This window comes from Suncus etruscus, chromosome X (assembly GCF_024139225.1).
Source record: "Suncus etruscus isolate mSunEtr1 chromosome X, mSunEtr1.pri.cur, whole genome shotgun sequence".
Classification (NCBI taxonomy): domain Eukaryota; kingdom Metazoa; phylum Chordata; class Mammalia; order Eulipotyphla; family Soricidae; genus Suncus; species Suncus etruscus.
This window is the reverse complement of record NC_064868.1, coordinates 11,724,901-11,796,989: the sequence shown is the minus strand read 5'-3', so window position 1 is coordinate 11,796,989 and position 72,089 is coordinate 11,724,901. Positions and strand designations below refer to the sequence as shown.

Here is a 72,089-nt window from a genome sequence, read left to right as displayed (position 1 = left end):
AGCCTGTTAGGAATGATCTCTGAACTCAGAACAAGGAATAAACACTAAGCACTGCCAGGTGTGGATCATTTGCCTTCTGCACCCCTAAAAAAAACCCTAGAATATTTTAATTTATGAGTGACTTAATATGAATTCATTGAGCAGGAAATAGCTCTCTTTTAGACTAAATTATTTCCACCCCTAGTTCTTCACAGCACATCTCTACCTGGCTACTCTATCTGCTTGTGAAAACATACTTGACATTGTTGTTGTTGTTATTTTCATCATCATTTGGTTTCAAGACCACATCTGTTGTGTTCTTGTCTTACTCCTGGTCCTGAGATCAAGGGTGATCACTATTGGGAATTATTATTGAAGGGGGATACTGCTGGTCAGATATGTGGTACCAGGCATCAGACCTGGGCTTGTGGCTTGTAAGGAAATGTATAATGAGTTATATTATAAATTATAGTTAAAATGTACAAGTTTATTATGTGTCACTTGTATTATGACTGTTTTATCACTCTAGCCCTGACCTCATTCTTACTTAAACCACATTCTTACTTAGAATGTTAATTGGTAAATCTATATATTATAAAAATTTCTGGTCATATGCAATCAGAAAATAATCATTAATTACATATAAATGCATTAGTTACTAATTCTGTAGAAAAAGTTGGTAGAAGAGATATCCTAATGGATCGGTGAATTGTGGTCATTATGAGGAAAAATGCAACTTTCCTTTCTTGTCATATATGAACTGTTACAGATAAACTGGTTGTGGTGACGGTTTCACAAGAATAAGTCAAGTTACATCATAATGCTGTTCACATTCAATTTATACTTTATGCCAATTCTATCTCAATAAAATGGGCGAAGATGGGAGAGAGAAAAATCAAAGAGAAAGGCCCACATATTTACACTCAGCTGCTTCAGCACTGGCACTTAATGAAACATATCTAGTGATTTGATGAAGGGCTACAATGAGAACACAACAATCCAGACTTTCATTTCTTACTCCACTTTAGACTGGTTATACCTATTCTGCCTCCTTCTCAAAGGGATGATGTAATCAAACAAATAAACAAAGAAAGAAAGAAGCAAACCTGAGCTGTCTGCTCAGACCATGAGAGATGGAATTGCATCCAGCATAGAAGTGGGCACTGTGAAATTCGAGTAGTCGGGTGACCACTGAGAAGCATTTACTTGAAGATACCCGCGTGTTAAGGCCAGACTGACAATACAAGACATTGGCAAACATCTTAGTACAAAATCCCAGATTGAGTAAGTTAATGGACTTGGCAAAGTAAATTGTCCGGAAGAAAGATGGTCCAATGCAGAGAAAGGGTTATAGGGCACAATATCAGGGTAAATAGTAGACAGACACAGGCCAGGACACCATTGCTTCCAGCTCAGTGTTGTATATAATTATTGGTGCAGAAGGAAGAAAGGAGTTTAGATAGGTGTAAGAGGGTTGTTTGTTTTTGTTTGGGAGCTCATTCTTGGTGATATTTGGGACCATATGAGATGCCAAGGATTGAACCAGGTTCAGCCATATGCAAGGCAAGTGTCGTACTCACTGTACTATGGCTCTGGTTCCTAGCTGTTCTTTTTTGTTGTTGGTTTTATTTGTTTAGGGCCACAACCAGAGGTGCTCAGGGGTTACTAATAGCTCTGCATTCAGAAATTACTCCTGGCTGGCTCAGGGGAATATATGGGATGCCAGGAATCAAACCCAGGTCAGCTGCGTGCAAGACAAACATCCTACCTGCTGTGCTATTGCTCCAGCCCTTCTAGGGTTTAAGTTCTCAATGACAACACTGTCCCCTTTTACAAGCTGGTGTCAGACACCTTATAATGTTATCTTCTTGAATTCTCCCCTCTCAGAAGCAGGATGACCCACATTTCATAAAGATGGACAGACTTCACCCCAAAATGGAATCCATTTCTTAAAGTAACACTGGAAATGGGCACAGTTGGGATTCCAACCCGAGTTCAAGGAGGCCTTTCCATTACCCCTGCACAAGTAGGGTTTTTCAGCTAGTCTAGTTGGCTTGTTCCCCCATTTCTTGAGAGGAGAGTATAGACAGAAAAGGTCACTTTCCCAATAACAGTCAAATAAAACTGTAATGTCCTTTGAAATGGTTGCTGTAAAAATAAAACTGTATTTCTCTCAAATTCTTTTCCTATTGAGAATTTTAGTCACATGTGGATTAACAGATGCTGAATATGGCTACACAATCCTTATAAAATAAAGGAAATTTGTAAGGCAAAATCTGATAAAATGCACTTCCAACCTGACACACATATACACACATGCCTGACATTAAAAATATATGATTTTCAGGCTTTCCAAAACATTTTCTCCAAATCAGTATTCACCATATGCCGATCACAATATGGTGATAGACAGATTCATTGCATTTCCAATGAAATAACTGGGACACATAGAGAAGAAGACAGTGGCTGCTTTTTTCCTGGGCCACACCCAGTGGTGCGCAGGGATTATTCCTGGCTCTGTGTTCAGAAATCACTTCTGGCAGGCTCAGGGAACCCTATGGGATGCTGGGGAATCAAACTTGTAAGGCAAATGCCCCACCCACTTGTTATCTCTGGCCCCCTTTCTTACCTAAGCAGCACACAAACTGATAAAGTTGGATAATGCACCAAAAATCTGTAGGTATAAGACATTATAAACACTTCATATCAAAGAACTGAATTAATCAGGCAATGATCTTAAACCAGAAGGATACAGTGTCACCAAATAAATTAGAGAAATATCAGTAGAGACAACCAAATCATAGTCCTCCGATGTCCTGTGCATTTTATGTGCCTTTCATCTATTAGTGAATGCTGAACACCAGTAAAATATTTTTTAGGCCACACCTGGCAGTGCTCAGAGGTTTCTTCTAGTTCTGTGTTCAGGGGGTCATTCCTGGGGGGGGACCATTTGGGATGCTAGGGAACAAACATGTGTAAGGCAAACACCCTACCTGCTATGCTATTACTCCAGTCCCAGTAAAATATTTTAAAGCAACTTCCAAACCTCATACACAATTATATGTAGAAAAATATGGGTACTTACACTACAGACAACTCAGAATTTCAAAATAAAATATCAATGAATTCTCTAAGCAGCAGCTTTTCAAAAAATTACCACTTATCTCAGGAGGACAATTACTTGATTCTAAAGGAACAAAGCATATTTTTAATCTAATTTTTAAAATTGTAATTCTGCAGTTTAATATATTGTAAGCAATATCTATGCATTTCAGTTTCAGTTTCAATAGCTGATCAACTTTTAAAAACTTTAGATGTCTTTTTACAAAGGTGTATGAAATCAAATCATAAATCATATTTGAAGGACAAATCTGTAACCTATCACACTCATAAAAATTAAAAATAGTTCTATGAAAGTAGATGTTAAAAGTTTTCAAGAAAAAATTCTAAGCTGTAGAAGTAGCTCAGTGTGCTGAGCACATGCTTAGGAAGAATGTATTTGATCCCAACAATTTGCCCCGCCCCCAACACTGCCAGGATTAACCCTAAAGTATGAAGACCAAAAGAACACTAAGTGCCACCAAAATTTTAACAATAAGTTGTTCTCTGGATTTAGGTAATGACTATTTTGCAACATATACAAATATCCACTCATTACGCTACATGAGTAAAATGTCAACTAGACCTCAATAACAAAGATCAAAATAGGCATATTATATAACAAATTACACAATTTAGTGAGATATTTACATATTACCAAACAAATCAAAGAATTTATGACTCAAAATGTCAGGGTACAAACCCTTTCATCCAGGTGGCATTCAGTTAACTTTAAGAAAAAATGATGTATGTGATGTTCTCTTAAGCAGCACTAAAAGTCAATGATGATTGAAGAAAGACAGCATAAAAGTTAAGGCACCAGCCTTGCATGTGGAACCCGGGTTCAATCCCCAGTACCATATAGGATCTCTCAAGCACTGCCAGGAGCAAGAAGCCCTGAGCTTTAGTCAAAATTACAGTTGATCTGGATAATAAGACTTCAGGCTGGATTGTATGGAGTGCAGGAACATGTTAATAAAGCTATGAGTAAACCAACGGAATGACGATAAAGAAATAAGTACTGTACCTGAAAGTTCTTATTCCACACAGCACAAGCTTTATTAGACTTAAAGGATACAAGGTAAACAAAGTCTTCACCGCCATCCATCAGTTGAACAGCAAATAGATCTCTAAATGGGAGCTGGCAGATACCCTGTGGAACTCCATTTTGAAATGAAATCAGTTGATTCTTTCCCGTCAGGACAATGAGAGACATTCTTAACTGGCCATTGACAAATTCACTCGAACAGACATACATGAAGGTTATGGCCCTGGTATAACTGGCCAGGATAATGTAGGAATCACTCAACTTGTCCTGACTTTCAAGAGAAAAGAGGCAAAATTTGGTATTCTGGACTGCCAAATTGAATTTGGAAGTCGTCCTGGTAAATACTTCCTCCCCCAAAGACTATTCCTTCACTCCCAATAAAGCCAAACCTACATTTTCGATCTCCACAGCCCAGTTCATTGTCAAAAGTATTATGGGCACAGTAATAACTTGGTCTGTTTTCGAAGAAATATAGTAGAAGGTTTGGACCTGTTTCCATAAAAGCACAGGGCCATTAAAACTCTTAATTCATACAACTGGTAGTTGAGTCTAACTCTCAAGCGTTTTTTCAAATGTATCAGTCCAGTGAAGAAATAGTAGAATATATATGAAGGCATTACACTTTTCCATGCATTGTACCAGAACACATGGGACATTCATTCCAGTTCTGAAATCTGACACAGAGTTGCAACACATGATCTGTGCAGGACAATTTCCTTCCTGCATGCTAACAAAGCTGGTGGCCTTTTGCACAAAGGTCCTTGTTTCCCTGTCAAATATCATTCTTTGAACATGCAACAAGAAGAGAAAAGAAGAAAGAAAAAGTAAAAATATAATTTAAAAAATGGATAACTACTTCAATATCTACCCCAAAACAAAGAAATCAACAAAAACTAGATAAAAATAATAAAAAATAAAAAATAAATAAAAAGAAAAAGAAAAAAAGACAATTGGAAAACGAGGACTTCACAGTTGTAACACAGAAGCCATTCTTGGTTTGATGCCATACTTAATTTTAGTCTTTCCACAACTGCAAGTGTTAACATCCCTTTGACTTTGGAATACAAAGGGATTCCTCAGGATGCTTTTGAACCTAAAACTGGAAGGCAAACACTGTCAATTTAGGAGACCTGACAAGAATGCACCAGCTTTTGTTAAAGAACTCCCCGCTTGTAACTATGAATTTTGCTCATATGTGGACTAGACAAAGAAAAAATAATTAACAGTAGCTCCTAGACTCTGAGAATTATGGTGGTCACCTATAGAAAAGAGGAGGACAGGGGTCAGGGATCTTTGAGGTGGCAGCATGGGCACTAGAAGTTTGGTAGAGAATAAATGAAAATGAACCACAAAGAGTAGTATGAAATTAACCCCCTGAAATAGCCCAATAGTGTACAGCAGTAGCATATCAATCAAAAGATATGAATTCTAGAAAAGACCATTTTCTTTTTTTTAACTTGTGCAATTTTTATTTGGCCTAATGAAAACTGGATAGCTCCCAAATAATTCAAAAGTGTAAGACTTCTAGTTAGAATCATGACCGGGCAGTATGTATTCTGGGACCAACAAGAAAGCCCTAGTCTAGGGTTTGGTCTACATCCTGCATGACAATCATGACCTCCAATTCCAGAGTCCTGACTGAGGCAATTGCAACTGAACAGGTCTTCTGGAAACATAACAAAAGACGATATCCCAGGCTCCATCCGAGTCTCAACACAAGGGCCAAGACCACTAACCACAGAAGACAGATTAAAATGACATCGAGGAAACAACTTCTAAAATCACAAAGAAAGTATTCATCATAAGTTCCACTCCTTGACCTGTGCACAGACTGAGACCTCTAGATTAGAGGTCTGTCTTTATCATCCAGATCGGAGCAGAAGTCTTCCATACGGCACAAAAACACCAAAACAATGAACGTGAAAGGAGTCTATAGATAATCCCATGACAATATATTCCAAGGGTAGAGAAACCCTATATCTCTTAGGCCAAGGGGATTCCCGTTACGGATGACCCCAATATTTACTGTGCCTATGCAGGGAGGGAGGAAGAGACAAAAAACACTAAATAATCTTTTTTTTTATTTTTTATTTTTATTTATTTTTTATTATTTTTATCTAGTTTTTGTCGATTTCTTTGTTTTGGGGTAGATATTGAAGTAGTTGTCCATTTTTTTAATTATATATTTACTTTTTCTTTCTTCTTTTCTCTTCTTCCTCTTTGAACCTTGTCATATTTCCTATCTCAAGACCATGGCAACTATGTGGTGCATATTTTTAGTGTTGCAGTGCTCACTGGATATCTTATTTGATTCCTCTTTTTTTTTTTGTTTTTGGGTCACACCCGGCGGTGCTCAGAGGTTACTCCTGGCTGTCTGCTCAGAAATAGCTCCTGGCAGGCACGGAGGACCATATGGGACATGGGGATTTGAACCAACCACCTATGGTCCTGGATCAGCTGCTTGCAAGGCAAACGCCGCTGTGCTATCTCTCCGGGCCCTGATTCCTCTTTTTGAACTGTTGTGGTGTCTCACCTTCTTCTTTTCCCCATCGTCCCTCAAACCAAGGATGAGAGCCTCTAGAATGACTCTGCTCATAGTCGGTGTAGTCGATCTTTACCCCCATTATATTACCTTTCTCTTCCTCAAACAAAACCACATAACTTGAACTTTCTAGTCCCGCCCCCCAAGTGGAGGGGGCAGTAATGGAGGCACTAAGACCAAATAGTTATAAGACCACTAAGTAATAAACTAGACACAGAAGGGGCCACACATTCTAGCAGCATCTGGGGGGGGGGAGTGGAGGATATGGGAGGCAGGATGGGAGTGGTTGTGGGAGGACAATTTGGTGGTGGGAATTCCCCTGATTCAATATAAATGTGTACCTGGAATATTACTGTGAATGATATGTAAGCCACTATAATTAAAATAAAAATTATATTTAAAAAATCTTTCTGCTTTTAGCTCATGCAAATTAAGTAAATACAGGAGGAATGCTTAGTATACTTGCAGTGCTTTATTCTGTGCTCCTGTGCTAGGAGGAATCACATTGACATGTGGGCTCATGTACTTTATTTGGAGTTCTAGCTAAGTAGAGAGAACAGGGAAAACCAATCTCAGTGATGAAAAAAATCATGTTGAATTTTCATACATATTTTTGAGATTAATTTTTCTAAACTTTATTAACATATAAACAAATATCATGCTACAGTGATTGCCAAGTGAAGGCAGAGTCAAACATAAACTCAATTTTTCTGAAGGTTAATAAAAGGTGGAATTAACTGGCTCTCTACCCAGTAAACTAAGTCTTTTTAATATAATTTTTATTTTAATCATAGTGGTTTACATATCGTTCAAAGAAATATTCCAGGTACATATTAACATTGAATCAGGGGAATTCCCATCACCGAATTGTCCTCCCTCCACCTCCATTTCCATCCTGCCTCCCATATCCTCCACCCTCATCCCAGGGGCTGCTAGAATGTGTGGTCCCCTCTGTGTCTAGTTTATTACTTAGTGATCTTATAACTGTTTGGTCTTGGTACCTCCATTACTTCCCCCTCTAATTGGGAGGCGGGACTAGATAGCTCAAGTTATGTGGTTTTGAGGAAGAAAAAAGTAATACAATGGGGTAAAAATCAACTACGCCTACAATAGGCAGAGTCCTTCTAGAGGCTCTCATCCTCGGTTTGAGAGACGAAGGGGAAAAAAGAAGGTAAAACACCACAACAGTTCAAAAAGAAGTATCAAATAAAATATCCAATGAGCACTACAGCAATAAAGATATGCATCACATAATTGCCATGGTCTTGAGATAAAAAACATGACAGAGCGCAAAAAGGAAGAAGAGAAAAGAAGAAAAAGTAAATATATAAATAAAAAAGTGGACAACTACTTCAATATCCACCCCAAAACAGAGAGACTGAAAAAAACTAAATAAAAGAAAAAAAATTATTTTTTGCTGTTTGTCTCTTATTTTTCCCTCTTGCATAGGCACATTAAATATTGGGGTCATTCAAAAAGGGAATCCCCTTGGCCTAAGAGATACAGGGTTTCTCCACCCTTGGAATATATTGTCATGGGATTATCTATAGACTCCTTTCAAGTGCATTTACTCTCCCCTTGGTGCTTTTGTGGTGTATGGAAGACTTCTGCTCCAATCTGGATGATAAAATCAGACCTCTATATCTAGAGATCTCAGTCTCTCCACAGGTCAAGGAGCGGAACTTATGATGACGTCTTTCTTTGTAATTTTAGAAGTTCTGGTTCCTCAGTGTCATTTTAATCTGTCTTCTGTGTTTGGTGGTCTTGGCCCTTGCGCTGAACCTCAGATCGAGCCTGGGATATCGTGAAATGACCATTTTCAAAGAGTACAACTGATATCAACAATGATATAACCAATCAGACCAGGAAAATGTCTCCAAGGGCATGTAAACATGGTTTGCATGTAGAAATTCTGGCTTTGATCACATGCTCCCCCAAGCATCAGTGGGAGTAAGCCTGCAGAAAGGCAAGACTAATCATTAGCATCATTGAGTGTGACCCAAGACAGACACAAATCCTTCCATCCTTCCTTTTTATGCCAAAGATAAAATGATGGTCTCATACATGTATAGCACATGCTCTACTACTAAATCCCATGTCCAGCCTCGAGCCTGTTGAAACCACCAAGCTGCCCTCAGCTCACTCTTTCCTCCTGGGCTAGGAACACATGGGAAAAGGCATGAGAATGAGTAAAACAGAAAGGGAAAACCATGTTTGCTCCCTTAAGAACACAAAAGGCAGGTGAGTATGTCATCTGGGGCTCAAATCCTCCAACTTCTATTCAAGCCTTTGTCTGCCTCACCCCTGGAGAAATATGGAGCCAAAAGCAATCACGTGTTCCACAATTTCAGATACCCTGAAACTGTGAAATAGTATGTTTGGTGTTTTAAGATGTTAGGCAGGGGTCTCAAACTCAATTTACCTGGGGTCGCAGGAGGCAAAGCCAGGGTGATCCTTGAGTGCAATGTCAGTAGTAAGCCTTGAACATTGGGGGGTGTGGCCCAAACAACTAAAACAAAACAAAACAAAAAAAGATTCCTCTAGGGCAGGGACACAAAATGTTGTATGGAGGGCCGCAAACAGCCCGCGGGCCGCGAGTTTGAGACCCCTGCTGTTAGGTTTTAAGTATCATTTCTTATCCAACAATAAATTATGATATGTCAATAGGGAATTGCTTTATTAAAATCAATCATGACTGAAACCCAACTATAATATATTTGTACTCAAGGTATTTAAATAAACGTATTAATAAAAAATAAAAAAGACATCATTTCTTCAGAATCTCGGGAAATTTGTTACCAGAAGAAACCCAAGTTCTATTAAGCAAAACTGGTTTGCTGGGATGGATGGTATAAGGCATTAAAGGCAAAGATCTGGGGCAACAAGTAGCACAGGATAGCTCAGCCTTATTAGTAAAGACAGGTAAGCCCAAGGTGTGGCTTTGATGTGGGAAATCATCTTGGGCTTTAAAAAGAAACACATTGGTTTAAAATAGTACATTTATCTCAAAGTTTCCACAGACATGTTCAAAATATCAATGACTGATGTCTAAAAGGTTTTTAAAATGCTTAAAATACTATTGCAAAAGCACACAATACTGTGTTTTTCAATGGTATTTCCATGCATCTATTGAGAAATACAAATACTTATGACACATGATAATATCTTTGGCATTATAGATCAGTAGATGTTAACATACTCATTCATTCATAAAGAAACCAGCTCCTCTAACTTCACATAATCTCAGGGTTCAGTGCATGTACATATCTATCTGCTTTTTTTACACTTTGAAAGTTTTTAGCACAAGTTATAGGACAAAACTTAAAGCCTCTGGAATAAATAGCAATTTCTCCCCCACCATTCTCTCTCTTTTTGTTTTGAGGCCACACCTGAGGTGGTCAGGGGTGTTATTTTGGGTTAAAAATGCATAAGTGCAGTGTAAGCAAATTGAGTAAGCAAACTGAGTCAGCTACCTACAAGGCAATTGCCTTCTCTCCAGTACTATCTTACGACCCTGCTAATTTTCTTTTAAAAAAAGGAAAGAATAATTCAGGAAAGAAATCAAACAAAGGTTCAATTCAGAGGCTTTAACTGTAACACTGTTAGGTTCCTGCTAACAACCCAGCAATAGGACAAAGAGACCACTTGGCAATGCAAGTCACAAAGTGGGATTTATTAAGCCAGCATGCTGGGGTCCAACCACTCCTGACCAGCAGGATGTAGGTTAGGCCTCGACCTTGGGATCCAGCTTGGGCTCCCTAGAGTTTTTATAGTCACTGACAGCATGCACATTTTTCAGTTAGCCTCAGGAAACAGATAGCAAAGGATACACATTTCGCATAACACAAGTAACATAATTCAAATAGATCAAGGCTGCCCTAGACAAGGTATGTTGCACCAGGCCCAGATGTGGGAGAGCGGACATAGATAAGCGTCTATGGGGGCACCATAGGCATCTATCAGTATCAGTTTCTGTGCCTTCCCCATGCCTCTTTTCTTCTGGGAAGGTTGGTAGGCTCTATTTTCCCACATCAGCCTGATCTCTGACAATGTATATGAGCATTAAGGCATAGTTAAAGCATAGCCCAGGGCCTAACCACCCAGGTATATTGGTCTGTGTCTGTGAATGTGAAGTTGGCATGAGTCCACCTGTCCTTACAGTTTCAATTCGCAGCACCCACACAGTCCTCAGAGCACCATTAAGAGTGATCCCTGGGGCCCGGAGAGATAGCACAGCGGTGTTTGCCTTGCAAGCAGCCGATCCAGGACCAAAGGTGGTTGGTTCGAATCCTGGTGTCCCATATGGTCCCCCCGTGCCTGCTAGGAGTTATTTCTGAGCAGACAGCCAGGAGTAACCCCTGAGCAACGCCGGTGTGGCCCAAAAACCAAAAAAAAAAAAAAAAAAAAAAAAAAAAAGAGTGATCAGGAGTAAGCCCTGATAAGCACAGGGGTGGCCCAAACTGTTCCATGAAAAAAAGGTTTTCTACTCCTACTCCTAGAGATATACCCTAGGAACGCACACACACACAAAAATATAATTCAAAAATCCCTTCCTCACACCTATATTCACTGCAGCGCTATTCACAATAGCCAGTCTCTGGAAACAACCAAGATGCACTTCAACAGATGAAAGGCTAAAGAAACTGTGGGACATATACACAATGGAATATTATGCAGCCATCAGAAGAGATGAAGTCATGAAATTTTCCTATACATGGATGTACGTGGAATCTATTATGCTGAGTGAAGTAAGTCAGCAGGAGAGAGATAGACACAGAATAGTCTCACTCATCTATGGGTTTTAGAAAAAAATAATGACATTATTGTAATAAGTCTAGAGACAATAGAGTTTAAGGACTGGCTCACAATATGAAGCTCATCACAAAGACTGATGAGTGCTGTTAGGGAAATAACTATACTAACAACTAGCATGACAATGTTAATGAGTGAGAGAAGTAAAATGCCTGTCTCGAATACAGGCAGGGGTGGAGGAGGTGGGGGGCACTGGTGATGGGAAGGCTGCACTGGTGAAGGGGGGGTGTTCTCTTTATGACTGGAGTCCAATTACAATCATGCTTGTAATTATGGTGCTTAAATATTTTATATAAAAAAGAAAAAAGGTTTTCTATGTTTATGTCATATTTCATATCTTCTCTAAGGCAAATTTCTGAAAGACCAAAAAAGAGGGGCCACAGCAACAGTACATTAGGTAAGACACTTGCCTTGCACGATACCACCCTGGGTCCAATACTTAGCATCCCATATGGTCCCTAGACTACTGCCAGACCAGGACCCATATGGTCCCTTAAATACCTGAGCATCTCTGGTTGTGGCTCAACAACTTCCACTTACCCCAAAGACTTCAAAATAGAATCACAGCACTGAAGTTCTGAATTATCAACATGCTGGAGATAAGGTGAGTGAGACAGGAAATGAACTACCAATGAGGAGAAAATATTTTCTGTTTACCAGCAATGGTCAGGGTACCTGGAAGCACAGAGTTAAGAGGATTCTCCAGGCTGAGAGAGAGGAAATGAGGGCAGGATTCGAACCCATGCAAAGCTGTCAAAACTTGAGCCACATTTAGAAGTGTAGTCTTAAGGGTAGGGAAGTGTTCTTTCTGTTACTTTAGGTTACTTTACAGATGCATGCAAATACTACTTAAACAGGACAAAGAGATAGCCAAAGAGATGAAGGCACAAGCCTAAAGTAGGTCTGACTCCGGTTGTACTCCTTGGCATCCCATGTAGCATGCCATCATAGAGCCCTGGCAAGGAAGCTCTGTGTGGGACTCTACTCTTGGGGACTCTCTCCCCCCAAAGTAGAATAATTTATTTCAAAGAATGCTACAGAAGTAGCAATGCCTGACTAGGCATGGTGGAAACATGGGAGGTTCTTTTTTGCTCTTAAAATGTCTTTGGAGTTTTCAGGATCTTTTCCCTTTGTAAAACTGACAGCGAAGTCCTTGTCTTTTAATGCATGAGCTGACGACCATCCGGGGGCATCCCAGACCTGTGAGCGGCCTGTCTCATGCACTGGAGATGATTAGCAGCAGGGTACACTACAGCATAGTGGCGGCTCCGCTCCCAAGCTCCCACGTGTGTCAGCCCCAAACATTCCAAGGGTCCCTACAAGAATAAAATCACAGGCACCTTGCTCCTTTATAATCCTTCTCAGAAAAAGTAGATGCGTTTTATCTTTCATTTGAACTTCAACCCACTGTTTCCACCAGTGCAAAGACTTTTTGTTGGGGAATCTCCCCCTAAGTTGGAAAGATGCTTTTGGACTAAAGAAAGTTGCAATTAATGCCAGGATAAGGGAAGGGCTTCAAAATCCTGTTAGCTCGGGAACCTGACAACAAGGCTTTCCTCCCTCCCTCCTTCCCTTCCTTCCTTCCTTCCTTCCTTCCTTCCTTCCTTCCTTCCTTCCTTCCTCTTCCTTCCTTCCTTCCCCTCCCTCCCTCCTTCCTCCTTCCTTCCCTTCTTCCTCCCTCTCTCCTCCCTCCTTCCTTCCTTCCTTCCGTCCTTCCTTTCTCCTCCTCCCTCCCTCCCTCCCTCCCTCCCCCCTCCCTCCCTCCCTCCCTCCCTCCCTCCCTCCCTCCCTCCCTCCCTCCCTCCCTCCCTTCCTTCCTTCCTTCCTTCCTTCCTTCCTTCCTTCCTTCCTTCCTTCCTTCCTTCCTTCCTTCCTTCCTTTTTCGTTGGGGAATCTCCCTCTAAGTTGGAAAGATGCTCTGGGGCTAAAGAAAGTTGCAATTAATGCCAGGATAAGGACTTCAAAATCCTGTTAGCTTGGGAACCTGGCCACAAGGCTCAGGAACCTTTGCTTCCTTCCTGCTTGCAGCCAAGAGAAACAGTTGCAAATCCAGCCCCGCCGCTCGCTCCCACCTCTACTGCCAGGGCCCCGACTCCCGCCACTGCCAAGTTCCTGGCCCCCGGGCAGCTGCAACTTCCTACAGTTCCAAACCTCCCGCCCACGCGCTGCATCCTGGGAGTGGGAGCCGCCGAAAGCGGCGGACTCGGAGGAAGCGGAGCCTGGCCGAGGGTGGCTGCTGGGAAGGCGGAGCCTCGGCGATTGTTGTGAGAGGGAGCTGCTCTCGGCTGGGGAAGAGACATCGAGACGTCAGCTGGAGGGGGGCGGGCCTCTAGGCATAATCCAATGGGAAGTCAGGTCCAGGTTCTAGTCCCGCCCACATGTCACAATCGCCGCTACGGATTGGGCGCGATGGCAACGCTTCCGCGAGCCTTCCGGTGTCACGCGACCACCTCCCCCTCCCGCCCTTCCCTCTTTTGCTCCTGGCTGGCCCGAGCCGTGATGTGATATTCCGGAAGCAGAGGGGGAAGTGGCACCGGGAGAAGTAGCACCGGGCAGTCCGATCACAGCCTCGACCGTGACCATGGCCGACGTGAGCTATAGATCACCCGCTGCCCGCCCCTGACCACCCTTTCCCCCCACCCCCCGACCCTGAACCTCGGGCCCGTGTCCTGGGCGGCTGGGTGGGCTGCGGAGTGCTGCGTGTTTCCCTGAGTCTATGTCTGTTTTCTTCCAGAGTCACACCCAGAATAAAGCCAAACTCATTTCGGAGACCCGACAGAGGTTCGAAGCTGAGTTTGTGACAGGTGAGTACCGGCATTCTCGGTGTTTATGGAGGAGTTTGCTGGAATGTTTGCAGGAGGCATCCGGGCCTATTAGAGAGCGCTTGTGTGTTCGTGCCCTGCACACCTGTCCAAGGTTTTCTCTGTGCAGTGCCTTCCACACCGCCCGAATTGGGCAGGTATGCAATTCCTTGCACTCTTTAGTGGGTTGACCTAAGTTGGAAACCAGGGAGTTACAGGATGTTGGTTTGGTGGCACTTACAGGGCACTTGCAAGTCCCCTTTCACAGGTGACACTCACCTCTTCACCTTCCTCTGCTAACTTGTCACCAAAAATCTGTTGAGAATGAATGAACCTGCAAACTCCTCATATTGTTGACGTGGCTACATTTGGGGAATCTCAATCCCTTGCGTGTTTTGTCTTACTCACTCCACTTGATACAATCAAGCCGGCTACACTCAGAGTTGACTCCAATTTTGAAATAAATTCTTTTAATTTTGGTTTGGTTTCGGGAGGCACCCGGCAGTGTTCAGGGGTTATTCCTGGTTCTCTGATCCTGTCTCTGTACCATTCCCAGCAGTGCTCGGGGATGCCAGAGATCAAAGCCAGGTTGGCCACCTGCAAGGCAAACACTGTACCGTGCTTTTCTAATCGCTCTGGCCCCTGAAACAAATTCTTATCATTCACCTCTAAATACCTGGAAAAGTAGCTGAGAGTCTAGAATTGGTTTATTGCTTAAGTCTTCTTGGTCCTAATGCTTGACTTTTCTGCTACTTAAGTGATGATTTAACTTGTTTATGTAATTATTCAAAATATGCAGGATGACTTATTATAAGTAAAAAAAAAAAGAACGAATCTAATCCTGGCCCTGCTCCTTAGGAACTTGTTTTGCTTCCTTGAGCCCCCTTTGGAATATTTGTTAAGTGTTAATATTTGGTTAGGAGGATTAACTGAAGAAGCATGTATCAAGCTGTTTAATATTGTATTAGTATCTAATACGTCCCAATATTTGGCCTCAATTGTGAATGGAAGTGAACTTCCAATATTGGGCGCTAAACAGAGGTTGTCTGCATATAATCTACTGCTGTAGATTTTATGTTTGTTAATGACCTTGGATAAATAAGGTAATCTGCTACAAACAACCTGGTTAGTGAATATTTTATCTGTTTTGTCTATTTTTCTTCCCATCTCAAAACTTTATACCATAGAGGTGCAAAAGTATTTGATTGTCTTTTAGCCCAGAGATCTCATTTCTAATAATACCTGGTTCCAGTAAAATAGTGGTTATGGAAGTTAACTTTATCTAGAAATGTAACACAGCTACATGGTTTGTAATATTCTAAGTAATTTATCCATTAGTCATTTACATTTTGTACAAGAGAGGAAGCATAATGTAGTCATAGAAATTTAGCAGTAGGTAAGATCTTTTTTTTTTCTCTTTTAAAAACGGTTGTATATTTTAGGGGTTAGAGAGATACCATAGCAGGTAGGGTGCTTGCCTTGCACATGGCCAACCTGATTAAATTTCTGACATCCTGTATAATCCCCAAGCGCTGCCAGGATTAATTCCTAAATGCAGAGCCAAGAGTAACGCTCTGAGCATTACTGGGTGAGGACCAAAACAAACAAAATAAATATTGTATTTTAAGAGCAATAGTACAATAGGTAAGGCATTTTTCTTGAATGCAGCTGACCCAGGTTCAAACCCAGGCATCCCATATGGTCTCCTGAGCCTGTTAAGAATGATCCTTGAGCAAGCCAGGTGTGCCCGTGCCCCCCCAAATTTTATTTTGTGAAACATTTTCAATGAAAACAAATAATGACTGTCACTAGATACACATTTTTAGTCTTTAGAATTGCACTAGATAAGCAGGGTCTTAAAGGTCTTTTTGGTCCAGCAGAGTCTTTGAAAACGAAGAAAGTAAACTTGAGCAGAGTTTCTCAACCCAATGCCCATATGGCTCTTCCTCTGCTTTTAGTATATTTCCAGTGGGTCACAAGTGAAAATCTTGTAAACAGGCGTGGGGATGTGCATGCCCTGAGATTAGTGGCCAACTAGTAGGTTCGGGTGTCACAGGAAAGAAATAAGATCAGTAAGGGACCCTGGTTGGAAGAAGGTTGGGAAACACTGTTCTTGATGAAGTGATTTGCCAAAATCTATGTTAGTGGTTGGACTGGTCCTGAGGTGTTCTGAATTTCACAATAGTGATCATTTGACAACGCCAACATAACAAATTAAAGTGTGTCACTCCCCAGCTTGAAAGACTTCAGTCCCTTCCCATTGTGCTTAGAGTGAAAATTACAATTCTTTACAGTGAATAGCTTGTAGTGTAAGGCCATGCATGAGCAAGCTCTGTTATTCCTCCTCACTTCACACAGACTTTAAAACTGCCCACAGCAAGAAACAACCGAAGTCAAGGCCACACACATACATGTAACTAAAGCAGAAGTTTCTTAAGGAATACTTATTTAGAAACCTTTTAAGTCCCTGACACAAAAAGTCACAAAAACTGGCATCACAATCTCAAATCATGTCTCAGAGTTTGAAAATCATAAGTAGCCACAGTGCTTCTCTAGTGTACTTGACAAGGATTGCCTTTTCCATCTTGACTTCAGTGTCTCAGATGCTTTAGCTAGGTGTTAAAATCACCTTCTTGTCTTGCCTAGTTTGTCTCTTTAAGTCTCTGGTTCATGTATTTATTGGAAACTCCCCCCTTCCAATCTCCCCAGTAGAATGATTGTCTTGCAGATCTGGACAGTCTGTGGACAGGAAGGCTATGTCAGACTCACTGCTCAATACCCAGCATTGTTCTCAGAACTTCATCACATGAACAGTGCTCTCATTCTTGCCTAGGGAGATCTGGTTTAAGAGCTGTCCTAACTGACTTGCCTCCCCCAAAGTCTGCCAAAACATACCCTTTGATTTACAAGGACAAGCAAAGCAAAGTAAAGCCCAGTATGATACTGAGTCTAGGGTTTGTCTTCAGAAATACAAACTAATAAATACATAAATAAATGAATGAATGAATAAATAAATAAATGAATAAATAAGGTTGCTGAAGCAATAGCACAGCGGTAAGGCACTCATCCGACTCAGGACCCAGGACAGAAAGTGTTCAATCTCCAGTACCCCATATGGTTCCTGAGTGTGCCAGGAGTGATTTCTTTTTTTTTTTTTTTGGATTTTGAATCACACCCTGCGGCACTCAGGAATTATTACTGGCTCTGTCTCTACTGGCAGGCTTGGGGGACCATGCCGGGCGGGAATCAAACTGGAGTCCATCCGGGGTTGGCCACGTGCAAGGCAAACACCCTACTGCCGTGCTATCACTCTGGCCCCAAGAGGAGTGGTTTCTGAGTGCAGCACCTGGAGGAACCCCTGAGCATCTCCTAGTGCGGCCCAACCCCCATCAAATAAATATAGACCTGAGTAGGTTTGACCCTGTGAATGGTTAAATCCACCCAACAGTTGTAGCTAGTTAGATAAATTGAAGATTTGCCTGGGAAAGGAAAAGAGCTTTTCAAAGCTTTTTTTTCTTAGAGTTTTAGTTGTTGGGCCTGGGAGATGACTCAGGTTGTCCAGCTTATACCTAGCATGTGTGCGGCCCTGAGTGCGGTCCCTGAAACAACCTGGACTGACATTGGTTGCCCTGCAGCTGCCCATCACCCACCTAGCACTGCCATCTGTGGCCCCTATTTTGAAAAACTTCTCTTTTCTCAAATATAGTATCAGATAACGGTCGAATATCAAAGTGGCGAAAGGGATTTCACCCACCCCCCATCTACGTTTATTTTACTTACTGCTAATTTAGCATTGTGTAACAGCTCAATAGGATTTCAGGGACACCTGTGTGTCTAGAGCTCACCATCTCAATTTCCAGCACCCACACACAAAAAAGACCCCTTTGTTTATTCTCCCACTCTTCCTTTCCCAGTATGGGATCCACCCGAGTTTCCAGAGTCAGGGGGCGAGGTTATTTGGCCTTTGTGATTTATATTGCACATGGCCAAAACCTTCCCCTTATTGTCTTTCACTTCCTGACTTGATTCACTGGACATAACCACTTCAAGTGCCTTCCACATTGCCCCCAGATGACCCAGTGCATCATTGAAAAAGGCATAGTATACAGATGACTGTTTCTTTATGCAGCTTGATTTCTGTCTTGGCCATTGTGATTAATGCAACTCTAAATATAAAAGTAATGAACTGTCATTTTGAGTTGATGTTTTCATTTCCTTGGGATAAATGCCTTGTATTAATAATGCTGGATCAAACTATTCCCATTTTGGAGGTTTGTTTGTTTTGTGGGGCTTCAGGGGACATACCCAGTGGTGATGCTCAAGGGATCATAGACCATGCTAGGGATAGAACTGGGGTTAACTGATGCAAGGCAAGTGCTTAATCCCTGTATATATTATCTCTCTGGCCCTTCAGTCTTCAGTTAGTTATGGAATCGATTTCATTTTTTATAGAGGCCGCATGAATTTTCATTCCCTCCTTGCCACAAGTTCACCAACCCTGGTTTCCAGTCTTCTGGCTGTTTGCACAGGTGGGAGTAGGTTTGTCTTTGCAGCTCCCTCATCCTAACTGAGCTCCAGCCAGTCTGTGTCTGCACCATCTGGGAGTCTTCTTTGGCAAAGTGTCCTTTTATTTGGTCAAGTTTCTGGCATCTTCTCAGGATTGCAGAGAGATGTGAGAGTATTATTTATTGGCCTGGCCTTCTCCCCTGTGTTTTTCTATTTAGAAAAGATGGCAGGTAGCTAGACCCTCCTCTCTCTCTTGTCTTTTCTTTCTCCCTTTTTATTGTCCATAGTGATGTTCTAACTCCAGAAGAGACTTTCGGCAGCCATCAGCAAATGTCACCTTGATTTCTCTAGAAACTCTCTTGGAAGGAGGATCCTGGGAATTCACAGATTCCATAAAATTTAACTTACCAATTATGGACAGGTTTTTTTGACTGACACAAAGAATAAATGTAAGTTCAGGGTCATTGCATCCATATATTGTTTCTAGTTGTTTTTTCCCTGGAAAAATTCATGGTGAATCTTGAACAAGAAAGCTTTTCTGTCCTCCTTTTGTGGCCAGAGACTATAATCCTTTTACCTATGAAAATCATGTATCCCATTGATGAAATACTCATGTGCTTAATGCTGGGAAGCATTGTGTCAATATTAAGAGAAGCACCGACGAAGGCTCTAGTTCCTTCCAGAACCACTAGAATCTAAAGAGTCTTTTTTTTCTTTTAATAGCTAACCGCATTCAGGCAAATTGCATCAATAGCCGTAAAGAGTGAAAAATCATTTCTACATGGAGTTAAAGAAAAGGAAATAAAATTTTATTTATGTGAGTGGTGACTAGGCACATAGAAAATGAGTACAAAAGGTCCTAGGAAAGGTTTTTCCAGATGTTTGAAGCTGCTAGAACCAAGCATGCTAGTGAGTGGATTAAGGAGCCCTAAAAGTCTGTTTTACTGAGAGCTTTAAAGAGGAAGAGCCCAAAGTTCGCTGCAAACTTCGGACATCTGGCCATGGATATTTGCATTACCAGGAGCTGGCAGAACTATTGAGAGATTGGTGGGAGTTGTTCTTTTAGGACTGTTTTCTGATGTCTCAAGTGCATGTATTGGGATCATATAAATAAGTCTAAAGAATTTCCCCCACCCCCACCCCAAAGCTCACTGTCTGGAGTTAATTCTGTTGAACAGCGGCTGTATTTCCACCTATCTCCTTTATGTGCCTTTTTAAAAGCATCGTTAAAGGACAATTCTGTGTGTCATTTTTGTATGTGAGCTCTCCAAGACTTCCACAGTGAGCCAGATTTTGACTTCCATTTAATTATCAGTTTCATGAAAGACATATTAGTCTCTGAGCCTCAGTCTCCTATTTTAAAACATTTAAGTCATTTCTACCTTTTGATGAATACAACTGAAGGGTAAGGTGGTTCAGGGGACTAAGTCATCTTAGAAGTATTGTTTTCTTAAAAACAAACAAAAGAAGTATTGTTTTCTTTTTTTTAAGAGTGAGAGTATGTTGTTTATAGGCCACAATTGAGGGCTGATGCTTGCGGTGGAGGGGTCACTCCTGGCTTGGCAGTGCTAGGAGACGCCCTGTAGTACCAGGGATTCAATCTAGGCCTCTCACCTGCAAAGCATGTGTTTTAGCCAGGATCATCTGCAATGCAAATGCTTTATCCTGGAATGTCAGTGGTTTACGGTACTTATATGTGTGTTAAACTTTGCCTTTAAAAATGGATCCAGGATTCCTTCTCCCCAATATTTCTTCCCCCCAGCTCACAGGAGTGTTTGTCTCACCAAACCCTTACCCATTGTCCTATCACTCTGGCTTCAACTTTTAAATATTTCTCTATAGGGGCCGGGAAGGTGGCGCTAGAGGTAAGGTGACTGCCTTGCAAGCGCTAGCGTAGGATGGACCGTGGTTCAATCCCCCGGCGTCCCATATGGTCCCCCCAAGCCAGGGATGATTTCTGAGCGCATAGCCAGGAGTAACCCCTGAGTGTCAAATGGGTGTGGCCCAAAAACCAAAAATAAATAAATAGTAAAGTATTTATGAAATACATTAAGTATAAATAAATATGCAGGCAAAACAGGCTTGCTCTGGAATCCCTTCCTGTATTCAGAGGGAACCTGCCTCTTGTGCTATATTCGGTGTTACTCTGAAGCCCAGGTTTTCATGAGCTTGGCCATGTCTAATGTGTTGTGTACTTTCTAAGCTTAAATGAAAGCTCAGTGTATTTTCCATCACTGAATTCTGTTGCCTACTAGTCTTTCAAATATATACTCTGTCTATATTTCTAAATGTTTATCTGTGATGATTGTTTTTTCTGACATCTCCACTAAATAGTTCATGGACTGAATGAGCAAGTTGATGGGTGTGGGCTTGTTCCCATGTTTTACAGGACTTCACATCAATTTATGTACCTAATATAGTAACTTCCAATACATATGTCTATTGTGCTGACAGTCTAGTGCAGGGAGGTGGTGGCATAGGACAGACTCTGGGAGAACATGGATGGAGGGAGTTTGACACTGGTGGTGGGATTGGTGCTGGAACATTATCTGAAACTTAACTATGAATAACTTTGTAAGTCACAATGCTTTCTATGAAAACAAATTAAATAAAGACAGTGTTTTATGGTCTTCAGATATTCTGAAAAGTATACAAGGAGTTCTGAGGCAAAAAATTTCGGCATCTGTGGTTCTTAGGGTTTTTTTGTTTTGTTTTGTTTTTTTGTTTGTTTGTTTTGGAGTCTCACTCAGGGGTTACTCCTGGCTCCATGCTTAGAAATCACTCCTGGCAGGCTTGGGGTACCATATGGGATGCCGGGATTCAAACCAATGACCTTTTGCATGAAAGGCAAACGCCTTACCTTCATGCTATCTCTCCGGCCCCGTGGTTCCAAGTTTTTACTCATCTGAAAAATGGTTGGATCATGGGGTGGGTGGGTGGGTGTTTGTTCTGCTTGCCTGGCCAATGCCTGACTGCTCGCACCATGATTGTACTTCCCTTTAACCCAATTTTTGTCCTTTAACCCAAGTTTTCTTTAACATAATATTTGAGTCACCTTGATTAACTGCACCTTGAATATCAGCACCATTTGTTTTGGTGGGGTTTTGCTCTGAGGTGGTAATGTGCATTGTCCGGTCAGTGAAAATGGCTATTTCTTCTTCTTGTTGGTTTTGGTTTCTCTAGGGCCTCACCAGCAGTACTCAGGCTGGTGAATAGCTGTCAGCAATAGTCAGGATCATGTGATGCTGGAGATTGGATCAGGGTTGGGCACATGAAAGGCATATGATTTGACCCTATGGCCATTTGGTTTCCATTTACTTGAAAATCACATTTTAGGCTCTTGGCCTTTGAATTCCACATAAATTATAGCTTATCATGTTTCTAACAGAATTATTTTTAAAGCACTCCTTTTTGTTGTTGGTTGTGTGAGTGGAGTTGCATTAAATCATTCAATTTGTGGGCTGTGATTGGGTCTTTATATCCCAAAAACCTGCTATTACTATCTTCTGTAGTCTTCTTTGTTGAAAGAATTTGAATGGTCTCTATAAAGGTCAATTCACTTTTGTTCACTTTACTCTTCAATACTTGGCATGTGTTATTTTTGTTATTTAAACAGCATTTCTTTTGAATTTCTCTTGTCAGTGGTTGTTACTGGTTTATTGAAGATGACTTTGACTTTTCTACCCTAATGATTATCTCAGAAACTGAAACTATAAATTGTGGGCCACCCACAGAATTCCATTCACTCCTTCTTCACCTTGACACCTGCAGTGGCAGGTGAACTAATGAATGCTCTGTTTCCCAGATTGAGTGATTTTGCCCCATCTGGGGACCAAATAGTAGCATCAGATAGAGAAGGTAAATCTGGAAAGTGAGCAGGAAGTCAGATAAGTTTGGGAACCTCTCAGTGGGTGTATGGTGGATTATCGTATATGAGTCTTCATAACGACTGAGTTACATACTTAACCCCAGGAGAGAAAGCCTTTAAGAGATACAGCAGGCAAATGAACATCAACACTGCATAAATTCCACTTCAGCATTAACATTCTAGGTGTCTGCCTTATAACGTTGTCAGAGTCAAAGAAGCAAGAAAATATCTTTTCTCAGTAGTCACTTTTTATTGAATTACTAATATTAAACCTGAAAAAAATAGCAAGCCCCTGCTGTCAGGATTATAGAATTGTAGCTTCACATGGAGATTTGAGGGGCAAATTTCTGTTGAGACCTTGCTTTCTTTTCTGTGACTGACTTTGATCAGTGCTGGGAAATGTTTTTGCTTACCTCTTTAAGTATCTTTAATATCTAATTGTACCCACCCATCCTGAATGCTTAGGGCGATGGGGGACTCCAAAGGGTCTTTTATTAGAATCCTCTCATTTCTAGGATGCAGGTTTGTTTGACCATTGTCATTTGAGAATGTTGACATGAGTGTCGATACCAAAGCTGTGTTCTTTTCAGAAAAGAGAACACATGTGTGTTTTCACTACAGCCGATGTAATCTCTAACAAGCACCTAACTGGGTGGGAGTAGGGTCTCTAGCAGATGAAGTTGCTTGCACAGAAATTTCCAATTGTTTCCCCTGTAGCTGTTTTGCAAAAAATCAGACGACAACAGTGTGTTCTCTACTTCAACAAAAAAACTATTTTTTATTTTTTATTAACCAATTAGTTCTTAATGATACTTTTATTGTTAATATTTTAGGTCTAATTTTAATTTTTTTGGGCCACACCCGCTTGATGCTCAGGGGTTACTCCTGTCTAAGCGCTCAGAAATTGCTCCTGGCTTGGGGGGGACCATATGGGATACCGGGAGATCAAACCGTGGTCCTTCCTTGGCTAGCGCTTGCAAGGCAGACACCTTACCTCTAGCGCCACCTCGCCAGCCCCCTAATTTTAATTTTTAATAATGTATTTATTTAAAGATCGTGAATTCAAAAATGATTGTAGTTGGGTTTCAGTCATAAAAAGAACACCCCCCTTCACCAGTGCAACATTCCCATCACCAATGCCCCCATCTCCCTCCCCCCCACCAGCCTGGTATTCGAGACAGGCTTTTCACTTCCCTCACATTGTTATGATAGTTCTCAGAGTAGTTATTTCTCCAACTGCACTCATCATTCTTTGTGGTGAGCTTCATATCTTGAGCTGGCCTTTCTGGCCCTCATCTCTGGGAATTATTTCAATAATGTCTTTGATTTTTCTTAAACACCATAGATGAGTGAGACTATTCTGTGTGTGTCTCTCTCCTTCTGATTTATTTCACTTAGCATAATAAATACCATGTACATCCATGTATAGGAAAATTTCATGACTTCATCTCTCCTGAAGGCTGTATAATATTACTTGTGTATATGTACCACAGTTTCTTTAGCCATTCATCTGTTGAAGGGCATCTTGGTTGTTTCCAGAATCTGGCTATTATAAATAGCACTGCAATGAATATAGGTGTAAGTAAGGGATTTTTTTTGTATTGCATTTTTGTGTCCCTAGGGTATATTCCTAGGAGTGGGATAGCTGGATCATATAGGAGTTCAATTTCCAGCTTTTTGAGGAATCTCCTTATTGTTTTCTATAAGGACTGGACTAGATGGCATTCCCACCAGCAGTGAATGAGAGTTCCTTTCTCCCCATATTCCACGTGCACTGATTGCTCTTGTTCTTTGTGATGTGTGCCAGTCTCTATGGCATGAGATAGTACCTCATTGTTGCAAAAACAATTTTTAGCTGGCTTTGTGTTGCTGTAAAGATTGGGCACATATATGTCGAACTTTTTTATAGTAGTTACTTACTTTTAGATTTGTCAGTTGGGTTATGATTTGGAAAAGTGTTTCTTTTTTCCATTATACTCTCAAGAGAAGAGGAAAGTTGATAGAGAATATCAGACAATATTTTAAGTTTTTATTATACATACTTGATAGAGGCTCTATATTATTAGAGGAGAAAAACCCCAGAAACATGTCAAAGAAAATAAGAGATGAGAGAAGTTTATATCCATTAACTTGGACTTCTGGAAGGAAAGAAAATAATGGAGATAATATTATTTGAAGAAATAAGTCGACAGTTTTCCAGGGACTTAAAAAAAAACATTAAGCTATCAGCATAACTAAGCATTAGATCTACGCCTCATACGAAAAACCAATCCCTAACCATGTCAGTCAGTCTGAAACACCAAGAACAAAGACAAAAATCTCAGAATCTGAGAAAAATGATAGGTAATCTACAAATTTTGGACTGATAATTGATATCTCATTAGCCGCTATTATTTCCAGGGAAATTGAAAAAATGTTATGTAAAGGCCAAGGAAAAATTGCCCACTTAAAATATTCAAAAGTAAAAATAGTAAAAGTCTACTTTGGAAACAGGATACAAGGATACAGGTCAGTGGAACCTTATACATATAAGGCCCAGGGTTTTGTCCTGGATAAAAATAAGTACAGTGAAAGTAACTTTTTGGCAAACAAAGATTGTCCATTACTGATTATTTTAAGAACTTCTATGTGTTTTTACTAACAAGTCAATAAAACCCAAATGAAAACAGGCATTCAAGAAACAAGGAAAGGCAAAAAAAAGTGGGCAAGCAATGTAGTAAAGCAAAAAACGCACAGTTGATTATGAAAAACAAATTTATATCAGGGCCCAGAGTTAGGGCATTGGCCATGTAGGTAGCTTATCTGGATTCAATCCCCAGCACCAAATATGGTCCCCTGATCTCCACCAGGAAAGATCCTGAAGCACAGTTAGGAGTAAGCCCTAAGTACCGCTGAATATGGCCTCAAAACAAAGATTACATCAGTAATGCCAATAGTGAGGAGAATGGAGGTAAAATTTAAGGATTTAGATTGTTCAAAAGGAGGTTAGAGGTATTAAGTATTAGCTGTGAATATTTAAAATTAAAGTTTACTGCTGTTAGACAGCAGAAAAATGTTTATTTTCAAACCTATGAAAAGAGGAAATCAGAAACCGTCTCTCTAGCAGAAAGCAGGAAATGAAGGGCGCAACAGCTAGTACCTAGGGAATGAAGAGTAATATGACAGTAGAAATAATCCCAATCTTATCAGTAGTTACCTCATATATAAACAGACTTATCCTAGTAGATATTAAAAATCTAAATTGCTTGTATCCTATAAGAGACTGACACAAAATAAATTAATATATGAATTTGAAAAATGGTGTACAAAGCAAATCTGAAGCAAAAGTAATCACAGTCTTTTATTAAGTCAAATATTTTGTAGGGTGAAAAACTTGAATATATTTAAAAAGAATTCTACTGGTGGTTTAAAAAAACACCAATAGGCATAAAACATCAGGTCTCTAATTATATAGCTGTAAATATATGAAGCAGAATACCCAGAATTAGAAGCAAAATCAATAAATCCATGAAGGTGGTGGTGGAAATAAGTGGATGGGAAGGAACAGAGGCAGAAGTCAAGGGCTTAGAGCTCTTTGGTCGTAGAGAGGTGGAATCCATGTTTATATCCAACTTGCAAAATTTAGAACACTTCAAGCAGGAGTTTCCAATGATAACAATCAAACTTAAAAATATGACTGTTGAGGAGGCAGGCTGAGGGGGCAAGCTAGGAGGGAAGGAAACGGGGAAGGTCACTGGCGCTGGGAAGTTGACACTGGAGGTAGCATTGGGGCTACAACTCTGGGTGCTTAAATCTTAATGAAGCCTTAATGAACAAGAAGGGAAGAAATCAGAGCATGCCAAAGAGTTGGAACTCATTTAGAAAGACTCAGATCAAGCAAGAAACCCCGGAGGTTTGGGGTTTTTCACCCTACTCGGGAAAAGGCTACCCTATGTGTGTATTGTGCATCTATAGGTCTGAGTGTATGTCTGGCCCTTTCTACCCAACAAATAGTATACATGCTTATATGTGCAGCTATAGCTTTGCAAACATTCACCATCTATTAGTCAACAAGGAAGAGTCTATAATTCCAAAGCAGGTATTTTACACAGACCATGTTCTCACACACCACGAAGCAGCTGCATTCTAAGTGACAACAGGTACTTAGAAACAAATGCAATGTTAAGACACTTGAAATGACATACCTCTAAAGAGCCCACACATTAATAACTTTCTGGCCTTGTGTGTAATTTTTCTGGAATTTAGGCATGCTGGAATTCTTCCCAAGGGTTGAAGATGTTATCAGAATGAAAATTGTGAAACCAATTTGAAGCAGAATCAAAAATCAAAAAGTTCTATTGGTACTCATCAAAATGCAAGGGCCGAATGAAAAATAAGCTAAGGATTCTACTTAAGCTGCTGCAGCATAAACTCAAGGAAATAGCAAGAAGGCAGGAAGTTAGAGTAGATATTTGGGTTATAGTGGGGAGAAGATACGAGAAATAACATGCTTTTTAATGTGTTTTTTTAAAAGGCTGGTATACAAGCTTAGGATCATTAAGAAAGGGTGAAAGCAAAGTTAGACACCTGAAATAAAAAACTAGATGCTTTGTAGAGTTAGTGGATTTTAAAAATCACAAGAAAATATAAAGCCCAACTTTATGGTGATATATTAGGATGAGATTATGTGGAGAACTCTCAGGGGTAAAGAAAAGTCTTCCAAAATTAGCTCTATGAGAAAGAAGCAACTGAAAAAAGCAATCGCTGTTAAAGAAATCAAGAGATCTGATAGCCACACATCTGCTTTCCCTACCTCCACATCACAAAAGTACATGAATTTATGTGGCCTGAGAAGTTTGATTAGTTCTAGGAATGCAGAGAGTCTTCAGAAGTAGGCAAGTAACAAGGAACTTGATGCCTTCACAAAACGTGTCTCTGTGAAATGTTTGATTAGTGAAATACTCAAGATCACATCAAGTGACAGACATGGAGAAAGGTCTTCTCTTGTGCCTCTTCACGTCCTTGTCCTCTTCCCTCTCTGGCAGCCATAGTTGTTTCATTTCCTTGCTTTAGATTTAAGAGAATGCAAACATAGGTTCATTACAGACTCTTGAGTCAGACTTTATTTCAACGAGATGAATCATTGTGGCTGGAGTAGTGGCACAGGGCGTAAGGCATCTGCCTTGCACGTGCTAGCTTAGGACGGACCGTGGTTCGATCCCATATGGTCTCCCAAGCCAGGAGCGATTTCTGAGCTCATAGCCAGGAGTAGCCCCTGAGCATCACTGGGTGTGGCCCAAAAACAAGAAACAAACAGACAACAACGACAACAAAAAGAGATGAATCCTTATTGAACTTGAATTCTTGTAATAAGATAGACAGAATTGACTTGAGGATGCATTACAGAATTATAAGACCAATTTCCAAAGCACAAATGCGAAGAAGTCAATAATTACAAAAAAGACCATGGATCTTGGGGATACTGATAATTCATGAGCCAGATTACTTAGCTCAGGATCGGCCCAGTCAACCATGGAGCCATTTCAGAGGCACACCAGGTGCCTCTCTCCCTCCCTCCCACTCTCCCTCCCTCCCACTCTCCCTCCCTCCCTTCCTGCCTTCCTCTTCCTCTTTCCCTTCCCCCCTCCCTTCCTCCCTCCCTCCCTTCCTCCCTCCCTCCCTTCCTCCCTCCCTCCCTTCCCCCCTCCCTTCCTCACTATCTCCCTCTCTCACTATCTCCCTCCCTTCTCCCTCCCTTCCCCCCTCCCTTCCTCACTATCTCCCTCTCTCACTATCTCCCTCCCTTCTCCCTCCCTTCCTTCCTCCCTTCCTCCCTCCCTCCCTTCCTCACTATCTCCCTTCCTTACGCCCTCCCTTCTTCCCTCCCTTCCTTCCTCCCCCCCTCCCTTCATTCCTTCCTTCCTTGTTATTGGACCACCTGGTGGTGCTTAGGGGTTACTCCTGGTTCTGTGCTCAGTAATTACTCCTGGCAGGCTGGGATGCCAGAGATCAAAGGCAAGTCAGCCACTTGTAAAGCTAATGCCCTCTCCCCTGTGCTATAGCTCCAACTCCTCCTGTGGAATCTGGGCTTACAGAAGAATTGCTCATCTGGAAACAAACTGTGAAAGCAGCCTTTTGTTGTGGTCATAATAGCCATCAGTTCCTTTGACCTGGTAGATGTAGGCAAGTTGCCCTCACCTGGATAACAGTTTTCTCAATGTCTTCGTTTCACTCCCTCTACCTCTCTCCCACTTTTGTCTCTTGGGTTCTATGCCCTGTTTCTTGGTCTTCTCTTTTCGTATATTCCTTTTTCTCTCCTACCTGTTTTTACCCTACACAATGTTCTTTCTAATCCTCTGTTTCAGTCTTTTTCCCATCTGTTTTAATTTCTTGTCTTTCTCTCTGGTTTTACTTCTGTCTAGATGGGAATAAATGATTGACACCAGGCATTCTACCTGCATAAGTATTCATTTTATTAATAATGATTATTAACTGCTTTAATATAAATGACTATTTCTTATTTCCAAGATTTATGTGCTTTCTTTACACTGCCTTTTCTTTGTTTGTGGGCCATATTCAGTGCTGCTCAGGGCTTACCCCTGGCTGTTTGTTCAGGCAGAATTTGGGGGACCCTGTGTGATGCTAGGACTCTGAGTTGGCTGCTTGCCTTGCCTGCTGCATTAAATGTTCAGCCCCATTGACATTCTTCAGAGTGGGCACTGCTATGTATAGTAGCTGATCCTAGCAGTGATAGTAAGCACAATGATGCCAAATGTGTTGTTTTTGTATGAGGGTGAATGTGTTTAGTTGCTATACTCAGTTTTAGGTGAGTGGTTTTGAGAGCTTGTTTGGAAGTCCTAGCAGGGGAGCGCAGCTACTCATATAACCTCTACCAAAGAATGGTCAGTCTCTATTCTGGGAAGGCCGTCCTCTTTGACCAAGTGCACATGGAAGATGGACGCACATGGAGTGATGAGGGCAGAAGGGGATACCCACCTAGCCAGCCAGATCAGCCAAATCAACCCTGGTGATCAATGGGGTGACACAGATGTCACAGTCAGATCCCCCTCACATCCCGTGAGTGGTTTTGAGAAACTCCAGGGGTGCCCAGAATATTTCTTTAATCTGTGAGGTCAAAACTATATAATAAGTAATGTTGTTCATATTTCTGACTGGAAATAATATCTAACAAACTGGTTAATCAGACTTGGTATTTGTCTGAAATCTTGGAAATGGAGGAGTGGACATGAATTTACAGGAAAATACCTGTTGGTTGCTAGAATTAGGCCTCAGGTTCCAAAGCCCAAATACTGGAGGGATGCAGGTCTGGAAGCAAAGGTAAATGTAGAACTGCAAGAGAGCCTTTTCCTACAACCCGGGGTATTTATTTGGAAGGAACAGACCACACCCAGAGGTGGGATTAGGTGGTCTAAATACCAAACCAAGGTACTATATTCAAAAATGTTTTCAACCAATGAGTAACAAGGCATATACTAAGTAGGATGGTATCCAATTAATCCCACAGTGATCTTCTGGGAGAGAGTGTGACAGTGGCCACATTCTATGGATCCTTCGGAGTGGCCAGAGACAATCAAGGACACCCGTTTGACCATGATATATAACTATTTATTGACTCCCTCATTCCAGCACTGGCCTGTACATTGCTTGGCAACAGTTTGGGGGACCGGGAGCTGTAACAAATAAGCAGTACAATATTTATTTGTGATGCAGTTGCAATGTAACATTGTAAAGAATCAGTGTGTAAAATGTGTTGCTTTCCATTTTATGAATATAATGATTGTGTCCATGATAGGAGCTGAAACATTTATTTTATATTCCATTCAATTGTAAACTGATTTCTAGCTACTTAGCAGGTGGGAATTTTTGCCAAACCATTACTTCCAAAGACAGTGTGTTCAAATTTGTCATTCCATCCATGGGAGCAATTTCCTGAGGGGAAGATGCAACTTATATTCAGGCATCTTTGATATTAAGTAATAAGTAATGGTCATTTTTATTAAAGATGATTTTCATAAAGAATATCTTTTTCTAATATTGTATATTTATGTATCTAGGGGCCATTCCTGACAGTACTCAGGGTTGTGTGCTCAGGATTACTCTTGGATGGGGTTGGTGCTCAGGGATCATTCTTGGATTGGGCTGGTGCTCACTCTTGGATTGGGTTTATGCTCAGGGATCACTCTTAAAGGGGGTTGGGAGATCATGTATGTTACCAAGGATTGAACCTGAGTTATTTGTGTGCAAGGCAAGCAACCTGCCCACTGTAGAATCTTTCTAACCCCAATTGATATTTTCCAAAATCTTTTGTGCAAAGCCTACCTTGTAGGTCCGCTTGATGTTCAGTCAGGTCAGTGCTTCTCATATCCGACTCTTTCTAAACTTAGGGAATAGCTATGCTCTGCCTATGGACAAGTGTTTCCTAACAGCACACAAACAGGTTTCCCAGGGCCAGGGTCTTCACTCAAAAGGCTACCAGAGCTCCACTTGCCAGAGGCTCAGATTTGGTCCAGAAACATTGCATGGAGTTACCCCTGTGCAACCACTGGGCATGGCTCAAAGACAAAAAACAAAACACTTGCCAAGGTTTCTCTGCCACAGGGCCACACAGTTCATGAATTAAAAATCAAGCCCAGGCATTGAAAGCCATCTCCAAGGCAATATTCTGCAAATGCCTGATTTATGGCCTGACCTTAGTTACTAGATTTTAGAGTGCATTGAATTTCCAGGTACTTTCATATGGTCCTCTTCTTGGTTTTGGTTTGAGGGGCCACACCCAGTGGTGCTCAAGACTCGCTCCTGGCTTTTCACTGGGATCACTCCTTGCAATGCTCAGGGGACCATTTGGATTGCCAGAAATAGAACCCAGGTTGGCCACTTGCAGTTCAAATGCCCTCCCTACTCTGCTATCACTCTAACCTCCCCTCATGTACTTCTGATGTGCTTCTCACCCAACCCTGGGAGTATTTAAAGCAGCTTAAATATAAGAAAAATGGGGTTCAAAGAAGAGACGTCTCTGAATGCACGTTTTATTTTCCTGCCCATTGAGTTATTATCTCTGATGGCCTGAAATAAGGTAGCACAAGTGGAGAGAAGTTAGAATCTATAAAATTTGACAATTTACCAGATACCCAAAGAAATTTGTTTAATGGAGACGAGGAGCCAGGGGCTTTTCTGAAGTTTCTTTTTGCGTTCCTGAGAGGGTACAATTAATCAAGAGGATAAGAAAAAAGGAGAACTAGATTCCATTAGCAAACAATTTCCTGAAGGCCTTCTCAGTGACATTATGTATCCTTTCCATGTGCAGACACAGCCTCTTAAGGTCTGTTTGGGAAGATGCCCTGTAAGTCAGCAGCTGAGGAGAGGAGAAATGGACAAGTGACTAAGAAAGGGACTCAGGGCTTGGGGCCAAGGAGGTAGTATAGCAGGCAGGACACTTGCCTTGCATGCTGCTGACCCTGATTTGATCCCTGGTGCTCTCTATGGTTCATGAGACCCACTGAGAATGATACCTGTGCACTACCAGGTGTGGGCCAGAAAGGAAAGAGAAGAAAGGGGAGAGGAAATAAAAGAGGAGGGGAAGAGAGGTGAGGGGAGGAAGGAGAAGAGAGGAAAGGAAAGAGGCTAAGTTCAATTCCTGGTGGCAAGAGAGAAGGTGTTAATTACTTCTGGGCAGCAGGAAATGTGTATGAAGGAGGACGCTGGGAAGGAATCTTGTAGAACAATAGGATTTGGACCTGGAGAGTTCTGTGACTAAGTAGTGGGAACAGAGTGTGGCAGGAGAAATAGCAGGCCGAGGGATTGGTGGAACTTAGTATAAGAATAGGCAAATGAGCCGAGACAGTTGGTGGATTCAGGGGACCTGAAAATAGTGCTGTACCCATGGTCTGTTTCCCATTTGGGGTTTAGTTCTCTTTAGAGGGGCTTTCCCAGTAGTGCTTGGGGCCCCAGCATCACCCAGCAATACTCAGCCCAGTGGGGTGGAATCAGTGGGTCCACTCCAGACCATGCAGGGCCAGTGCACTCACCCCTTTGAGCTGTTTTCCCAGAGCTTCAGTCCAGCTCTGTGAAATGGTACTTACCTCCCACTCTCTTTTTAGGTACAAACTAGAAAAATAGTTTCTTCAGATAAAAAATGTTTTTCTGTTAGCTAGGATAATGATGTTTTGTTTTGGATCACATCCAGTAGTTCACTTACTGTGTACTGGCTCTGCAGTTAGGAATTACATCTGGTGAAGCTCAGGGGACCATATAGGATGCCTGGGATCAAACCTAGGTCAGTTACATACAAGGCAAACACCTTACCTGCTGTACTGTTGCTCTGGCCCTAGGGTAATGACTTTAAATTCAGGTAACAAAGGTGGTTTATCATTTTAGAGAGGGGTAGACCAAATATTTTCTTGTGGTCTTTGAAAATTCTGATGACTTATTTAAAGTAAGCTTGCTATCTTTATTTTTTATTCTTTTACAAATTTTTAATTTAAAGAATGGCGATTTACAAAACTATTGCTAGTTGAGTTTTGGGCATATAATATTTTGATACCAATCCCATCACCAGTGTCAACTCCTATCACTAGTGCTCTCATATCCTTCAGCCCTCACCTCCCCATCCCCTGCCTGACACCTACAAAATTTGATGGTTACAGCTTAGATCTCATGTTTGTTGAGTGTTGTAGAGACTGTGTATTGGGTTTATAACTAAATGACTCTCCCATATCCCCAATATAATGAAAGCCTTGACCCCTCTACCCCATTACTTGCCTTTCTCATCTTATCATTAAGGAAACCTGAATCTAGACAACAATGAGAGGCCATCTCATACCACTGAGAATAGCACATAACACAAATCTTAGGGTCAGTCTGTGCTGGGGGTCTGTGGTGAAACAGGAAATCTCATCCTCTGCTGGTGGAAATGTTGTCTGGTTCAATACCTGTAGGAAATGGTGTGAGAGGCCTCAGTAAATTTACAAATGAGCTGCCAGATGATGCAGAAATTCCACTATTTTATCCCCAGGACAGAAAATATAGTCATTCAAAAAGACCTATGCAAACTTGCCATCTGTAGATATCTTCATTTTCTCTCACTTAGAAATGATCCTCGTTGGGCCATAGAGATAATACAGGTGAGGAGGGTATTTGCCTTGCATACAGCAAGACTGGGTTCAGTCACTGGCAATTTATATGGTCCCCCAACCACTGCCAGGAGTGATTCCTGAGTGCAGTGCCAAGAGGAACCCCTGAGCATCACTGGGTATGGCCCCAAAATAAACAAACAAAAATTCTCAGTTAAACTGTCCTTCTGAACTGGGTCTCTGGGTCTGTCCCCAAACAACCAAGTCTCCCCTTTTGGCTTTCATGTTTATTGCGGTCATTCCTACAGAATACATGTGAATTGACTCTTCCCCTCACTGTCCTGTAGATAAGCCAGAGAAGTATGATGCCCGGGACTTAGAAAGGCTGCAGCAGGATGATCACTGGGTTGAAAGTTACTTAATTTGGCGCCATGATGTGGTGGATGAGACCCTGAAGATGATCGATGAAAGTTTTCAGTGGAGGAAAGAAATATCTGTTAACGGTAAGGCGGCCCCTTTCATGCCTCACTTGCCTGCTACATGTTTCTGCTTCCATACTGCTCCAAGAGGGTCTTAGTAACCATCATTAACACCCACATTGAAAGATCCAATAGCATGGAGGGAACGAGTCTTAAATGTGGGATATTCCCAAGGAAATGAGATTGCAGGAACACATGTGATTGGTTCTTCATTCCCCATAGGCTCTCATTGGTTCTTGTTTATTGGTTACCAGTGAGGCAGCATCTCTACTACTCAACTAGCGATTTGTGGATTCTCCGTCCTGGCATTTTTCAATGGCTGACTTTTTTTTGGGGGGGTGTCCCTAGAGATTCTTCAACTTATAATTGCTCCCTAGGGGCTGGAGACATAGTCTAGGGGTTAAAGCCCTTGCCTTTAACCTGGTTTCAGCTCTAGCACCAGTTGACCCTGGTTTCAGCTCTAGCACCACATTGTTTATGTGAATTACCAGGTGCATTCTGGGGGTTCCCAAGTACTTCTGGGTTGACTTGGGTCATCCCTCGGACCCTCACACTGAAGTGCCAGCTTGGTTTGACCAGGAATCACTGGAGAGTGTCCCCCAACCCTAGTGAGCACCACTTGAGAGGGCCCAGAAAAAAACTGCTAAATGAATAGCACCCCCACCGAAATAAAACTACCCTCCTCTCAGTTTTAAAACTCACTTCTGAGATAAAAGTCACCCCCCAAACATGAGTTTTTGAAAATCAGGGAGGATTTTTCTTGGTTTGTCATAGAGACCTGATAGGCCTGTGTGTATCTCCTATAAAAGGATCTAGCACTTTGCTGGAAATACTTTCCATTCATACACTTACTGTGTATTCTATAATGGATCAAATTCAATTGGATAGCAAGCTGTAGAAAAATGTTATTTTAGTAGGAACAGCACCATAGGTTTGTTTTGGGTCATTGTGAAGCCATAATATGGATATTCACTGACATGTTCTCTTGAAATTGTCTAGTAATGATAATATGTTTTTAAGTCAAAATGCCACTATATAGCTTTAATTTTTGTCCTATATATTTTCTTTAGCTTGCTACTTACATTTAATGCATCAATGTTTATGATTTTTCAGATTTGAATGAATCTTCCATTCCTCAATGGTTACTGGAAATTGGTGGTATTTATCTCCATGGTTATGACAAAGAAGGCAACAAGTTGTGTAAGTTTTGGGGACTTAATATTGGCTTTTTTGAGATTCTATAATAGTAGTTATATATCTCATGCAGAACTGTAGCTTCAAACTAAGCAGTGGAACTCTGAGTCCTAATTTTCTACCTAAACTGAGATGTTAAAATTTCTCCCTATGATTTTAGAGAAAACCTTTCAGATTGTCGTTTGGGCAGATAAATAACCTTTTTTCTGGGGGGGGGTCCCAATTTTCTCCACTTCCCTTTTTCTAAATCTGTATTGTAGAAAGAGAAACCATGACAATTGTCCCTGCTGTCCCAATAACTCACTTCTCATCCTCCAGCCTCCAGTCCAACTTGGTTTAGGCCTCAGTCCAGAAGTAGGCCAGAGTTCTGAGCTCTAGTCTCAGTAGGTATATAGGGCAGCTTCCTGTACTTCTAGTGCAATCTTGTGGCCCCTTGTATGACTTCCCATCTGTGCTCTTTGCATCTTCCTCCTCCTTTTGCCTGCTTGTCTTTTTTTTTAATTTCATTTTTACTGGATCATTGTGAATTATACTTACTGAGTTATTCATGATTAAATTTCAAGCATACAATGTTTCTATACCAGTCCCTTCACTAGTGTCCATCTATGTACCCAGTTACCATTGCATCCCCCAGCCTGCCTCTGTGACATACACTTTATATTCCCTTTCAAGTATTTTGTTGTCCTCTGGACTGACTGCTTCCCTCCACCAATGCCGTCCTGTCCCCTTCCTTGGCTGTTGTTGCCTTTGGGTGTTCTTTATTCCACTGCCGTTTCTTTAGATCCAGCTTATGTATGATCCCACAAATGAAAGAGATAGTTCTGTGTCTGTCTGTCCCTCTGACTGACTTACTCAGTAGGATCCTCTCCAGGTTCGTTCCCATAGCAGAAAATTGTATGCCTTCATCTTTCTTATGACCAGTAATATTCCATTCTGTAGATGCACCATATCTTTATTCACTTATCTGTTCTTGGGCACTTGGATTATTTTCCAATTTTTCTTCCTGCTTTTCTTGTCTCTCTCTTCCTCACACCCTGAAACATGTTTCCCAGGCTTGATTCATTCCTAGGCCTCTTTCACCTTTCAGCAGATACAGTCCTTTGGGGTGCTTTTCGTACCACTGTCTTCCTGTAAATAGTGGCCACATCCCAGGCCCAGGCCACTGGCACCAGGGGCTTGATGGTTCAGCCGCCTTTAGCCTAACAGACAGACCTCTAGATCACCTACTTCTGGCTCTCTCTGTGGCTAGCTCTGACCCAGTCCTGATTCTTTCTCCCTCTAATCTATCTCAGGACACCCACTCCTCAAGCACTTCTCCTGCTCACCCTCATCATCTTCTGAGACCCCCCAACCCTGTGAGCTTCTTCTCTACTCTTCCCATCACTGCTCTCTGCAGCTGCCCCCAAAACACAGTACTCTTTTAAGGAAAATAATTTGAGAAACTATGAGAGAGAAGAGGGACCCCCCAATAAAGTCAAAGAAAAACACTGCACACTCCTGATGAGGATGCAGGTGATTCCAGAGTGGAACACACCCCAGACATGCTCCAGTTAGGAGATGTCCTGCTTTGATCTCCTGTACCATATGGCCTCTCAAGTACTGCTGGGTGTAGATCCTGCTGCCCCCCCCCAAAAAACAAACCAAAATAAATGGGACTGAAAATGTCTGAGCTTTGTACTCCAAGCCCTTCCTCCCACCCCAATCTCTCTGGTTTTTCTTCTCCTTACTCATCAGGCTGCCCCAGTGCCCTACCCACTGTCCCAGCATGCTCCTGTGCCTGTCTGATCTGCTCTGCTGGATGCAGTACTTGACCAGGCTTGGGCAGGAAAAATAGCTTTCTTTTCTCTTTGGCACCACAAATAGTGTTTTGGGGTCACTGCCAAATACAGTTCTTTCACATATATGTGCTCCCTGCCTTACTAACAAGGTTTATTTCAAAACTCCCAGGTATGTTGCTATGACTTTCTTAAGGAAGAGATTTGAGGTGGGAAGGGAATCCCCAGCAGTGCTCAGGGCTTAGTCCTGGCTCTGTGTTCAGGGGATACAAACTATCAAACTGCAGTTGGTTAGATATAAGTTGAGTGCCTTCACCCACGTGTGGTCAGTCACTCAAGCTCCAGCCCAGAAAGAGATCTTTTGAATCTGAGACACAAGTTGTGTTATCATTCAAGATGTCAAGGAAAGGCATGATGTGTATACTTCTATATATGTCTCCATGCCATAATTATCTTTCTCTCCTTTTTCTCTCATCTTTCTTTTCGTTCGGCTTCCAAGTCTGGATCAGGGTGAAGTATCATGTAAAAGACAGCAAAACCATTATGGACAAAAAGAGGCTCATAGCTTTCTGGTTGGAGCGTTATTTCCGGCGAGAAAATGGCAAACCAGTGACGGTGATGTTTGACCTGTCCGAGACGGGGTTCAACAGCATAGTAAGCACTTTCCATTCACTTCTAAGTCATCCTGAGCATGGTTTCCATGCATATCCTGCTTCTTCTCCACCATTCCTGCTGTCAAGGCCAACTTAACAGCTTATAATAGGGGTTTGTTCTGTTTGTTTTATTTGTTTATTTGTTTGTTTTTATTTGCCCTGCATTGAGAATGAAGTCAGACACAGAATAGGACTTGTAAAATATTACATTTGCTTCTGTCTCTAGCAAGGAAACTTAATTTCCTGTTACTGTTTCTCTTCTGGTACACAGGATCTAGAGATTGAGGTTGAAGTGAGCAGGAAAATAAACCACTATGAAAATGGTCTTGACTCTGCAAGCCACAGTGTCCCTCTAGCTGGGTCCAGCTGGGTCTCTACCTCTCTTCAGTGTCCTCTGGAGTTTTGCCAACCAGACACTTGTGTTTTTTTTTCTTCTTTTTTATTGAGTATTTTGTTGTTTGCCTGTTTGGATCTAGTTTTTATATGCTTGGTGTAATTAGCTTTGGAAATTAGTTTTCTTCAGGCCAAGCTTGCAAAAAGAAATGAAGCCTTGCTGTCTTTCATGTGGGTGCTTGTCAACTGCCTAGTGAGCAAAAGGCATCCCCAGTTCTAGGGCTATAGACACATTTATCAGGGCATTTGGCTCTTGCAGCAGCTAAAAATTCAGGTGGCAAATAGATATTACAAAGATTTAAAAGTATTTGTGGCCATACAGAAGTAGCATCAATGTACTGGCAATGTCTCCTACCTCATGGAAAATGCATCATTCATCAAAGAGTGTTGTGAGAGTATTACTGAAAATAGGGAAACATGCTAATGGATGTCCATGTCCACCCAGTGAGATGTGAACTGATAGCATAGTGAATGAGGGACTTTGTGGGTGTAGCTATGTTAAAGGGTATTTTGAAAGTCTTCATTGGACTATTAGGAAATACCTTTTTTAGGACTAGAAAGATCAGACAGCAGTGAGAGAATATGGATTGCACATGGCCAACCTGAGTTTGATCACTGGTACCCCATTGGGTTCTCCAAATACTGTCAGGAGTGATTCCTGAGCCCAGATCCAGGAGTAAGCCCTGAGCACTGCTGGGCTGAAGGGAAATAACAAAAGATAAAAAAAAAACCTTTCTTTTTGGAGAAGACTGTAAGATTGTCGTTGTGATAAGTAGCCCCTTAGAAAGGAAACTGTACGTTAGACTAACATGAGACTAAGTGGTTAACAGAAGTTGTTTGGTGTGACTACTGCAGATATTTTTTATCATTTTGTCTATCATCTCTTTGCTTCTTTACTTTGGTTTTGGGGCCACACCCAGATATACTCAGTGCTTAATCCTGGCTTTGTGTGCAGAGATCAATCACTCCTGATGGAGTGAGCATTTGGGGTGCTGTAGAGTGAATGTGGGGTTGGTCACATTTATGATATGCACTTAGCCACGGTACTATCTCTCCATCTTTCTATTTGTATTTTAAAACTCCATTGTTTTGGATTTTTTCAACCTATCTTTCATTCAGAAATGAATGTGACTTTAAGGTGAAGAATTTTATAACCCAAATCTAAATTATGATGCCTAGATATTTTTAATTCCATAAAAATAAATTGTGATTGTTACCTTGTGGTAGTTTTGTAATTGTGTACTCAGAATCATAAGTCAAATGCTAATATTTAGTACTGCCCATTTGGCTTAAGCAGTCTTTTATTTAAGCTATTTTATACTTATTTCACAATCTTTATAAGTAAGGCTTATTTGCATGGCTGAGTATTTAACTCATTTTTTAATGGCTTGAAATACTGAAGTCTTGTTATTTTTAAATTTGAGCCTCTTGTGACTCAAAAAGGATTTAAGTCAGCTTGTAATGATGCATACAATTGTGAGGCACCTTAAAAAATTGTTAGATTTGGTACTCTAAATCGATTCCAAGTTCTTAGTAGCCTTCCTGAAAGAAATGAGTGTTTTTACATAGCCAGAGAACTAGTACAGGAGTTAAAACACTGACAGCCACCCCCTGTTCAATTCCTGTCACTGCTTATGGTCCCCGATCCCTGCAAGGAATAGCCCCTGAACACAGATCCAGGTGTAAGACCTGAGCGCTGGATGGATGTGGCCAAAAACCAGTAACATAAAGAAATGAGTGTTTTAAAATGATTTAGGAAAAAGTCAAAAATTAAAACAATTAAGTAGCCAAGCTGTTACAAACCTCACATCATAACTGAAACCAGAGTGATAGATAGTATAGCAGGTACTATTTATCTTTGTCTTGCATGCAGCTGACCCAGGTTCGATCCTTGGCATCCTAAATGGCCCTTTGAGTACTACTAAGAGTGATTCCTGAGTGCAAAATCAGGAATAAACTCTGAGCATCCCCGGGTATGACCCAAAAAGGAGAAAAATAGTGTTGACGTGCATCTATTTCTGATGCCTGAACTAGTAAGAAAAGAAGTTGTTCTTGGTACTGAAGTGATAGCACAGTGGGTAGGCCATTTGCCTTTCACATGGTTGACCCAGATTCCTTCTCTAGCATCCCATATATTCCACCAGATATGACCCCAGAGCATAGAGCCAGGAGTAACCCCTGAGCACCACAGGATATGGCCCAAAAATATCCTTTTTGGGTCCTCAAAGGGAGGATAAGGACCCAAGAACAGATGAGTGGCAAAAGGAGCTATGGTACATCTACACAGTGGGATACTGTAGATCAAAAATAAAAAATAGGGTCCCTAGCAATAGCACAGTGGTAAGGCGCAACCTTGCATGCAGCTGACTCAGGAGGGCTCTGGGTTCAATCCCTGGAGTCCCATATGATCCCCCAAGCCAGGAATGATTTCTGAGCGCATAGCCAGGAGTAAGCCCTGAGTGTCACTGGGTGTGGCTCAAAATCCAAAATAAATAAATAAATAAACAAATATAAAAATAAAATAATAAAAAATAATATTTACTATTTGGGTGAGGCCACCCAGGCACAGTGTTTCTAACCCCTCAGGCAGATGGGTCTGATGAGGCAGGGCAGGGCAGTGGCAGAAAAAGTTTCATTGGAGTTAGTCTGCTTTTTTGCCTCATGGCCTTTCTCTGCCTAAGCCATGGGCTTTCTCTGCTGAGCTTTGTCTCTAGCCCCCAGACAGAGTCCTTTCTTTGTTATCCAGTACCCCACCCACCATGGTGGGAGAAGGTCCTTGTAATCCAGGTGGACTTTTACATACCAAAAAAAGAGGTTGGGGAAAAAGGAAGTTAGGGGTAAAGGTTCACCTTACAGGATATTATGCAGCCATTAGGAAAAATTATGTCATGAAATTTTCTTTTATACATGGATTAATATGGAGATTATCATTCTGAGTGAAATGAATTAGTGGGAGAGGAATAGACATAGAATAATATTGCTGATTTTGTGAGATATAAGACAAATAAAAGACAGTGTGGTATTAATTGCTAAAGACAAGAGAGATGAGGGACAAACAGTTCAGAGTGGTGAGTGAACAAACAGTTCAGAGTAGAGAAGAGTCCACTATGGCAAATGGTAATTGGAACTGATCACTCTGCTGCTGAAAGGGATGAAGTGACATGCATGGTACCTTTTCATTAACAATAGTACAAACCACTGTCAAAAAGAAAGAAGAGAGAAACAAAATACTTGACCCATAGAGGGGGTGGGAGGGTACACTGGGGACTCCGAAAGTGCACAGTTGAAGAGTGGTGTGCATTCTGTGACTGAAACTCAATTATATCCAATTTTGTAACCACGGTGCTTTAAGTAATTATTTAAAAAAAGAATATCCTTTAAAATATCTTTGCAGTATGTAGAGTAATAATCACAGATATTCGTGCATCACTACCATCCTCTCCAGTGCAGTGGAATAAGTGGTAACCTGAGATTTTATAAGCAAGAATAGTCAAATAAAGATGAAAACACTAATATTCAGTGAAAACTTTTTAAGGCAGATCTATAGGTATTAGATTATAAAATAGGTAGCTACTTTTTTCTATAGTTATTTTTGTGATATTTTAATTTTTTACTTTTATCTACAAAGGATTAAAATCTGCGCCCAGTGGACCTAATGACTAGTTGCTAAGGTATAGTAGGTTTTGTCCCATTAATAAAGATGCTACATAGTTAAGGATACTTTCTGTTTACTATAGTTAAAGATACAAGAATGGCTTTTATAGACTCTGTTCTTGGAAAATCTGCCTATTAGTGACAGATAGCTTATGTTTTCCTAGTTAAATCTTTCACCCATAGGCTTTATAAAAATATGATTGATCAGGATTAGTATATCAGCCTTCAGCCATAACATACCTTGGAATGGAATGATCCAGGTGGATAGTAACCCTGGTAACCTAATTTCATATGTTTTATATCTATGTTCATTTCATTTGAAGCAGACAAGACAGCTCTATTTATAAAGTATCCCAGAAACTAAAATTAATAAAAAAAAACTTGAATATGAACCCAAAATTTCTAATTTTACATTCATAGGTAAGAGGAAAGAAGCTAGAAGTAAAGGCAGAAAGTTGGTTGGTCTCATATTATAATATGGTAACTTTACAAATGTGCAATTTAATATTTGTCAGGTGGAGACAGTCTTCAAGATTTAAATGTGTAATTTCTTTTTTAGGATATGGACTTTGTACGTTTCATCATTAACTGCTTTAAGATTTACTACCCAAAATATGTCTGTAAGTAACACATTTCATCTATAAAAATCCTCTATATTATAAAGTTATGGATAATGCATAAGAATTGAGCTTATTACTAATTTAGACACTAACACCTAAAGCATTATTTTCTGATGAAGATTTTAAATGTGCTCACTGAAAGTTTAAGTGTAAATCCTACTAGCTCTATGGCAGAATTCTTCACAAATAATCATTTTCCTTATGTTCTTAAGAGTTCAAGCAGTATATAACACACATGAATGGATAGGAATAAAACTATCATTTACTTCTAATATTATTCTGCTTTTCTAAATTTTCAAAGGAGAAATTGACTTTAAATGGCATTATCTGGACTTCTTACAAGACTAGTGAAATCATATTGAGAAGGATCAATATATGTGCTAAGTAATATTGATATCCAAAGCTACTAGCACTAATAAAATACTTGACTAGTGTATACTAGGTTTAAATTTGGCATTTGGAGTGAGTTTGTTTGTGATTGTGATTCTTCCAAGAACTCCTAATTCTTACATTCTTATATTTTTGTTCATTGGATCTGTCTGCCTCCTAGTTTCTTTCTTGGGCAATCAAGATGCCAGTCCACACGATCAGTCCAAATAGATCTAGCTCCAGTGCTACAACATGAATAAAAAGACAACAGAAGCATCAAAAGCAGAGCCCTGGAAAACCCCACAATTATGGTTTTAGACTCTCGTGGCCATAGAACCATGAGTAAAGTCAAACGAATTGGCCTCCCTTTGGTTCACCTGTATTATTCTTAACAATATGAAATGAGAAACAGACAAAGAGTGAGATAGATATTGAGAGTCGGTGCCCTTCCCAGCTCTGCATTTTGGGGTATCATCAGAAAGTATTCAGGGATGCTTTTAGGTAAAAACTGACTGGTCTGGAAACCATTAGAAACTACTGCTCTTTGTGAGTTCTTCCTAAATCTAGCAGGTACCCTGATACTTCAAGATGCACTGAGCAGCCCTTGTGAGTAGACAGTGGGGGATCCTTACTCCATTTAATGAGCAGGTTTCACCCATGTCCAAAATGAAAGTGAACTAGTTCCTTTGTTGGTTGAAATCACCAAAGGAGTTGGTGTAAAACCACTGCACAACATCTTATTACCTGGTAAGATACGTTTAAGATTCTTTTGATCATAGATGATAGTTGTTTTGTTTCAGTTTTGTTTTAAATAAAGTCAAAGGACTATATCAAGATTAATTCAAACACTTGAAGTAAATGGAGGAAATGTATATATATATAGACTGTTTTTATAAAACCCCAAGTTGATTATGGTTCCAAGTCTGTCACCAACTAGAACTATTACATCTTCAAATCTTGGATTCACATCCTTTAGGCATAAAAAGTGAAGACTGTGGCTAAGCACCAGGGGTCTTTCTTTGCAGATACCTTGGTTTCTTATGTGTTTGTTACATGTCTTTCATTAATACACTCATTGTATTAGTTCTTTGCTCAGAGAAGATTGAAATTACTTTTTGATTTATTTGGAATAGAGGAATGAATTGGATATCAAAAATCCCCTCTGGTTTCTGTTTCTTTCTCACAACTGTTAATGGGGCTGTTTAGGACCTTCATCTCAGTATGCAAATAAGTCTGGATACTTTAGAGTTTGGGGCTTCCTGGAGTTTGTAATATTAGGAAAAGTAAAAACATAGTTGAGTAAAGCATAATGATTTATTAAAAGTGGAAGCACCAACAGGGAAGTGGCTTAACAATAGAATCCCTAGAAAATTATAAGTGAGAACAGAAATAATATGGAAGTCATTTTGATGTTGAGTGGAGTTCAGTAAAATTGCATGTCCCTTTCAAAGTCTTCACTTACCTACTTAGTGGTTCATTCTGTGGCTTTCTGAAAAATAACAGAAGCAATAAATGAATAAAGAGTAGGCTGGATCTGGGAATGTCAGAAAAAAAAACCCATAAAGAATAGGCTGTTTGCCTAAAGATGGTGATTGTACATTATTCACTTCTTACAAGCTTCCCTCCTGGTTTGGCCTCTCGCTGTTTTGAAGAAGTTTCTTTAGTTCTAGCACCACATACTATTCAGCATTAATTAAAGCTTAGCCAGTCAACTCAGTTTGTCATTTCACTTAGATCACCAGGGTCTTTTCTAGGTCAGAAATAAGTGGTACTGAATTTCTTTCAATAAATCTTTTTTCCATTTTTCGTCTTTCAGCAAAAATAGTCATCTTTGATATGCCTTGGATAATGAATGGTGAGTAAACACTGATACTTTTTATTTGAAAATGTCTTCTTTCTTGCCTGTCTTTATCAGTTCAGGCATGTTTCTATGTTCTTCAATAAAGTTTCGATTGTCACTTTTGCGCATTCCTAAAAGACTGAGCCAGAGCACACGAAGGCTACTCCAGAGAAATTGGGTGAACACACTTTTCACAGGCCCTGAGAACTCTATCAGTCTTTTCTAAAAATTGTGTTAAGATTTTAATTATTTAGCTAAGACTAGAGCCACAAGCTTCAGTCTCACACACACACACACACACACACACACACACACACACACATACACAGCCAGGAGTAACCCCCAGGTGTCACTGGGTGTGGCCCACAAACAAACAAACAAAAAGTCTAGAACCAAATGGCTTCACTCATATATTCTACAAAACAAAAAGTACTGACCCTTTAAAAACTCTTCCAGGGGACAGAGATAGTGTAGGAGTTGAATGCATGCCTTGGCATACACCCAATCTTAATTTGATCCTTATTACCACACAGTTGTTCCTTCCTCACTTTTCCCACCAACACTGATAGACAAAGGGGATGGTACTCCTGAGGATTCCCCTCTTTTCATGAGGCATATATATCTGTAAGGCCAAACATCACAGTAATGGAAAATGAAAGAACAGTACCCCTTATGAGTATAACTGTGCTGCCAATGTATTAATAAAGTACTAGCAAGCTAAATCTAGCTGCATGACAAAAGGATTATATACCTGGCCACATGGAATTTAGGAAAGGAATGCAAATATGGTTCAATATAAGAAAATCAAAGCTAGCCAATATATTGATTAACTAAAGAAAAAAAATAACCATGATCATCTCAACAGACACTGAAAAAGCATGCAACAAAATCAATGCTCTTCTCATAATAAAAGTACTTAATAAACCAATAATAAAGTACAAAGGGCTGAAACAATTACAGAATTAGTCGGACCAAGGTAGTCCACCCCTCGTTCTTAGACCAGCTGCAAATTCAGGGATTCTAAACTACCTGACAGTTCACTCAACACTTCCTAGGAGCTGTTATACTCATGGTTACAAATTATTATGGGGGGAAGGATACAGATGAAAATTAATCAAGGGAAAGACTAGGACAGAATGCACACCATCACATAAAAACAGAACACCTTACTTGCCTTAGATATGTGGCAATAGGCATGAAATATTCTTCACTGGGGCTAGAGAGGTGGTGCTAGAGGTAAGGTATCTGCCTTGCAAGCGCTAGCATAGGACAAACCGCGGTTCCATCCCCCGGCATCCCATATGGTCCCCCCAAGCCAGGAGCGATTTCTGAGCACATAGCCAGGAGTAACCCCTGAGTGTCAAATGGGTGTGGCCCAAAAACCAAAAAAAAAAATATTCTTCACTGATGAAGCTCACACAAACCAGTGTTGGGAGGTTTGTTAAAGGGCCTATTGCATAGGATAGTCCACATCGCCATTTCTTGTCTCAGCCTTCCCAGTGGACTCTAACTCAGTGTTTCCAAAGCCCCCACCATCAATCCTGGTGTTTCGTGTGTGTCCTCCAACCTCCAGGCAATGATGGCTACTGTCAGGCTTGAAGATTACAGCCCAGAAGTCCAGGGCAAAAATCCAGATTTTTCTGAGAATAGAGTTAATTCTTTACTTCCCAGAAGTTCTCCTCTTCCTCCTGATAAATTGATGCATGTCAGTCCTGCATCTATGAGCACAACAGCTCATACGTAGTGATGAAAGCATGTCTATGATGGTACTATTATCTATTTTCACTCCTGATATTTTCAAAACACTTAAGGAAGCAAAAGAAATGCAAAGCCTGTAGGTTGGATGAAAATAAATCATATCTTGGGTTTGCATGTGACATGATCTACAAGGAAATTTAAGACAGAATAGTAGTCAACTGGAAAAAGAACAGAATTGGAAGACTTGTACTTCCCATATTTAAACTGCCTTTAAAACTTGAAGTGTTGAGTGTAAGATTTAGAGTGGTATGGGCATAGGGAAATTCATATATATGTATATATACCTATATCATAAAGAAATTTGTAGCTTTACTCATAAGACTTTCAAACACGACAATTCACAGACATGACAAGTATTGGGTAAAAATAGCTTAAACACACACACTTACTTAAGCACAAAGTCACAAGGCAGTTTTCTGAACTGCTCACATGCTGCTTTATCCCCTGATACTTTTCCAATATCATGTTTACAAATGGAATGCTGTATTCTTCTCTTTGTGTCCTTAGAAGGCGGTTAGGGACTATCAGGATGGAACCAAAGTTTGGAAAATAAGTGCAAATAAGAAATGGCATGACTGAACAAGATCATCATTCTTTTTGTTGTTGTTGTATGATTTTGGTTTTGGGGCCACACCATGCAGTGCTCAGGAGATACTCCTAGCTCTGCACTCAGGAGTCATTCCTGGCAGTGCTTGGAGGACCATATGGGATGCCTGAAATCCAACCTGGGTCAGCCCCAGACAATGCATATACTCTACCCACTATGCTATCGCTCCAGACCCAAGATCATAATTTTTGTACAGCTGTCTTTGAAGACAGTTTGTTCCTGCAGCTTCTAGAAGTTTCCCCTCAATTCCATAAGCTGCAGAGCTGGGAGAGAGAAGTTAACCTTAGAATAGAAGTTTGGGTCCTGCTCATACCATATCACATGTATAGGTTCTTCTTTGCTAACTTCTCATTTGAGGTTTGTTTTTGTTTTTCATATTAGGTCTGTATCCGAAGTATAATGTAGTCATTCCCCGAAATCACAATGCAGTTCAATTGGTTTTCTGGAAATCTCAGTAGGGAGAGCTTTGATGGATTTTGGGCAGAGGCCAACTCCCTGATGCGTTTATTGATGAGCATCAGGGTAATTGACTCTTTCCTCAATCTTCTGGAAGCAATTGTAACCCATCAGGAGCAGTCACAGTCCAAATGTCTATAGGAACACTCACCAAGTATCAGGCCTGTAAAGAACACAACTGTATTTTAGGGGATGTGGGTTAGCACACATAGAATGTAATGAAGTAACCTCATTTGTTTTGTTTTGTTTTGTTTTATTTTGTTTTGTTTTTTTTCAGCTGCTTTCAAAATTGTGAAATCCTGGCTAGGTCCCGAGGCAGTGAGCTTATTGAAGTTTACCGGTAAAAGTGATATACAGGATTATGTGAGTGTCGAGTATCTGCCTCCGCACATGGGTGGAACTGTAAGTAAGAGCATACTTGGGACGGGTTTCTAAGTGCCAATTGCATCATGACACCTTTTTAGGGAAAAAGGAAAAGCAATGTTATAACAGCTGCATCAAGTCCAGTAACAAAATCCAGCAGATAATCCAACACTCAAAGTAACATTTCACAGTTTTTTTTTTGGTTGAAGCTTTAACCATTTCCATTCTGAATACATTAGTTGTATCTGCATGGTTCTAAGTGGACAAGTTTGTGGCATTGAAAAGCGAGTCTTTGGGCCGGGCGGTGGCGCTGGAGGTAAGGTGCCTGCCTTGCCTGCGCTAGCCTAGGACGGATCGCGGTTCGATCCCCCGGCGTCCCATATGGTCCCTCAAGAAGCCAGGAGCAACTTCTGAGCGCATAGCCAGGAGTAACCCCTGAGCGTCACAGGGTGTGGCCCAAAAACCAAAAAAAAAAAAAAAAGAAAAGCGAGTCTTTGACATCCTTTCTGTTGCTCAGTCCCTCTCTCAAGTTCCATTCTTTATATTTCTTTCCAAAAATATACATTGTCTATAGAAGTCACTATCCTGCATACATAAAAAATAGAAGCAAATGTAGCACTCATGTATCTTTTCCTCCTTCCCATCTTGTATGAACATCTGGGGGTCTGACAAGCCTGCTTCTTTCTTTCATGCCTTGTCTTGTTTATTTGCGTGAAGCCCTCGTACCCTTGTTCATCGTCTGGAAGTGACTCACCAACATGTTATAGGACCACAGATGTTTCTAACTATATCTTCTCAGTCCAGCTTCTCATTATTCTCTTGCCAGTTTTATTAGGGTTCAGGCTAACCTGACCCCTAAGCTCAGTGGAAGGCTAAATTGGCCTGCAATTATTTGGATGTTGGCTCTCTTTAGTTCTGTTAATAATTATATGTTTTTGACAAGACTTTTGGTACATATATATTAGTGAATGTTAATATCTCCTTGCGGAATTGACCCTTCATTTACTATATAATATCCACCCTTTTTGCTTGACCTCTTTGAACTGGAAGTCTAATCTAAACATGGCCATACTTGACTTCTCAGGGTAAACCTTTTGCTTATAGGATTGTCTTCCAATCAGAAGTCTTTCTTTGATGGCTTCCTGTACAGAGCAGAAAGTTGATTTGGGGGGGTAAGGATTTTATTTATTTATTGGTTTGGGGGATACATCCTGCAATGCTCAGGGGTTACTACTCCTGGCTCTGCACTCAGGAATCACTCCTGAGGGGACTATGTGGGATGCTGATGATTGAACAAGGTAGGCTATACTATTGTTCCAGCTCCTAGTTTTTTTTTAATTATTCCAAACAAGGATTTTTTTGTGTTCTGTCATCTGGGGTATACCCCGCTGTCCCCTGATTTTTATTGGCATTCGCCTTCCAGGAGAAACTGCTGTTTCCCACTCTTGGGGAAAAGAAGCTGTGAGCCCTCTCCATTTCTTGAAACTGAATCCTCAGTACCCCACACGGTAACTGGAGTGGCCAAATGTGGCTGCCAGGGCTGCCAGCCTTGGGGCTAAAGCCAGAATAATGGCAGGATCCAAGGAGCTAGCTGGAGCATGCCCAGGGCACAGTGTACAAATTGGGGGTGAAGGGGCCGGAGCAATAGCACAGTGTTTGCCTTGCACACGGCTGATCCAGGATGGACTTGGGTTTGATCCCCAGTGTCCCATATGGTCCCCCAGCCAGGAGTGATTTCTGAGTGCATAGCTAGGAGTAACCTCTGGTGTGGCCTAAAAATTAAAAAAAAATTGGGTGTGAAGGTGTGGGGAGACTGCAGAGAGACTTACAGCTTGGGCTGCTTAGGGCCTGAGCCTTACACACCACTGCCTCCTCTTGGCCTTTTCAGGCTGGGGCTGGGGCTGTGGGGCTGGAAATGTAGGCCCAAAGCTGCCTAGCTGCCCAGAGGCCTTCTGGATGGAGTGGAGTGCTCTGGAGAAGTGCTTCTGGTGCAGACCTTTGAGGGAGTTTGAGGGAGGCTCACCCTACTCCAATGAGGTCCACAGCATCCTCCCCACAGCCCTGAGCATGTGGGGGGCAGGGACACACATTGGGGCTCATCCAGTCTGAGCGTTTCTACCTTCCTCATCATCAATATGTCATGCCCATCATTACTCCATCATTAAACTGAGTCCTGAGCTCTGCCTCATTGAGCCCAGCCTTCAACTCCCAGTCTACTTGGAGGGACTCTGCCTGAGTGTAGCAAGATGTCAACCTTTGACCACATATGGTGCTTCTTTGTTCTTTTCTTTGTTCTCATTCTTTAAAAGGTCTTGATCCTCCAGAATTAGAGCTCTGAACCTAGAAGCTTTCTAGTTCAATCTACAGGGTACCCCCACTTTTAAAATAAAAAAGAACGTGGTTTACTGCCGAGTTTGATCCCCTGCATTACATGACCTTCCAGCACTGTTGAAAGTGGCCCCAGTACCAAACACGGCGTGAGCAAAGCTTAGCAGTACAGTGAGGGCTCATCTCCCTCTGGTACCCCCCAAAGCAACCTCTGTTCCTCTTCCTCCTTCCAGAGATTTCCTAGCCATTATCTTGTACTAGAATAGTCAGACACCACATATGTTATCCTGTTGTCTTCTGGTCATATTTGATTTTAGGATGTACTATTTTGACTCACCAGTCTGTTGAGTTTGGTTTTGTTTGGGAGGTCATACCTAGTAGTTCTCAGACCCATTCTGTGCTCTGTGCTCAGGGAACCATGTGGTTGCAGAAATTGAACTGAGACCTATTCTGTTCTAAGCATGTGCTCCAGCTGAGGTCTGAACGGGGTTTTTTTTTTGTTTTGTTTGGTTTTGTTTTATTTGTTTGTGTGGGGCCATACCCTGTGATCTTACTCCTGGCTCTGTGCTCAATTCTAGTGGTTATCTCTCTAGTGTCAGGAATGAAATCCTGGTATGCTACAAACAAGATAAGAAACTCCCTCCCTACCCCAACCCCTTGATCATTTTTAACTGTGGAAGAAAATTCTGCTTTGCAGATATACCAACATTTTTAATTAGTTCCCTTTGAAAGTCCATCAGTTGTTTTTGAGTCTTTTGCCATTACTAATGGTGCCAAAATGACTATCCCCATAAATAGCTCTTGATCCAGCCATATCGTAGTTTGTACAGATGAACCCCTAGAAATAACATTTTGTAGTGATATTGTGATTTTTTTTAATAAATTCAAAAGCAAGCTTAGATTTTTCTACAAACTCATCATTCCTTTATTCCTTTTAGGACTCCATTTGATTTCTCTATTGAGTCGACCCTTGAGCTGGATATTTTTCCCTGCTATAAGCTGTCTTCTGTGCCTGCAGGCTGATATGCATGAGCACAGACAAACAAAAATATTGGCATCTCAGAGGTGCGAGTATGCCCCCAAATCACTCCCCTGAAAATCTCAAAGGTGATTTCCATGAAGATTTAGGGAAGTCCAAATTGGCATGTAGATATTTGGGTGTTGACACCCCTACTCAGCCCTCCCCTTCATTGTTTAGGGTCATCTATGTTAACAAAAGGTAGAAAAACTATTTGTGCTGTATCTGGTGCACATTTCCTCAGTGGGACTCTTTTATTTAAAATACAGAATGATAGCACAGTGGTAGGCTGTTTCCCTTGCATGGGACCACCCAGGACAGAACTGTGTTCAATTCAAGGCATCCTATATGGTCCCCTGAGCCTGCCAGGAGCAATTTCTAAGCACAGAGCCAGGAGTAACCCTTGAGCACCTCCAGGTGTGACCCTCCCCAGAAAAGCAATTATTTTAGGCCTATTGGTTTGGTTATTTGAGCCAACCTTGACAGTGCTCCAAGGACCCTAAGTTAGAGTTACCAGGGATTGAACTCAGGACTGGCATCTAGGAAATCCCATGTCCTTATCCCTTAGCACCATCTCCTGGGCCACTCGGCATTTTTGTTTTTAGTATTTCTGTCTTTCAGTGCTGGTATTTAGCATTTAGCTTAGAGTTTTACCACTGTTTCTTTCATCCTTCTCTGTGGTATTATCATCCTCATATGACAGCAGGGAACAAGTTGAAAAGACTGGAGTGCATGCTTTGCAGGCTGAGTGTCATGATCCCCCAAGCATCGCCAGATGTGCCCCCTAAATACAAGCATATAAAAATATTGCCTATACAAACACATTGCACGCTTTTATGCAACCTGAAATTCTCTTTCATGTGAAGAACCAGCTTGAAAGGTTCAACTTACTTTTCTGTGCAAGCTGGCTCGTTTTCCCCTATCACTTACTGCCCAGTCCACTTAGAAACACAGCTTTTGTTTCACATTTCCCTATAGAAGCCCTACAGATTTCTTGACTACTGGAATATCTATTTGCTTTAGTAAGAGAGTGATTTCACTTTCACCTCTTCTTAGGCCGATCCCAACTCTTTCTCTTTTAGGATCCTTTCAAATACAGCTACCCTCCTCTCGTTGACGATGACTTCCAGACCCCTTTGTGTGAAAATGGGCCAATCGCCAGTGAGGATGAATGCTCCAGTAAAGAAGACGCTGAAAGTGATAGTAAGGAAAACTTGGAAACAGTTCCTAATGAGGAGCCAGCAGCAGTTACCAAAATGGTCAATTTGAACAGTCCAACAAAAGTAAGTCAAATGTTGTGGGTTAACTGGACGTCCCACTTAACTGGCCAGGTGATTTGGGGCAGTCCCCTTCACTTGCCGCCCCCACCCTTCCCCACCCCTGTACAAAGAAAGTGGAGACATGGCTCTTGATGATTGTCAAGAGAACTGTCTCTGGTCAAAAAATTGGCAGAAAGGACCTAGAAGGGATCATTTCGCTAGAAATACTTGTTTAGAATAAAAATGAATTCATTCAAACTTCACCTTCATCTAATTCCTTTTATATTTTGTGTTTGGGAGGTTGGGGCTTAGGCCACTCCCAATTGGGTTCTTAAAACTCATGCCACATCCTAGCCCTCTCAGTGTTTTAATAAGCACTTAGTTGCCATCTGTCTGTGAATCATCAGTGACTTGATAAATAGAACTTAGAACGCCATTTAAAGACTTCAGGGAAGGAGCAATTTGTATTTTCTGCAGTGACCTATTTATAACAAGCCCTCAATAAATATGCTAATGGTCATGATAACGTTCATGAAGCATATAACTTAGACATAATAAATTTCTCAGAGTACAATTTTCATTAAACCAATGTCAATTGTACTTTTGGATCTAGTGATTCGCTCGTGTGTCAATGTGAAACTATATGTTTTCTTTCCTTCATATCTTGTCTTTAGAGCGATGTTACTAAAGGAGAAGAAAATGAAAAAGTTGATTCCAAAATTAAAACTGTCAAGAAACCACTGAGTGTGTTTAAAGGGCCCTTACTACACATCAGGTAATAGCTGAGGATTTTATTAGCTAATGATTTTATCAATGTAATTGTCTTGTAAGAACTTAAAATTAAGAAAACTTCTGTACTATTCTTGAAATGATGGAAATACAAATATAATGGTTATCTGAAGATTTAACTTGATCTCCAGACATAGACATTTAAGTTATAATTTTATTTATCCCATTAAGTGTGGGTAAAGGTAATAAAAGTGAATATGATATAATTAGTCTTGCACAAATTTGAGAATACTAGAAAAGACATTGATCAATTTGACATTTCAGAGGCTAAAGCTGAGTCAAAAAAAAAAAGGATTCTGTTCAAGTCAGATTTCAATTTATCTCTGTTTTAGTTTTTAAGTTTTTTTGACCCCAAAGATTCAGCATTGTTTTTGTAACTGTGTAAAGACATCTTTATTGCTAACGATGTTTTTGTTTGATAATCTAATGATCCTATTGCTACAGCTGCTTTGTTTAGTGACAATCTAGTAAATCATTTATATCAAAACTTTTTTTTTTGTTTCTGGGCCACACCAAGTGGCACTCAGAAATTACTCCTGGCTCTGTGCTCAGAAATCACTCTTGGCAGGCTCGGGGACCATATGGATGCCAGCCGCATGCAAGGCAAATGCCCTATGCATTGTGCTATTGCTCTGGCCACTATATCAAAACTTTACTGTGTAATTGTGTCCAATTTGTCTTTTTTTTTCTTTTGCCCACCAACAGTTTGTCTTTTCTGAACAACACAGTCACACTTTAAAACACTGAATCTGAGAGAGAGAAAAGTATATACATATTGTCTTCAAAGTTTTTTTCTCTTTCCTTCGAGGATTTTTTTTTTTTTTGCCTACTGTCTTGGGAGATGCTCCTTCAGTTTTTGTATTTGGAGGCCTGTCAAAACCATCACTCCTGGTTTATCAGGGTAAAGTATAGCTGGGAAGAGCCAGCTGCAGGGTGGTCTCTGGGGCAGCACTTTGGACTTTGTCTGCACCCCAGGGAAAATCAGAGCTGCTTTTCACACAACCCAACCAACCTCTGTCCCCAGAGTTTTGCAGGATATTTTAGTTAGTTACTGAAAACAGTCCTTTTTTTTTTTTTGAAAACCGTTTTGAGCTTTATAACCACCTCTTCTTTTCTGTGAAAGAAGTCAGCAATCATGCTATGTGACCATCTTGTTTGAAGCTAGATAGAATCCTTTTGGGAAAGTGTGCTCCACTTGAATAAATCCCTCTATTAGGCACACCTTCTTGATATCAAGAGAATCTATAGCAAGAGGAATTTCAAGGTCTGGGGCTATTTGAAGACTCCACTTCTATCTACATCCAAAGTCCCAACCTTCTCTTTGTAGGAAAACACCTGGTCTCACTTGGCCAGTATGATTCAGCTCTACAAACTAAGCTGGTTTAGGGGTAACCTCTGAGCATCACTAAATGTGGCTCTGAAATTATAAAATAAAAACAAAATAAAACTTAGCACAAGAATTTTCATTTTGTTTTTGGTCATACGTTACAATAGCCACTAGTAATCATTTGACACTTTGACATTTGACACTCACTGATTTCTGCTATTTGATAAGTTTTTCTGCATATTTTACCTTGAATTTTCTCCTTCCAAATTACTTAGCAAATGGCTTTAAATAGTAAAAATCATTACTTAACTACATCTCCGATAAACTTTATTTTTCAACTAAACTCTTCTCTGCTGGCATAGTAAAATCTTCAATTTGTATCATGTCAAAACATGTTTGTCATCATGAATGGATGTGTCCAATTCTACAGGTCCTACAAACTGTGTAATTTAAAGTATAAATGTATTCGTTCCCTAGTGTGCATTCTAAAGCATTTGCTCTAGAAAAACATTTTATGGAGCCACATGTCAAGCCCCCCAGCAAGTGCCTAAAACTTTAGACAATGCTGAGCCTTAGTAACCGTGACTTTTACTCTACATATAGGCCTATCATAGTTTAATATATAAATTAACCATAGTAAGATACTAATATGGTAGAATGTGCTGCAGTAAAACCTTACACGGTACTGAGCCTCATGTAAACGATGGCTGTTAATAAAAATGCAAGCCCATCATTTAATTTATTAATTTATTTAATTTATTAATTAGCCACAGTAAGATACTAACAGTATAATAGAACAGTGTACTGCAATAAAATAATTTGGATTTGAAAAAAAATGTTCTGATAATAGACTGAATTTAAACCTTATCTCTGTTCCTTTGCTTTTCATCTTGAGGTCAGCCATAGGATTTTAAATACCAGGCACTGAGTCAATTTGATAAAGAGGCAAAATATATTCAGTCATTGTTCTATAATCGTTCCTTTTTTAATGAGATGTCTATACAAATGAACATAAATATTAGCCAGAGAATTTTTATTCAGCCAATGATTACAATGTCACTTATTTTGAGTAATAGAAATGTCTTTGTCATGGTTTAGCCCTGCAGAAGAACTGTATTTTGGAAGTGCAGGCTCGGGAGAGAAGAAAACCTTAATAATATTGACAAATGTGACTAAAAATATTGTGGCTTTTAAGGTAAATATCTGGAAGGCGTGTGGAGGTATGATATGAAAAGTGATTTTTAGACATTTTTATTTTAAGGAAGGACTAACCATTATAAACTGTGTGTTTGTGTGTGTGTGTGTGTGTGTGTGTGTGGTTATTTAGACATTACAATGTCTGCTAGTTCTAATCTTGGAATGTAGCTTATCTAAAATTTTCCTTGGGATGAGTATCTCAGTCTTTAATGTGCAGTGATAGGTGAATATGCAAATTATTCCAAAGATGTAATGCTTCTTGTAATTTAAAAGTCCAAAGCAAGTCATTATTCACTCAGTAGCTAATTTCATTCACAATTACAGTGGCAAATTCAAATTGGAACCATTAAAAGTCTACTTCCTTTCAACTGGGGCATATCAAAGTAAAGTTTCCACCAGACCCTACATGCAAGCCTTTCTAGACGCATTGCTCTCTTAAAGGATCTATTTGAGACTAGGGTGCTGTGGGTGTCCTTCAATTAAACTAGCACTTTTTTTCATTTCTGAGTATTATGTATTTTGTGCTGTAATGGGCATTGAATGTTCTCATTTGTTAAAGTTGGGCAATTAGCAAATAATATTTTACACAGATGGATTTCTTAGAGAAAATGAGTCTTCTTGTAAATAGAGATGTCTATTTCTCTTTCAAATAGGACAAGGACACATTATTTGTGTCATCACAAAGGTGTTTGTGCGTGTCGGTGTGGGTTTTGCCAGGGTGGGGTAGGTAGTGCCAGGCACCAACCAGTGTGCCTATCCAAGATAAATTCCTTAATCCTCCACCAGCCCTGGTATTTTGTGTCGATTTGTCAACTTGGTCAAATGCGGATTTATTGAAATATTTGGAAGCTATTCTCCCTACAGCAGAAAGGCTAATAATGGTGAGGACTGTTTTTCTAAACAGGTGCGAACCACAGCTCCAGAAAAATACCGAGTCAAGCCCAGCAACAGCAGCTGTGACCCTGGAGCTTCAGTTGACATTGTGGTGTCTCCCCACGGAGGTGAGTGGCCTCTTTAGGGTAGTGTGGACTGGGAGGTGCTGAGGTGCCAAGGTTAAAGCCTTGCCAGCATCAAAATAATTCACATTGAGGTTTCTGAAGTAATACAGTTGTTTAAACTGATGCCACTTGAAATGGAATTTCAAATTTTATGTTCTGGGGAGTCTAGCTCAGCAGGAGAAGCTTCTAGATTTATCACCTCCCATGCACCACAAAGATAGCAAAAGAGGAAGGCCTTGTTTCTCAAAGTTTGGGTGTGATTTTGTTTCAGGGAATACTTGGTAGTGCTCCTGGCAGGCTCAGGGTTTTGGGGACCTGGGGGTAACTGGGGATCAAACCTAGGTTAGACATATGCAAAACCAGTGCCCTACATTCTATATTGTATTTTTGAACCAAAGTTTCTCCTTTTCTTACATTAATAATTTTTATTGAACCACCATGGAATATGTAATTACAACCTTGTTCATGATTGAGTTTCATTTATACAATGTTCTAACACCCTTCACCAGCTCACAGTTCCTGTCACCAATATCCTCAGTTTCCCTCCCGCCCTCCCTCCTCCCTGCCTATAGAAGACATTATTTCCTTCTTTCTCTGTCTCCTTTGTTTTTTCCTTTTAGGCACTGTGGTTTATCAGATTGTTACCAAAATGGTATCATGCATATCCCTTTCCCTCCTCTCAGAAACCAGTTCTTGTCTAGAGTGATCATTCCCAACTCTCATAGATATGGTGCTCCCCCTGCTTTGTCCTAACTGCAGTCCCCTGCTATTTGTAGCAAGGTTACTACCGTGGACTAGTTCTGGCCCTCATATCTGTTGTCTTTGGGTATTAATACCATACTATTTTTGTTTTTATATCCCACAAATGATTGTGATTATTCTGTCTATCCCTCTCTCTGACTCATTTCCCTCAGCATAATATTCTCCATATCCATCCACATATAAGCAGATTTCATGGCTTACTTTTCCAAACAGCTGCATTGTGTAGATGTACCAGTTTCTTTACTATGGAGTAACTTTCAGAGTGACTTTCTCCTTATTTTTAAAGTATTCCTTTTTCCTTAATGTTGTATTCTAGACTGCTTTAAGCATGATATTTCAGCCTTTGTAAAGATTTTTCTTTAGATGGGGTGTGGGGTAGGCCAAACCCAGCAGTATTTGAGAGTCTGGGGTTACAATCTGGTGCCAGGCCTTGAGCAGGCCAACTTCACCATAATCCTCGTTCTACATCTTCACCCCCTACTGAATTCAAATTCTGATTTTGGGATGCAGGTTTAACTGTCTCTGCCCAAGACCGCTTTCTCATCATGGCTGCAGAAATGGAGCAGCCATGTGGCACAGGCACAGCTGAACTGAGTAATTTCTGGAAGGAAGTTCCGAGAAACAAAGTGATGGAGCACAGGTAAGCTTTGTCCTCACTGGTGCCCAAAGGTGGGAAGTACCTTAAGAGAGAGAAGCCTCCCTGGATTAAGCAGATATGCCTTCTCACCTGAGGGAGGTGTTGAGGTAAATCCTGTGGGGCTGAAATGCTGAGCTGAGTAGGCCTGTCATTTTTTCAAAAAGTTCACTCATCAGTGCGAAAATCTGCTTGGGTACCTGTTACAACCAAGCTCATTGGTTAGCTCACAGAGAGCATGCCTGAAGGAAGTTGCCTCATGGAAAGCAAGATGTATGGAGCATGAGATGCTTCTAGATTAGTCTGAAAGACCCTAAGGCCACACTCAAAGGGAAGGATGTGGTGTTGGTGTAAGGCTTGCTTTTAGACTGACTTTTTCATGGGCAAGATTGGAACATCATTTAAAACCAAAGCAAGGACTCTTTGTGGAGAGAAGGCTGCCTTTACAAGATGGGTATCGATGTGGAATTCTGGGAAGGCTCTAGGGACAAGAAGAGAGAAGACACACAAACTATCATGAAATCTACAAACTTGAATTGGTTTTTAGATGGTGTATTCATATTTAAAAAATTTTAAGTGAGGGCCTACTTTATTTACTCCATTTTACATTTGTCTTAGAAAATATTGGAAAACTTAAGGAGCACTGATCTAAAAAATAGAGATTAATTTGAAGTTTGTGTGAAATTGTTTAAGGACTATAATAATTTATCATTGAAAATTAATTAAAAAAAGAAAATTAATGGAGATGGAGAGACAGTACAGGGGTTAAGCCACTTCCCTTGCCCTTGGCCAACTTTGGTTCCTACTCTGGCACTGCATTGTGGTCCCCAAGCACTGCCAAGACTGATTCTTAAGCACAGAATTAGGAGTAATCACTGAGCACTGCTGAGTTTGGCATGACCCCCTCAAAAGGAGACTTAATGTGTAGTTCCTCTTTTTTTCCTTCAAGTTGTTGGAGTTGAGGAATTCTCCTCAGTACCATATATAAAAGTTTTGTTGATACCATGAATCATAGGCCCCTAATATGTTGGCCTTTCATTTCATGGAAAACTTTCCTGCAACCAGAGCAATTCTCAAATGACCCAAGCTGTCTCCTTCAGCCATTACCACTTAATAACTTTGACATCTGCTATTTCCTAAAAAGGCATAAACTTGGACCAAACGTAGCTCAAATGGCAAACCATAGGACCTTGCATACAGGTTTTCTTCATAGAACACACAACCAGGTATGCCCCCCCCCCAAAAAAAAACAACCAAAACGGACCAATTCCAGGTCAGCCTTATGCCACAGCAGAACTCATAGTGGCAAATTCTAGTCCCCTCCAGTCCCATTCTTGACCCTTCCCTAAAAGTGTCTCAGGCCAGAAGCAGAATGTTTCTTTCATTCTGTCTTTGAGTATCAGTCCCGAAAAAGCCAGCTGGGTTAAGCGGCTGTGTCTGACTTCAGAGGCAGTGATGCAGTTAGCTGAGACTTAGGGATGTAATAAGATGTTTTATGGAAATGAAAGCAAAGATGAAGACCATATGCTGAGCATCAGGTCTCATGTGGGGGTAGCTAATCCCAAGGCTCCAGATGTGTCAGCATCACTGTATCTTCTGTAGTTGGAACGGTTCTGATGACTGTCACTGGGTGTTCAGGTAGACTTAGAATACCCCTCACCAGTAGTCTTTAGATTATAAAACGTGCTGATAAATTGGCCTCTTCCTACAAGTAGATGCTTTCTCTTAGTATAATTTTTCAACTTGGCACAAGAGATGTTTACTAACAAGATTCTTGATTCCTCTGTAATAAAAAACCACACTGTAGATAACTGCTTAGTGATTAAGTACCTTATTTTAAAATGATGAAGCTATTGAGTCCATTTCATTTCACTTGGCAATACTAAAGTTTCAACTTAATGGGAATTGGAGCATTTATTTACATAGACGTACCATAAAACACTGGTGACTGAAAAACTCATGAAAAGCTCTGTCCCACTTACCTTGATCAAATCCCTTGGTCCCAGCAGACCAAAAATATATAATCCATCATCCCAGGCTGTTTTTCTTTCTGACAAATGTTATAACAGAACTTATTTTCTAACATAAGCCACTGAACACTCAAGCCAGGATACAAGTTGCATTATGTCACATGCTGACAGCCCTTGGGGTCATGCCTTTTTAATTTAACCAGCTATTTAATCAAGTTCCTATTTACTAATAGGATTTTCCCAGGTTTTGTTACCTGACCTTTTTTCTATTTTCCTGAGCAGTTTAGGAGTGCTTAATTTAACCAGCACTTATTTCTCTTGGAGCCAATTAAATAGAGTTTTTTGAAGTTTGGGGCAGAACCATCTTTAAATAAGAAAATAATCACATCTATGGCATACACGTATAGATTGAAAAAATATATAAACAGAGACTCATATTTCTAAATGTATGTTAGCTGTTAATTAGGTGGAGGAATCAAAACGTACTACTTTATAAAAGAATAGTTGGTACAAATTGTGTTTTGGCAGCGAAAATAAGCTTGCCTACTCAGAAGGCTATAGTTTTTATTTTTATAAATAACCTTTATATTCTTTATTTGCTTCATTTTCAAATAACTATCTGATGAAAATCATTTCCTTCAAGTTTGCATTTTTAGGAAGCTGTGTGTTAGGACTAGAGAAGAAGAGAGGCGATTTATGCTTGAGGGCCCAGAGCTATAAACAGTACAGCCCATAGGACTCTTGCCTTGCATGGTGCTAACTCAAGCTCAATATCCTATACCCCACATAGCCCTCTGAGCCCTGCCAGAAGTGATCCCTGACTTTAGAACCAAGCGTTGATCCTAAACAGCACTGAGTATGGGCCAAAATCAAGAAAGAAAAGAAAGAGTAAGAGAAGGAATGAATGGATGAAAGGGAAGGAAATGAAAGGAAATGTCTTAGGAGTTGGAGAGATAATATAGGAAGTAAAGTACTTGCCTTGCTCGCAACTAATATGGTCCATTCTCCAGCACTGCAAGTGTTCCGTGGATGACAGGAGAGTAACCCCTGAGCACAGAGCAAGAAGTAATCTCTATGCATAGCAGTCCCCACCAAAAAAATCCAAAAGAAGAAAATTTCTATGTCAAAAGCACAAGAATATATCCATATTTTTTCTAGGAGTTTTGCTCAATATCAAAGATTTAGAGTAATTACCATTTAAATTTTCTTCTATACTTAAGTGTATAGTTTTTTTCCCCAATGTCATGATCTTTAACAACAGAAAGAAGGATTTTAAAATGAAGTATGGAGGTTTGGGCATTGGTAAAGATAGATACACTTTGAATTTCTGCTGGAGCTTCATTTCTGATTTTGTAAAATCCTTCTTTCTGTTGCAAGACAAAGCATTGCTTTCAGTTCCCAACATTGCAATAGGAATGATATCAAGGGACTGAGGAGTGGTTTGCTCAGCCAACTGCATAGCTTTTTAAATATTTATTTTTAAGGTAACTTGGATTACAAATTTATTCATACTAGATTTTCAGGTATATAATCACCCCACCACCATGTGAACCTCCTTCTACCAGTGCCCCTGGGCCTTCTTTCCCCAACTTGCCTCCTTAATGGGTACATTTTGAAGTTTAATTATTGGACTTTAGGTCTCATGCTTATAGTATTGTTGACTCTGGTTTAGATAGTTACATGTACCTCACCTCTACACCAACACCAAAGCTCCTTACCTAGCCTGCAGGGGAAATGGGGGGTCACTTTCCATACACTGCTGGGAACCAAATCCAGCATGCCCAGAAAGCTTAGCTCCATCCCTCCAAGCCTTCTCCCCAGCCCTAGCTATGATCAGCCTAGTGGCCAAATAGACATGATTCAGGAGGGAAATCAGTCAGTTGAACTCATCTGTGTGTCATCTTAATCTGGGGGAACGTGTATTTCACTATTTTTTCAAGAGTTCCTTTACATCAGGAAGGTTTCCAACTAAAACAGAAACCAACTGACTTGTGTGCTGTGGAGCATCAGTGTTCCATGCTGTATACCTTTTATGAGCCATACAAAGCCTTCAGCATAGACATTAGAAAGATCTTTTTTTTTCTAGTATATCATTTAATTTAGTCTTGGAGATGTTCACTTTTGTGATGGGAGAAGCCTTTGCTAGTGTTGTTTCTCTAAGCCCCTGAACACCTCACTTCAGCAGATTCATTTCCTGATGAATTTAGGGAGGACCTGGAGAAATTCTCATTATCCAGTGCCTTTGTGAGGGGTCCCCAACTGATCACACCCATCTAATCATGAGTGGAACTTACCTCTTCCCAGCTCTCTCCTGCAGTTAGGGGTAAAATTAGGCCCAAGATGCCACCACGCTAAGGAAATTGTCCTGCAAACTACTATATTCCCTCTATTACCTATATTGTCCTGCAAACTACTATATTCTCTATATTCCCTATATTCCTTCATACTCCTTTCAATGTGCTCTTTTCTCGACTACCATTTTTATAGTTGATTAGCATGAGCACTCTCTAAAGAATGTGCAAATAGTCATATGTTACTCAGCATCAGAGAGACATACATTCTATTTACTTTTGTAAGTTTTTACACTGTTATTTCTTAAATCAAAGAAATAACTGCTTCGGGGGACAGAAAGCTATTACAGCAAGAAAGGTTCTTGCCTTGCGCACAGCCAACCCAGGTTTGATCTCTGGTACCACATATGGTCTCCTGAGCCCTTTCAACAGTGATCCATGAAAACAGAGGCAGGAGAATGTTCTGAGCACTACCAGTTGTAGCTCCAACCCAAAAATAAATAACTACAAGAAAATCCCTATGTCACAAAGGCATAATCTACTTGGTACATTTTGATCCCTTTCCTGCTAAATTTAGGTGTATTTGGGGAGAGGGATCTTTTACTTGCTGTTACATATATATAGGCTTGTGTTTAACTTTTTATCAGATTAATATCTTCTTTTTTAAAATGCAATGAAATTTTATTTATTTATTTATTGGCTTGGGGGCTACACCCAGTGGGGCTTAGGGGTTACTCTTGGCTCTCTGCTCAGGAGTCCCTCCTGGTGGGTTTGGAGGACCATATGGGATGCCGATGATCGAACCCAGGTCAGCTGCATGCAAGGGAAATGACCTACCCATTGTGTTATCACCCTGGCCCTATTAAAATGCAGTAAAACTTTTAAGAAATCAGCCAGAGAGAGTACAAGGTTTAAGGCAAATGACTTTTATGCAGCCAGCCCCAGTTTTATCCTGGGTAGTTTAGGTAGTTTAGGTACTGCAGGTACCACAGACTCCATCCATATCCTGAGACCATTGCCCTTGATCACCCACTCTGTTAGTGAAGAATCCCTCAGAGGGGCCTCTGCGTTTCCTGGATACCTTTCGGGAAACCCAACTTTATTTTAAGAAGTTGGGTTTAGCTGAAATGACTGGAGTTGCTTGCTTTCCATGTTTCCCCCACCCAGCCCCAATGTTTTTCCTTTGGCTTCTTACAGGTTGAGATGCCATGTAATCGAGAGCAGTAAGCCTAACACTCTCATACTAAAGGATCCTTCTTTTGGCCAGTTAGACAAAGCCAGTGAAGACTTTGCTCTACAGGTAAGTGTGCCTCCCTCCTAACTAAAGTTGTTGATGTGCATCAACACTAGAACTCCAGTTTTCCCATGACATAAAGACATTTTAGGCACAGAGATGCTCAATTTCCCTCTGAAGAGAAGGCAGTTCAGTAATGATAAGCACAAATTAATGCTTAGAAATGTGACATTACCCCAATTCTGGCCAATTTTATTTGAACAGGGGAGAAAAGGGGCATATAGAAAAAGCTGGAGTAGGAGCCATGCATTGGGTCTCATTGAAAACTACCATATTTTTCATACCATAAGATGCACCCTTTTCCCTCCCAAAGATATGGAGAAATGTCTGCGTCTTATGGAGCGAATGCTGCCTAGAACTGAAGCCTGAGTATTTTAAAAATGTTTTTTTATTTTATGATGTTAAAAAAATAACTTGGGTAAATATGTTTAACCAGCTGTGGACAGGCATATTGTAAATATACTTCGGCCTCACAGGCAGGTTGTTCCCAGCTGCTATCTCCTGACAGTATCTCCTGTTGCACCATTTGCTTTAGAATATTTTTTCTTGTTTTCGTCATCATCATCATATGTATCTTCTGGTCAGGTGTGTCTTATAGAGCGAAAAAAACAGTACCTTTGGAATGTCAGAGAAAGCAATTACCTTCTGTTCATCAATTTCTCCTTTCCAGTCTTGAGAAATAAAAGGAGCCCATTCGCATTAAAGTTTGTGTTGCATGGGTCTGGAGAGATAGCACAGCAGTAAGGTGCCTTGCATGTGGCTGACTCAGAAGGGACCCAGTTCCATTCCCGGTATCCTAGATGGTCCCCCCAGCCTGACTGGGGTGATTTCTGAGTGCAGAGCCAGGAATAAACCCTGAGCGCCCCTGGTTTTGGTCCAAAAACTAACCAATCAAAAAATAAAGTTTTAAGAAAAGTTTGTGTTGCTAATATCCCTCTGTAATGATGGAGTGTCATATAGTTCGGGTTGTGACTCCCGTGATTGATTGTCGTTGTATTGATTTGCATATTTTATCCTTGTCTCCCTCTTTTAGCTCAGTCGTATACTAGAAAGTAATAGGAAGCTTGAAGACCAAGTGCAGCGCTGTCTGTGGTTCCAACAGGTCTTGCTCTCAGTGGCTGTGCTTTTGCTTGCTTTCGTCATCTCTTTATTCTATTTGTTGTATAGTTAAAGAAAGTGGTACGCCCTAGGAAACAAGACTCTTCGTTCATTAGGCGGAAAGAGTAACAGATCCCCCAACTTCACCAGGCTGCTAACCATGCTGCACATGTGCACTTCCACCAGGAAGTGTGTTGCAAACCACCTAGAAAGGAAAAGAAACATGTCTTGAAATAAACAGCTAGAATAAGGAATTGCTCAAGAAGCTGATCTTTTCAAAGGCTATCACTAGTTAATACGGCAATTTTGTTATGTGAATTAATAGTTTAAATATAATTTATTGGGTTTTTTTCCTTTTGATGGGAATTGTCTTTAAACTTAAGTTTCATAATGTGTATGTATATATATATATGTATGTATATTCGCTGAATTGAGAGTTCTGATATGCTTTGTTGCAGCCAAAAGATGTAATCTGCTTACTTTGTGGAGCATAGAAGTATGTATGGGAGTGAAGCCAACTTAGTCACTTTTTTATACTATGTAAATAGAGAATATGTACATTGCGGGGAGGGGAAATAGAGTAATTTAAGGAAGTCATGACTTTTGTCATTTTGAGCATGACTTCTTCTAGGTGATAGTTAATATTCTTCGGGAATGTCAAACTTTCGATGCCAAACAGCCTTTGTTTCTTATTCATATTCCTTAATAGCCTGCTTTTCAATTTCAGACTTTTTCTGTACACTTACTGAGTAGAACTTAGAAAACTCAAAGTTGGGCTGCGTTTCTTCTGAATCTGTCACTCATGTCCTGAAGGAAGAAAGCCCTCTTGGAACTCCCTTTCAATACATTGACATGCTGCTCACTGGCCAAATAGCCCCCCTTTGGCTTCACTGATGCCCCATGACACCATCCTCACCTTTTTCTGACTGCAAAGACTTAGAAGATGTTTGGGAAAGTTATTTAGATGCAGAAAAATAGAGTTGACATTTGAGTTCCTTATTAAACACACCCATGAGAAAGAAACTGAACCACAGACTGAAGTACCTCCACAGGGTGGGTCTAGAGGTGCAGGGAACAATTCTCAAGTGCCGGGTCTTCATTAAAGAGTGAGAAACTCCACTCAGAATGAGCTTTAAACCCTTCAGCCTAGGGCTGATTGTCATGCTGGACACTCACTTAGCCTTTATGAAAATCACTCTGGGGATATTGCCCAAATTTCTAAAACAGAGACACATCACAGGAACACAGACTCATGAAATAAGTTTTCTTAATAGTTTGACTGGTTTCACTCCATGTTGATTCACATATAAATTTCTTATCTGAACAACAACAACAGCAATATATATAATATAATATATATAATATATATTAGTCTGACTGTGAAATAAATTCTGAGTTTTTGATTGAGCTCTATTTGGAAATTTTTTTAGTTTATTCTGAGGTATTTAGTCCGAGTGTCTTTCTTGAGAGGCTGATAATTTCGTAATTGAATTATAGAAAATTAAGGATATAGGAGCCAGAGCGATAGCAAAGCGGCCAGGCATTTGCCTTGCACACGGTGACCCAGGACAGTCCTGGCTTCGATCTCCGGCATCTCATATGGTCCCCCAAGCCAGGAGTGATTTCTGAGCGCATAGCCAGGAGTAACCCCCGAGCGTCAAGGGATGTAGCCCAAAAAATAAATAAAAACAGAAAATGAAGGATACAGTCACATCCCTTCACAGTTGGCTGAGGAAAGAAAACCTTAAAAGGACACTGTTCTGATGCTTGCTCTTCATTTGGGTTTTTGTGTTTCAGTTTGCCAACTCCGGACGGGAAAGTGACTGCAGTTCACCCTAAGTACTATCCACAGTGACTCCCTGTGTCTGCACAGTCTTTCCCTGTCCATGTTCAAAATTCTTGACTTTTATACAGTTAATCAGATCCCAAAGCCTGTGTGTTTCATGTTCCGTAGCAAATAAGAGAACAGTAAAGACTGGAATTATACTGTCCTAACAGTGTCCTTTTAATGTTCCATATGAAAATATGGCAACTCACAAGTCTTCCTTACTGTCTGGCTAGTTGAATCTAACAGCATGTTACTGTTCGTGTGTGCATTACATGTGACTAATCAGAATTGCTGGAAAGGAACTATTGATCAAAAAACCGTCAAAAAACTTTCATTATTCTCCCAACTAATCTTTTTCATTAAATTGAATTGGATTCTGTTCTTGTTGATTTTTAGTCACAATTTGTACAATGAAATTCTTTTTTAATCATAGCATTTGCCTGTTCATGACTAAATTATCAAGGACCAACAATGATGATGTTATTTTCACCTAAGACTGGAAATAACTTTTCACAAAAACATTCATGAAATAGCTTGATCTGAAAACCAAAAGGTACCAATTGCTGTTTAACATCACCTTGAAGTTCATAATATCTTGATGTTTTATATCTTCCCACTAATTTTGACTGGACTTAATAGCACTTTACTGTACAATTGCAAGAATATATTCCTAGGATTGTTGCCAGTGTAATTTCTCTAATGTTCTGGTGCTTTTCATATTTTTCAGTATTTTTATTACTATATTGGTATTTTCTTTGTATAAATTGATCAAAAGAACATGTTTTCTATTTTAATATGTTTTAGAAAAATAATTACATTTATGAAATAAATATCATCAGGAAAAAAACCTCTGGTCTCTAATTGATAAGACATCTTACAGAAAATCCATGTGCAAGGTATGTCTGACCTTTGAAGGACCTTTTATATATTTATCTTAGCTTCAGTTGGCATTTTCATAAAGACTCTGGGGTTCCCAGAAGGGAGCTGTGTTCAGTGAGCCAGGTTGGGATGTGGCTGCTCTCTGTGGCCTCAACCCACATTTGCTGTCTTGCACTCACACTCCTTCTTGCCTGACAGGAGCCTATAGGCTAACAGGAAGTCAGTCCCACCTGGTTTCTCACACATAAATATGTACCCAGTCATCTGGAGCATGAGGGTGTGGTTAAGGACAAGTGGTAGAGCAGCCTGGGTGGGGATTACTGTGGGTGGGACACCCACATCACTGGAAGAACAGACACCTCCCAAAGAACAGCCCAAAGAACAAGCAGGTCCACTTCCTCCACTCAGAAGACCGAGATCCGTCCAGCAGCATCAAAGAAATTTAAAACCGAACTGTGCAAACAGATGGAGAGCCCCCCAGAAAGTGCCAGAGTTTCCCAGGACTGAGGTACTGCATCACCTGTCCCTTCTCTTCCTGGCCCAAGAGCCCAAGAAAAAGCGTGTGATTTGTTCCAACAGAGGCACTTGTAGTGGGTAGAAACGAGTCTGAAGAGACTGCCTGGGTCCAAAGTCCTCACTCTGCCCCTGCCTCCTATGTGATTTGGGAAGGTAGGATGGCCTCTTCCACACCAGAAGCAAAGTTCTCAATCATTCTCACAGGACTGGCCAGAGTGAGAAAATTTAAGTACAATTTGAGTAGCTCTAGATTTGTCTAATTCCCCACCATCACCTCATTCTGAGTTAAACACAATTCTCCAAATGTTTTCCTCCTCTGTAGCTTCCTTTCCTTTCCTTCCCTTCCGAGCATCCCAGTTCTCCAGCCAAGGTAAGGGTCACAGTTAGAAAATCCATGATGTTTGGCTGCCTGGAATCCTGAAAAAGATACACTTTGAGGAAGCTTAAGTAGACCCCCTCTGAGCCATCGCCTAATGCTCCGGTCTCACATGGACTCCATCTTGCCATATTCCCCGAGTATTCCCTTTCAAGTTGTAGCAATTTAACAAAAATGCTACATTTCTTATCTTTAAGTCTAAACTCTCCAGTTGACTCAACATCTTTTTATAGTGACCAAAGAAAGTCTTCTTTTCCCCCAACTTACTGATGGAACTTGTCGCCAGGTTCTCTGCCATATTTTAATTGCTAACATAGCTGAGACAATTGATTTTTCTGACAAGACTACAGAGCAGAACCATGTGGGTAGGATAACGTGCATGTTTTCTTTCATCCCTTTCTGGAGAAAGAATTGGAGTGTCCGTGGGGCTGATTTTCCAGGGGCTGCTGCCTGCAGCCTGCAGTTCACAGCATTCACCGTGTTCGTGTTCGTGTCACCCCTGGAATGGACATGTCAGGCCACAGGGACGTCTTGAAAAGAAACAGACAGAGTCATGGGAGAAGGTGCATATGGGCCAAGGAGTAGGCCAGCCTTTCAGATTTTACTAAGCCAGCCAAGCCCAGCTGATCTGCCTATGCTGAGCTTGTTTTCCCTGCCACTTTCATTAGCCAGTGTTAACAGAACAAAGGTAATTCACCTGAGGGTTGAGGTAGTTGAGGTACTTATGTTAATTAAACCTATAAGGGGGGTCCCTAATCAACCTGGGTGGGGTTTTGAACAAATCAAAAGAGTGTGAGGAGGAAAAGGGTAAGTGGGGAATAATCTAAAAATCAAATACAGATGTCTACAGATGTCAAAGTGATAGTTATATATGCTCCATCCTGAACATCTTGTTTTATGGAAGAGGAAGGCCCAATATGTGACACTTTCCTGAGGTCACCAAGTGGAGTGGTTTGAGTCAAGGATTGATCTCACCCACTTCCAGTGTTTGTCTATCCTAAGCACCCAAGAGCCTCACATTGGGATTAACTGGTGAATGTTGAATAGACTCAAGAGCATAATTATCACTAACTAGTATGAAAGTTCAAGCTAATACTTAAGAAGAGGTGGGACCGGAGAGATAGCATGTCGGTAGGGCATTTGCCTCGCATGCAGAAGGACGGTGGTTTGAATCCCAGCATCACATATGGTCCCCCGAGCCTGCCAGAAGCGATTTCTGTGCTTACAGCCAGGAGTAACCACTGAGCGCTGCCGGGTGTGACACACACACACCCTCCAAAAAAAAAAAAAAGAAGCAGAGGTGACAGCATGATAGCTACTCTGGATCCTCGGCTGGAAAGATCAGTTTCCTGCTATTCTAATCTGCAAACAGAGCTTTGAGGAAGAGTGAAACAATATGGTTTCATGTGCTTTGCTTTGCTGGCAGTTTCATTGTGCAACGCTGGCCTAACTTCACTGTAGAGAACACTGGAGAGAGAGCTTCTGAGACTACTTTGATTTGCTCAGTCATAGTCTAGAAACATCAACAAATCATGTGACTAATAAAAATGCGAGTACAGATACGTTCCTTTGCCGTGTTCGCAAAGAATCACAAACAGCATCTCCAGTCTGCAAGAGCTAAATCCAGTTTAGCATGGCTGGCTTCTGGGCTTGGGGGTCTCATAAGTTTGAATTCAAGGTGTCAGCTGGCTATATCCTCCCCAGTGAGAACTAAGAGCCCCTTCTAAGTGCTGTTAGATTGATGGCAGGCCTCCCTTTCTTGTGGCTGCAGGACTGAGGAACTTGACTTCTTACTGGCTATTAGCCAGAAAATATGCTCAGCTCCTAGAGGCCTTTGTGAGACATTTCCAGTGTTCTTGCTTACCCTGCTTGCCTTCCTCCTTGTCCCACATTGGCACCTCAGAACTGAACTGCTCATATTTAAAATGTTTTCTTTCCAGCAGGATTCAGGTCTCTTTAAGGGCTCGTTTGATGAGGTCAGACCCACCCAGGTCCGTCTCTAACAATAAAGAACCTGACTTGTGTTTACAAAATCTCCTACTATATAAGCCAAGCAAAATGGGAGTGCTACTTCAGTGATTACCCCCCCCAAGAAGACATGATTATGAAGGATGTGTATTAGATAGGATCTACAAGATCATCTGTTTCTCCTACTATGTAGATAGAGGGTCAGAACCTCACCTTATTCTGTGTCCATTGATGGCTTTGAAATCACAGCTGTCCTGTATAGGAAGTTCTCGCTTAACCGTCTTTGAATGTAATAAAACTCATTTCAACTGAGGCTATGTTATAAACAAGTTCAATTCACTACAATGTATTTCCAGTTGCTAAGATATCACCAAACTGCTAAAAAAGAAAATCAATAATTTGCATCCAGCCATTTGTTTTCCAACATTCTGATACCAGTCCAGGAAACCAGAATCTCTGGAGAAAACCCACATATATGTGAGAAGAATGCAAAACTCTCTCCATAACAGCCCCAGCAAAAATCCATGGTTTTTCCTTCCTCATCTTTTATAACTGGACAAATGTATACCAGGTCGCACTAACCACGCAAGACTAGAGTTGCTCTGTTAGGCCAATTGACAGGCCTGAAAATAGTGGGTCCTTATCACACTTGCTTTTTCTGGCACTGTGGTTTCAACTCACAGTAGGACTCAGCTATAAACTGTTAAGGGGAAATATGTCATCAACGTGTATTTTAGAAATGTGTTCAGTCCTAAAAAAAAACCACTAAAATGGGCCAGAGAAATAGCACAGCAGTTGGGCGTTTGCCTTGCACGTGGCCTACCCAGGACGAGCCTGGGTCCAATTCTTTGCATCCCATATGGTCCCCCGAGCCTGCCAGAAGCAATTTCTACACTTGATCTTAGCCAAAAGGCCGAGAAGCAATTGCTAGGAGCAATTTCTGAGCGCAGAGCCCGAAGTAACCCCTGAATGCCACTGGGTGTGGCCTAAGGGGGGGAAAAAAACACTGAAACAGTCTTATGGTGTGTTTGTGTACTAGGCAGGGGACCTCCAGGAATTGTGAGCTTGTAAATGAAGCTTGAATGAAAAAGATGTTTTGTTTTCCCAAAACAACCAATTTACTTCAATGAGTTAAATTTGATTTTTTGGACCTAGGTATGCTTTGTAAAGGTAGCTGCAAATATACATATGCGACCAGTAAAATTGGAAAAACTCATTTCTTACTAAGACCCACTTCAGACTTCCCAGCATGATCCAGTTTTCTTGGTCAAATTACAATTTCTTGGATTCTATGAACCCAGAATAGTCTCTGGAAAGATGCTCAGTGATTTCAAGGCTTTACAGGTATGAGTCTTTGAAAAAAATATCACCGCAGACTATCATCTTACTATTGTTGTCATTCATTGCTCTTGTCCTGCAAATTGAGACAAGTCATCTCCTATCTGTATATATATTCTCATTTTGATGATAAGAAACCTCAAAGCTCTGGTACTCCTTTCTAGATGAATTTTAGACTATAAATAAGAAGAGAAGCATTTGTGTTTCTCAATACAATACTCCCCTCTGTTCTAGCTTCATGCCATCACACACATACATTCAGGAGAACATTTGACAGTGAACTTTGCCCTTAATTGTTTTTACCAAAGAGCCAACAAATGTACTCATTTAAACC

The 72,089-nt window shown here is 40.7% G+C and overlaps 1 protein-coding gene across 1 annotated transcript; it reads left to right on the top strand.

The window, feature by feature from the left end:
• The first annotated feature begins 13,964 nt into the window (after window positions 1-13,964).
• Window positions 13,965-65,072, top strand: MOSPD2 (motile sperm domain containing 2). Its single transcript, XM_049767425.1, has 15 exons — window positions 13,965-14,070; window positions 14,215-14,284; window positions 34,072-34,227; window positions 35,317-35,403; window positions 37,672-37,826; window positions 42,432-42,492; window positions 44,678-44,716; window positions 47,800-47,924; window positions 52,314-52,514; window positions 53,165-53,265; window positions 55,705-55,801; window positions 56,708-56,804; window positions 58,074-58,203; window positions 63,656-63,758; window positions 64,786-65,072. The coding sequence occupies exons 1-15, from the start codon at window positions 14,062-14,064 to the stop codon at window positions 64,921-64,923; spliced, it is 1,569 nt and encodes a 522-aa protein (XP_049623382.1). The 5' UTR covers window positions 13,965-14,061; the 3' UTR covers window positions 64,924-65,072.
• Window positions 65,073-72,089: the final 7,017 nt, after the last annotated feature.

Excerpts from the sequence above, each read along its gene's own strand:
- MOSPD2 (XM_049767425.1), top strand. Across the intron at positions 14,285-34,071 it reads CGAAGCTGAGTTTGTGACAG|ATAAGCCAGAGAAGTATGAT; the intron begins GTGAGTACCGGC and ends ACTGTCCTGTAG. Across the intron at positions 53,266-55,704 it reads GGGCCCTTACTACACATCAG|CCCTGCAGAAGAACTGTATT; the intron begins GTAATAGCTGAG and ends GTCATGGTTTAG.